At 35.9% G+C, this 72,089-nt stretch overlaps 3 protein-coding genes across 3 annotated transcripts; 1 reads left to right on the forward strand and 2 right to left on the reverse strand.

The window, feature by feature from the left end:
• Positions 1–4,401: 4,401 nt before the first annotated feature.
• On the reverse strand, positions 4,402–5,116 carry LOC113561455. The gene has a single exon (XM_026967766.1). The coding sequence runs from the start codon at positions 5,024–5,026 to the stop codon at positions 4,619–4,621; it is 408 nt and encodes a 135-aa protein (XP_026823567.1). The 5' UTR covers positions 5,027–5,116; the 3' UTR covers positions 4,402–4,618.
• A 17,220-nt stretch (positions 5,117–22,336) lies between these two features.
• On the forward strand, positions 22,337–22,867 carry LOC105286005 (protein GVQW3). The gene has a single exon (XM_011350610.2). It carries the CDS (start codon positions 22,337–22,339, stop codon positions 22,865–22,867), a length of 531 nt encoding a protein of 176 aa, XP_011348912.2.
• An 18,814-nt stretch (positions 22,868–41,681) lies between these two features.
• LOC113561466 lies at positions 41,682–42,438 on the reverse strand. Its single transcript, XM_026967859.1, has one exon. It carries the CDS (start codon positions 42,436–42,438, stop codon positions 41,851–41,853), a length of 588 nt encoding a protein of 195 aa, XP_026823660.1. The 3' UTR covers positions 41,682–41,850.
• Positions 42,439–72,089: the final 29,651 nt, after the last annotated feature.

The following is a 72,089-nucleotide window of genomic DNA, read 5'->3' on the forward strand; positions in this document are numbered from 1 at the left end:
AATATTAATTAATATTATTAATAAATAAAACTTGTGTGTACATCAGAAAAAATATGATTAATATTAATTAATATTATTAATAATATTATTAATTAATATTTTGGTGCTATCTTTTCCATACCACTTTGCAGTAGATAGCATGGCGCGTTTTCTTTTATAGTGGTTTCCCCAAATAGGCCTAATACTCTAATAAACTAATGTAAGAATTGTTCGAAGTGCCGCCCTCCTTCTCATATACAGATTTCGGCTCTTCGGCCGGACATGGCGCACCGTGCGACGCGCAATATTACACGAAGAGCCGAAATCTGTATACAAGAAGGAGGGCGGCACTTCGAACAATTCTTACATTAGTTTATTAGAGTGAATTAGGCCTATTTGGGGAAACCACTATAAAAGAAAACGCGCCATGCTATTTACTGCAAAGTGGTATGGAAAAGATAGCACCAAAATATTAATTAATAATATTATTAATAATATTAATTAATATTAATCATATTTTTTCTGATGTACACACAAGTTTTATTTATTAATAATATTAATTAATATTATTAATATTAATAAATAACACTTGTACGTATATCAGAACAAAAAATGCGTGACAATACTTCCTCGGCAACTCGCGCGCGTGAATGAGACGCTGAGAAATTATCATCCACGCGTCGTATCGTCTGTCGCCACTTGCCGCTGTACTCCGATACTCGCGGCCATCGCGTCGCGCGAGCGGCAAGCCCTGTTATATCCACCTACCCGCCTCGCTCTGGCTTGCGCGTACTGATTCGCTCAGTATCTTTTATTAATAACTCGAAATTTACGTGATAAATTGCAAAATGGTATAGGACTTTTTTATTTAATGTGACCAGATCTACCTGTGGGCGGAAGGTTTATACCTTTGAGTGAAACACCCTGTATAGTAGCTATATCGTGACGTCACACAACCGCCCGAAGATAGCCGAAGCGCTGAGCGAACACGTACGCGGCTCTCGCTTGTGTGTGTTACCCCCTCCACTATCTCGGACCGCGGACCGCGTCTGCATTCTGGCATCTCTGCTACCAAGTAGCTTATCTCGAATTCATGCCATTTGACAGGTCATATCAACTTGTGATTAAAATATCTCAGGAATTAAAGCCGTAATCAAAAATCTAACGGCACTTGTATAATAAAATGTGAATACGAACTTTCGATCGCGACCAATGCGAATAAGATTGGTGCAGTTAATCCTGAGATATTATAATCGCAAGTTAGAATTGTGACGTTCCATTTTCCGTTTCCATTTTCTGGTTCAGACTCACGTACGTATGTTCGCACATACACATGCAAAGCGATTTTGTCCATCAAGCTGCTGTTCACACATGCATGATTTAATTTATTATTAATTAAAACTGATTTAAAAATTATTATGAATAAGAGAATATTAAAATCTTTTAATATTTTTAATATATATTTTACACAGAGAATCAACAGATACACACACAATATCAGCAAATACATACACAAAAATCACAATTAAATAAATATATGATTTATTAAAATATAATCTGAAGAGAATATTAAAATCTTTTAATATTTTCAAATTTAAAACTAATATTCTATATTCTGTAAAAGTTAACATTTTATTATAATATATATTTTTTATAATGTATTAATTGTAATATGTTATAAAATTATAAGAATAATGTTATTCATTAAAATATTATTAAAATGATAATTATATAAAATTTAATTGCAATATATTGTATACATAATAATAAATATTGTATATAATATAATATATGTATATGTAATAATAATGTAGTGTATAATAATATGTATATATGTATATAAACAATTAATACGCAATAAAATTTTGTAAATTAACACCGATTTTTAAATTTTATTAAATGCCATTTCAAAACACTTATTTATTCTGCTGTCACATTGTGATAGCAGATCATGCCCGATTTCTGCTGTACATCTGCTGTCAATAACTGATATTGCAGACTCTGTTCGATATCTGTTATGTTTCTAGCATCACATCGTGACGGCATGCCGTGATCTGTTTCTGCTGTGTTTTTGCCATCATATCGTGCTGGCACATTGTGCTAGCAAAAGCAAAGCTTAATGAGGACGCAGTGGAGCGGAATCTGCTGCGAATTAATGATTGAGTCTGCTGACACACTGTTGGCATACTGCTAGCATTTTGCTATCTGGGAACTTATTAATAGCAAAAACATTATAACTCCTAACAAATTAAATTCTTAATATAGCATTAATATAGCTTTTAATATAGCATTAAAATCAAACTTAATTAGAAATTGAATTTGTTAGTAGGAGTTATAATGTTTTTGCAATTAAGTTAATTATTATAAATTATTAATATAAGTTAATTATAAAAAATAAAAAAAGAACAATTCAATTTAATAGCTTTTTTATTATATTATTATAATATATAAAGTAAAAGTGTTTAGTATAAAGTATTGTTTTTATAATATATTTTATTATTATATTATGTTCTCAGTTTGCCTCTCTCAGCAGCTCTTCTTAACCACCCTTGGATATATTTTTCTACTTCCTTTGTATTTTTACAATATCCTCCTTTTTTTGATGCACCTATTTAAAATGATATCATTATTAAAATCAAACATGCAATTATTTTATTTATGACAATTATACAATTTATGAAAAAATACTAAACAAAATGTTGAGCTTCGTGTATGATTATATGTAATTACTTTGTAACACTGTATACACACATACTTTGTATGTATGTATGTATGCATGTATGTATGTATGTATGTATGTATGTGTGTAGGTGTGTATGTGTGTAGTTGTGTAGGTGTGTAGGTGTGGAGTGTATATCACTTGGACACAGTTCACTTGGACACGTTGCAAGTGGACACCGTTCATTTGGACACCGAAAATTGCACATCGTTCACTTGGACACCGTTAATGTGCACATGTATCATTTGGACACAGAAAAATGCACACTGTGCAGTTGGACACCGTTCACTTGGACACCGTTCAATTGCGCACCGTGCAGTTGGACACGGAAAGATGGACATAGTTTGTTTGCGCGCGCGCACACACACACACACAAACGTTGGAAAATGCTTTTTTTCATGTCTTTCCGTGTCGAAATAAACGGTGTCCAACTGAACGGTGCGCAACTGAACGGTGTTCAAGTGAACGGTGTCCAAGTGAACGGTGTCCAACTGCACAGTGTGCATTTTTCTGTGTCCAAATGATACATGTGCACATTAACGGTGTCCAAGTGAACGGTGTGCAATTTTCGTGGTCCAAATGAACGGTGTCCACTTGCAACGTGTCCAAGTAAACTGTGTCCAACTGAGGCGCTCCCGTAAGTGTGTAGGTGTGTAGGTTTGTAGGTATGTATGTATCTTTGACCGATATTCATTGTTGATTCTGATTTAAGACCATCTTAAGTACAATCATAAGATATTTGAAACCAATCACACAGTCATATCAGCATCTTAAGACATTACTTCAGATCGTCTGGAAATAAGAACGGACTATGAATACTAGCCTTTGATATTAAAAAATAAAGGACATAATAATATTAAGCAGATATTTTTATACGAATAAATATTTTAATTCATAGAAATATATTTATTAATACAAATAAGTGTATGTATGTATGTGTTTATTCCGTGCTTCCCTATCGGGATTGCACCGACTTCCATTTCACAGGGTACATCGCGGACCCTACCCCGCTCACAATTTTCTTCCTACTTACTATCCGCACCGAGAGAGAAAAACATAACCTCTCACACACGCACTCACACCTATCTCACCCACTCACTCATACCATCTCTGCATTCCTTCTGGACCTCCGTTTCCGCTGCACTTCCCTCATTTATCCCTCTGTCTCCATTCATCCTCTTTCCCCCTCCTTTCCTTCCCTCATCCATATTTTTTATCCTCCCATTTCCCCTCTTCTATTCTCATCCAAGTCGTTCATCCATCCCTCCCCCCCTCCTATCCTCCGCCAATATTCTTCCTACTTTCTCCTGTATCCCTTCATCTCTCTCTGACTCCTCTCTACATCTCTCCAGGATATGCTCCCACGTCTCTATCTCTCCCCCACAACTTCTACATTTTCTATCCTTCTCCCTTTCCCAATACCTTCCTCCCCTCATCTCATTTCCCAGTCTGTACCTTGCCACCCTATTCCTTTTCTCCTCCTTCCATCTCCTTTTCAGATATTTCGGTATTCCCTCCACCATCACCATCTTATACCACTCATTATACTTCGCCTTCCTTATCTTTTCTCCATTCTCCTTTTCCTGCTTCTCCTTCTCTCTTTTCTCTATCCTTTCCCATTCCTCCTCTCTCCTCTCCTTACTACCTCCCTCCCAACCCCCCCTCGTTCCCCCACCCTCTATAAAACTTTTCCTTTCCTTCTCCCAACTCGATATATCTTTGATCTCCCTTCCCCTTGCTTCTATCTCTTTTAAACATTTCCCTTGCCCACTCACTTCCCCTCCCTTCCCTCAATCTCTCTTCAAATTTCCACGCTCTTCTTGCACACCTCATCCTCAATTTCTCCCTTTTCACTTCCTCCCTTACCATATATCCCGGCGTAATCCAATCCACCCCCAATATCCATTTTATATATTTCTCCTACATTGCCTCTACTTTTCTTCCCTCCCCCCATCCCCACACCTCTACTCCGTATCCTATCACCATCCACACTAGTGTATCAAATAACCATCTCTTTCTCTTATAGTCATTTCCGAAATACCTCTTCCCTATTCCCCATACATTTCTCATAACTCCTCCTGCCTTCCTTATTCTATCCTCTATCTGCCTTTCCTGCCTTCCATTTCTTCTAAACACATAACCTAGGTATTTTATTTCCTCTAGCTCTTCCACTTCTCCCTCCCCCCATTTCCATGTTCTTCTTTTCGCTCTTCTTTTCCCAAATCTCACTATTTTCGTTTTTTCCCTATTCACCTCCAACCCTTTCTCCCTTATATACTCCCTAAATTCCTTAATCATCAAACTCATTTCCCCTTCCTCCTTCGCCATCAACACTAAGTCATCTGCATATTGCAGCGAATATAGTTTCTTTCCTCTTATCTCTATTCCACCCTTCCCCCTCTTCCTCAATTTCTCTTCCAGATCCGCCAAATACAATATAAAAAGCTTCGCACTCAACGGACATCTCTGCCTCACCCCCCTACCCTCCCAGAATCTTTCCCACATCACCCCTCCCACCTTTACCGTTACCATCGTTTCTCTGTACATTTCCTTTATCCTCTCCCTCAATCCTTCACTTACCCCTCTTCTATTTAACGTCTCCCATAAAACCTCCCTATTCGCACTATCGAATGCCGCCTTTATGTCCACAAAACATCCTATCATTTTCCCACCTGTTTTCCCTAATTCCCTATTTATCACATAATTCAATACATATATATTATCCATCGTCCCTTTCCCTTTTCTAAAACCTGTCTGCCCTTCCGGAATCATCCTTTTCTCGTCCATCTCCTTCTCTATTCTCCTTTCTATTATCATTGCATATATTTTGTATGCCGTATTCAATAATGTCACTCCCCTATAACACTCTACCGTTTTTCCATCTCCCTTTTTTTTAATTGGAACCACCACCCCCATCTTCCATTCTTCCGGCCATCCTTCTCCCTTCCACACTCTACTACATATCTCCCAAATCTCCCTCCTCAGCGCCCTCCCCCCAAATTTCCACACCTCCCCTTCAATCCCATCCTCCCCTGCCGCCTTTCCTAGTTTTAGCCTTTTTATTGCCTCCTCTACCTCCCCTTCCCTTATATCTTCCTCCTCTTCTCCTCTTCCCCTTCTTCTACCCTCTCCCCCTACTATTCTGCTCTCTACTCCCCCCAACAATTCCATAAAATACTCCTTCCATTCCTCCTTCCCTATCCCTTCCTCTATTCTACCCCCTTTCTTCCTCACCTTTTTCAAAAATTCCCATACCTCCCCTTTCGTCCTCGCTTCTCCCGCCTCCCTTATGATCTTATCCCTCTCTCCCTGCTTTTCTTCCTCACACTTTCTCTTATATCTTCCTCTTCTCTTCCTATATTCCTCTACTCCCTCTAAACCCTTCTTCCATCTTCTTAGCATTTTCCTCAATTCTTTCTTTTCCGCCTTGCATTCCTCATCCCACCATCCCTTTTTTCTTTCCCTCTTTCCCTTTTCTCCATCCCTAACTTCTTCTTTAATCTCCTTTATCCTCCCTTCTATCTCTCTCACTCTCTGCTCTAATTTATCCCCTTTCCACTCCATCTTTTCTGTTCTCTCTCTAAATTTTCCTTCTACTTTCCTCGCTCCATTCCATTCTTCCCACCCTTTTTCCTCCTCTCTCCTCCCTTTCATCCCCCCTCTTCCGTCTCTCTCTTTTACCTAACCTCTCTTTTACCTTACCTAACCTAACCACTATCGGCATGTGATCCGATTCCACCCTCTCTCCCACCTCCATCCTCTCTATTTTATCCCTCATCTCTCCATCCACTATTACGTAATCTATTACTGTTTGCCCTCTTTGTCCAATATATGTATACTCCCCCTCCTCGTCATCCTTTATTCCTCCATTCAATATTTCTAAACCCATTTCTCTTAATTCTTCCAACAACCTCCTCCCATCTCCATTTACTGTCTTATCCTTCGATCTCCTTTCCTCCCTCTCCTCCTCCTCCATTTCTATTTTCCCTTCCCCCTCCCCGGTCCTTGCATTAAAATCCCCTCCAATCAATACCACTTCTTCCATCCCCTTATCCCACCATTCCTTCAATATTCTCATCTTCCTCCTTAAATCTTTATTTATATATACTCCTATTATTCTCCACTCCTCCCTCCCTATTCTTACTTTACCCGTTATTATTCCCTCTACCTCTCTTTCTTCTCTCTCTATTCCTAAACCTTTTCCCCTCTATTCTTTTACCCCCATTATCATTCCCCCTTTTGCCCTTCCTCTTTTATTCTCCCTCACAGCCCATTGTTTCTTCCATATATACCCTCCCGGTAACTTCCTCTTCACTCCATCCCAACCCTTCTCTTCTACCCATGTCTCTATCAATATTATTACCTCCCATTTTCTTATTTCTCTCCACAACTCTTCATCCTTTCCCGCCAACCCTACTACATTCCAAAACCCAATCTTTCCCCCTCCCCACCTCTCTCCATTCTTCTTTTTTCTATCTTCTCGTGCTATTCTCCTTCCTTCCCCGTGCTCCTGCGAAACCTCCTCTCCTCCCTCTTTTCCCCTTGTTCTTCCGTTCCCTCTCTATTCTTCCTTCTTCCTTCTTCATTTTTAAAAACTTCCCATTTCCACATCTTCATATATTCCTCCCTTACTCTTCTTCCTTTAGCTCTCTCCTTCTCCGCTTCCTCCCCATCCATTCTATTCTTCTCTCCCTCTATGTCAGGTCATCTCCTATCCTCTCCTTCCTTCCCCTCAATTTCTTTCTCTCTTCCATCACTCTCTTTTTTCTCTCCTTACTCCCTAGTCTCACCCATATCATTTCCCTTCCTTCTCTATCCTTTTCTCCTATTCTTTTAACCTCCCTAAGTTCCACCTCTACTTCAATCTCTCCTAGCAAATTTGCTACACTCTCCCTTATTCCTTCCTCTCCCTCCTTTTCTATCTTCATCCCTCTTATTACTACATTCTTCCTTTTCTCTTCCCTCTTCTTCCCTTCTATCTCCATCTCCATTATTTTCATCCTATCTCTCAACTCCTCATTATTTCCCTTCTTATCCTCTCTACTTTCTCTTTCTAACTTACCCAATCTCTCCTCCATGTCCCTCTCTTACTTCCATTTTACTCATCTCCTTTCCTATATCCTCCACCTTCCTCTTTATCTCCTCCATCCCCCTCCCCCATTTCCCATCAATTTCCTCTAACATTCTTCTCATTTCCTTTTTTTTCTCCCTCGCCTCCCTCATTTCCTCTCTTATCTGCCCAAATATCTCTCTTAACCCTTCTCCCTTTTCTTTCTCCTTACCCGGCGATCTCCTTGTCTTCTCACTTTTTCCGAATATCTCTCCCTCCTCCCACCTATCTCCCCCTTCCTCACCCCTCTTCCTCTTCTTCAACAACAGGTCCTCTATACATCCCGAAAAACTTCCCGCCCACTCCCTTCCAACATTCTTACTACCCGGCGGCCTCCCTCTCCCCCTTTCTTCCTCTTTTTCCCCCTTTTCTCCTTTTCCCTTTTCTATTCCTTTTCCCTCTTTCTCCATTCTACCTACCCTCTTTTCTTAACTTCTTGTCTTATCCTCCCTCTTACAAAATTCCCGCTATTCTTACTCTACTCTACTCTACTTCTTTTCCTCTTCGCCGGATGTCACCTCTTGTTCTATTCCCTCTATGACTCTCTCTTCTATACTCTTACTATCCTATGATCCTTCTCCCGCCTTTCTCCTAACCTCACTATCTCTCGCCCCTTTTCTTTTACCTCCACTCTCCTCCACTTTGCCTCCTCCTCCTTCCTCTCTCACCTCCGCCCTTCCACTTCCTCCCTCTGCCGCTGAGCCGCCTTTCCACCTTTCCACTCCTTACTATCTCTCTATATCTCCCTCAATTGCTCTCACACACATACACGCGTCTATTGCTTCTGTCACCGGAAACGGTAGTCCAATACAAATAAGTGTTTTTTTCAAAATACTTGGCGCTGCTAAACCGAATCATTATGTTAATTGCCTCATTCTCTTTCTTTCTCTCTTGTGAATGCGTGCATGTGTGTGTATGTGTGTGACATTAGAATTAAGCATAGAATAAGTTTAACTACATTTGTACATATGTATTTCAGCGAGTTGTTATGTACAGTAGAGTTTAAGGAAATTATTGTAATCGTTAGATTATTTCAATACTAAGACAATTTTTGATTCGGTTTAGCAGCGCCAAGTATTTTGAAAAAAACACTTATTTGTATTAATAAATATATTTCTATGTATTAAAATATTTATTCGTATAAAAATATCTGCTTAATATTATTATGTCCTTTATTTTTGAATATCAAAGGCTAGTATTCATAGTCCGTTCTTATTTTCAGACGATCTGAAGTAATGTCTTAAGATACTAATACGACTGTGTGATTGGTTTCAAATATCTTATGATTGTACTTAAGATGGTGTTAAATCAGAATCAACAATGAATATCGGCCAAAGAGTAATAACAAAGTAATGGATTTTCTGGTTTGCATAAATACCCATTGTAGTTGGCGCAATTTGTTCATATCATTAGTTTTGTAGAGTCCTTTTTTGAAAGAACTTCAAGCGCGTATACTTGGCGCTTTTTTGTACCTTTTTTAAAAATGTAATTTTGTTGTGATTTCACACATTATGTAGTGTGAAGTATGTTATTTGTTTTTATAATATATGAGGAGATGAAAGCCATAGTCCTGTCAGTCAAGGTTTTTAAAAGTATTAACCTACATGTTTATAAAATATAAAATTATATTAAGTATATTTATGTACAGAAGTCAATTATGCAAGAAAAAAGAGTTTACCCCCGTTGTTTTTTATTTCGTTTAATAAATAAATATAAATATACATTCTATAAAAAAAGTATCCGGAATTAGTTAATAAACACAAATTACTTGTTTATTCATAAATATTGATTTTGTCACCTTCAAAATAGGTTCCATCGGAAGCAATACACATGTGCCAACGCTCAAATCCTCAAAACACTGTTCAAACGCTGAAGCTGGTATTGCTTTGAGCTCCTCCTCGTCGTCGTCATCGTCGTCGTCGTCGTCGTCGACGTGGTCCTCTCACTCACTCGCCCTCTCGCTCTCTCACTCACTCGCCCTCTCGCTCTCTCATTCACTCGCTCTCTCGCTCTCTCACTCCGTCGTTTTCTCGCAAATATATCTTTTCTCACTCCAACTTCTTGCACTACATCGCGTCGTACACCGACCGGCGGAGATGCTGTCCGTATATCCGTGTGACTTACACATGACGGTTGGGTCGATAAGTTAGAGTTTTCTAATGTAGAGCCTCTACATATGATCGTTATGTGTGAGTCACACGGATATACCAACAGCATCTCCGCCGTTCGGTATAAACGGAGCTGCTGCCATCTCGATGAGAAGAACGAACTGTACAAACGACGATGACGATGACTTCGATGTTTCTTAATCGCAAATTTGCCAATTTCAGACTTTGCATCACCATATCTCCGCTCGTAGGGCACGTAGAAGAAAGTGAAAACACTTTTGTTACATAATTCGACCCCAAGCTATCCATTGAGCCTACTCTGAACTTGATCCGTTCAGCGGTTAATGAGATCTAATAATCTGAGTGTCTGCGAAAGCGTCGCTTCGCGTAATAGTGTCACGTTGCGGTCTCGCTGCGCGTATACTTGGCGCGAGAAACTACCGTGTCTCTAGATGTATGTATATATGTATGTTTATATTTATATATATTTATATTGCTGTATATACAGTGCTGGCAAAAAGTTCCGGAACGGTTAAAAATCTTGAAAAATAATGATTAGTGGAAAAATGTTTCCAACAAAAAGTATAGGGCTTAAAAAAATATATTAGATGATGATATAGATTTGACCTTGGTATGACCTCGGAAAGCCCGGTCATGGTCAACATAAAAATCTTAAATGGAAACCCCTATTTTTTATTACATATTCTTGTAGCTTAGCCCGAGAGCTTTTCGAAACGCTATAATAATTTTTTTTCTCTTACGTACTTTTTGACTAATAAGGCTTGAAGTTTACACAGTACCGCCGGCATTAGAATTACCCAAGGTGTACCGCGTGGAGGTTGTACGGTCGGATTTACACCTCTTTTGTGTATGTGTGTGTGCGTGCGTGCGTGCGTGCGTGCGTGAGTGCGTATGTGTGCATGTATGAGTGTGTGTGTGTGTGCGCACGCGCGTGTGTGTGTTCTTCATAAAACTAACTTCACAAAAATAGTTTATACTCGTATGTACGAACAACGGCATTAATGGCGTCTGAAAATACGTGTGACGCACACTAAGAAAACGCGTCACTTATAAACTGTCTCGCGTATAGGTGAGGTGTTCCGATAACTATTTTGCTCGCTTGTGTTACTTCACCTACAACCGGCATTGTGTAAGTGACCCGATCGTTGTGTGCGATCACACGGGTATTCGGACGGCATTAATGCCGTTGTTCGTACATACGAGTATAAACTATTTTTGTGCAGTTAGTTTTATGAAGTACATACACGCGCGCGCGCACACACACACACACACTCATACATGCACACATACGCACTCACGCACGCACGCACACACACACACAAAAGAAGTGTAAATCCGACCGTACAACCTCCATGCGCGGTACACCTTGGTTAATTCTAATGCCGGCGGTACTGTGTAAACTTCAAGCCTTATAAGTCAAAAAGTACGTAAGAGAAAAAAAATTTATTATAGCGTTTCAAAAAGCTCTCGAGCTAAGCTACAAGAATATGTAATAAAAAATAGGGGTTTCCATTTAAGATTTTTATGTTGACCATGACCGGGCTTTCCGAGGTCATACCAAGGTCAAATCTATATCATCATCTAATATATTTTTTTAAGCCCTCTACTTTTTGTTGGAAACATTTTTCCACTAAATCATTATTTTTCAAGATTTTTAACCGTTTCGGAACTTTTTGCCAGCACTGTATAATACCTAGCAAACACAGAATATAACTATTACATATCTCAGAAGTAACACGTAATATAACAGTTGTTATACATTATTAATATTGAGGCTACATAATTTCCTTTTATACCTGTAATATTACTTTGTTTTAAAACTTTATTATAACTGTGTTATTTTCTGGTTATAATAATAGGTAAATATATACAATAACGGACCCAGCCTCAATGACTTTGACCTTGACATATATTGTAGAGGTCACCTCCCTGAGTGACCTTCAAGAGGTTTTAGCCGTCGCTCGTTGTTTAGTAAAAAGTTATTAACAAAAGAAGTTTAATAATTTTGCACGAATTTTCAGTTGCCCACGCGAAGCAAGGACTTGAGTTTGACATATATTACAAAGGTCACCTTCCTGAATAACCCGCACTAGGTTTCACCCTTCGCTTGTTGTTTGGTAAAAAGTTATTAACAAAAATGTTTAATGAATAAAGCATAATTTTACGATACCATATACGTTTACGAAAGAGTATATTTGATGGAATTTTAGCTATAAATCAGAAATAGGTTTGGGTTAGGTTATATTTTCCGAACCTGGAGCCCCGGACACATACGCTCGTTTTCAGCCCGCTTCGCGGGAGGGCGGGGGGAAGGGGCTTTGCCCCTCTCCCCGCCGGGATCCGTGGCGTGTACTGGGTGATCAAAATCTGCACGGTGAAATCTGTTACACTGGCCCTGGCGGGCTGAAAACGAGCGTATGTGTCCGGGGCTCCAGTTTCGGAAAATATAACCTAATCAGGTTAGGTTAAGTTAAAGCAGAGAATATTTTGTATTTAACTGTTTGTGCTTTTGGTTAAAGTGAAGAATACTTTGTACTTATATTAAAAGAAACTATTCTATGTATTAACAATTCACTGCTGTAAATGACTTTCCTTTCTTCGTTCATATACATATTCGGCGTTTATATTTTTCAATATTCAAAATAACTACTATATTTTCGAAATTTCTTTTGTTAATAACTTTTTCATAAACAACGATCGACGACTAAAACCTAGTGCGGGTTATTCGGGAAGGTGACCTTTGTAATATATGTCAATATCATGTTCTTGCTTCACGTGGACAGCCAAAAATTCGTGGGAAATCATTAAACTTTTTTTGTTAATAACTTTTTAATAAACAACGAGCGACGGCTAAAACCTTTTGAAGGTCACTCAGGAGGGTGACTTCTATAATATATGTCACAGTCAAGGTCATCGGGGCTGGGTCCGTTATTGTATACAAAGTGTATCAGACTACCCGTCCACCTTGATTTTTCTGAAAACGCGAGGTGACAGGAAGTTGGAGGGAAATGTTATGTCCTATATCCTGTCCGAAGAATCGAATGAAGGAATTTCCATTTTCCGGAACTGACCGGAAGTAGTGGTCACTGTGGTCAACTTTGAAATCTCAAGTAGAAACATATGTCGTGTAGGGTATTGTTGGATAGAGCTTTAAAAAAGAAACATTTTTTATTGGAACATAATCGCAATATCTCTAACCGTTGACGAGAAAAGACTGCAAAATTGAAAAGTGATGGTGTCGAAATAATAACGTTACATAGTTAAGCATTCAACAGATATCTAGAAGATGTTTACATTTTGTTGACCTCAGTACATGTTATTTGTCAGTATGTGTCTAGCACTCTTGTCTATCAGTCGCTTGTTGCGTGTGGTGTGTAACCAATATGTCGTTTACAAACGAAGCTCTTGAAAAATGTCCCGCTGGCAACGCGTGTAGCCATGTGGATGCAACAGAATGGCTGTCCAGCCCATTACTCTTTGGTGGTTCGAAATATCATGGATCGGCGTTTTCCTGGAAGATGGATTGGCAGAGGAAGTTATGTAGCTTGGCCGGCCCGATCGCCTGATTTGACACCTATGGATTATTTTTTCTGGGGATGGATAAAAAATATTATTTATCAGCAATGTTCGACGACAAGAGAGGACATGAAAGAACGTATTCGAAATGCATGCCAATCACTAAGTGACGTAGAAGTCCTTCGAGCTACGGATAATATCAGAGAGAGAATTCGCTTTTGCTTAAATCAAGACGGAAGACATTTCGAACATTTGTATTGAGATCAAGAAAATAATAAACATCTTCTAGATACCTTTGTAACGTTATTATGTCGACACCATCACTTTTCAATTTTGCAGTCTTTTCTCGTCAACGGTTAGAAATATTGCGATTATGTTCCAATAAAAAATGTTTCTTTTTTAAAGCTCTATCCAACAATACCCTACACGACATATGTTTCTACTTGAGATTTCAAAGTTGACCACAGTGACCACTACTTTCGGTCAGTTCCGGAAAATGGAAATTCCTTCATTCGATTCTTCGGACAGGATATAGGACATAACATTTCCCTCCAACTTCCTGTCACCTCGCGTTTTCAGAAAAATCAAGGTGGACGGGTGGTCTGATACACCCTGTATATTTACCTAATAATATAACATACGTTATAATACAATAATATAACGTATACTCGTATACGATATACACGTGTGTCTTCTCGCGTATATTTTATGTCGTGTGTCGTAAATACAAATAAATGAATACAGTTTCCCTTCAGAAACTACTACTCATTTATTTGAAAGAATTGAGATGCGCGATAAAAAATATCACGTCGCGAAAATTGTATATCGTATCAGTGTCTAATTTTCTATTTCTTGTCTGTTTAGTTTCACCAAGTTCCAGTTCATTTGGATCATCGAAAACCCGGCACAATTCGGCTCTTCACAATTGAATTAACTATAAAACAAACTCCTTTAATCAACCAAACTGGGAATTTATTAGTGTAAAATCACGACGTTTCGACCACAAATTTGGTCCTTCTCAAGTGAATGAACAATAATAAAAATAAATTGTAACAGGGTCATTATTCCGTTTGTCAAAGGTTTTAGTCAAGAGATTAGTAGAATATTTAGGCGTTGTGGGATGAGAGTTGTTCACACCGTCAATAAAAAACTGGATTGTATCATTAAGTTAGGCAAAGACACTCTCAATAATGGAAGCAAAACAAATATTGTTTATCAAGAGACACGATAGTGTCTCGCGCCAAGTATACGCGCAGCGCGAGACCGCATCGTGACTCTTTTACGGGAGTACGCAAGCTGCGAGTACCCGAGATTATCAGATCTCAATAAGGGCCGAATTGATCAAGTTCTGAGTAGGCTAATTCGATAGCTTGTGTGCGATTTGCATAATAAAAGTGCGTTAATTATTTTTCTATGTGCCCTAGGAGCGGAGATATTACAACCCAAAGTTCAAATTCCGAAATTTACATGTAAAAAACGTCGTCGTGGCCGTCATAGTCGACCACGAAAATCTTGTACAGTTCATACTTCTGCCGCGAGAAAGCGCTAGCGATATATCTAGAATAGAGTGGGTAAAAGGAGAGTGTCGCCAATATACATGCCTAATGCTGATTGGCTCCGCCATTTATAGACAATTTCCGGTTAGCCGTCAATAGGTATTAGGTGAACGTAGTTGTGTAAGTGTACATTTAAAGTAGTAGTGACGTTTTAATTATAGACATAGTAAGAATAGACCGAGCGTGTTCTCTACTTGGCAGTGAATCACAGGTAGAAAAAGAGAGAAAGTAGGCGAAGGATTGCTCGCGCGCTCTCTCTCTCTCTCTCTCCCACCCTCCCTCTCTCCTACCCTCCCTCCCTCTCTCCCTCCCTCTCCCTCCCCTCCCTCTCTCTCTCCCTCCCTCCCTCTCTCTAAGGAAAGAAGAGTGGGAGTAAGAGCGGAGAGTGGGGAAGACACGAACAGAGAGAGAAAGAGATCCTCCACCTACTTTCCGTCCTTTTCTAGATGTGCTTCACGTTTTGCGCTTCACGCTCGGTCTATTCTTACTATGTCTATGGTTTTAATATCGTTTTACTTTGTCTGACAATGGCGACTTCCGGTAAATTGGCGACACTCTCCTTTTACCCACTCTAATCTAGAATCTAGATACTGTGTAGTTTATTATACAAAACAGGTCTTATTTTAATATTTTTACTATATAGGGTATCTCACTCTATCTTATTTTTATTATACAGGGTGTCGACTTTTGATTATAATATATAGGGTGTCCGATTTTAATTAATCAACCCGAAAACTTGTATTTGTGATTCGAGAAAAAGTTAACACGATAAAATAAACGTTATTTATTCCGATGATTAAAATGTGAAAATAAAATCTGCTAAGCTATATTAATTCGCTTTCTTCTTTTACCTTCTTATCACTTAATTATATTATAACATACAGGTCTCATTTTAAAATATGTCACACTATCTTATTATATTATACAGGGTGTCGACTTTTGATTATAATATATAGGGTGTTCGATTTTACTTGACCAACCCGAAAAACTTGTATCTCTGTTTCGAGAAAAATTTGACACGATAAAGTAAACGTCATTTATTCCGATGATTAAAATGTGAAAATGAAATCTGCTAATCTATATTAATTCGCTTTCCTCTTTTACCTTCCTTATTAGTCAAAACCCTTTCCTTTCGTTCAAAGTTAATATACAAGTTGTCTCATTTTAATTATAGTATATAGAGTATCTCACTTTATCTTATTATATTATACTGGGTGTCGACTTTGGATTATAATATATAGGGTGTCCGATAAATAATATCATCAAACATAAACGCCGATTTTAGATAATTCAAAATTTATTATCTTTGTTCTTTTTATAATTTATATTCTAATTATGGCAGATAACAGAGATAGTGGTGCGATTTTTAAAAATATATAATCATGCTAGGTACGATCATTTTTAATGTCGCAAAATAAATATTCTGCTTTGGAAACTGTAGCGTCCTCACCTCCGATTTGGCTAAAACTCACCAATATTGTGTATTTTGACGCGTAGAAACCGAATATAAAAGTTAAAATCGTCGCTCTGCCTTGCAAAGCGAGATATTTATCGTTAAAGTTGCAGACTGTTCAGCTTAGAAGATCTGTCATATTGACGACATATTGTGATGTGAGCATGCGCCGTGCATGCATCGTGAGAACGACAGCGCGAAATTTGAACTTATAGACTGTTCTGCTAGGACAGTCAAAACCCATGCGAAATTGTACAAATGATTTAATAGAGAGCGCGTGAGCGGGGGAGGGACTCCGCCCCTCCCCCTGTACCCCCACCCCAAAAAACCTAACCTAACCCAACCCGAATTAATTCTACGGATGAGGTGGAAATTTCGTACTTTTTACGCGAATCGAGGTCCACCTTCATCCGTAGAATTAGGTTGGGTTAGGTTAGTTTCTTTTGGGGTGGAGGTACAGGGGGTGAGGCGGAGTCCCTCCTCCTCCCACGCGTTCTCTGTAACATTATTTGTACAATTCCATATTGATTGAATATATGTGTACGTAAAATATAATTTAAGAGGAGTGGGATAAAGTAAAAATTTACCATAAATTGATATATATAAATAATATAAATAAACTGTATTAAAATATAGAAATAAATATATATATATATATATATATATATACATGCATTACACGGGCTAGATTTTTAATCCAGTAAGGTGTTTTAGCATTTACAATTAAGTGTAGTACATGTGGTAATGAGATTGATATAAATAAAGAAACATTAATGTACCAATGTAGAAGACGATACTATGTAAAAATGTACACAAATACGTGTCTCTAAGCAGTGCTGGTACTTGGTTCATCAGATGTCTCTGGCTGGTCCTCAGAAGTGGATGTTGGAGGATATAGTTCTGCGATGACCCCAAAGAAGATTTCTATGCGTTCCAAGCGGCTATAGGCGCATTTGAAGAGATATTCGCACAAATATCCAAGGACGTGATTTTCTCTGGTTCCGTACCTTGGAATATTTCCGCGAACCTCTCTCCAAACGCGCTCTATATGTTGTGTATGCGCACCTGTAAATTTAAAGATTTTATTAGAACAACACACAAAGTAACAATGGTTTATTGTAATATATAGTACTAATTTTATACGTTTCTCACCACTGTCAGGATCGACGAAGTTGTAGGAGTGGTTAACTGTCAGATGTTGGAAGCCGTCATTGTTTAAACAACTATATGACTTCCAACAATCTGACACGATGGTGGTTCCTGGCAATATCCACTCCTTAATACACGCCAGGAGTGTCTCTTCGGTTCGATCCTGTACGAACGATAAAAATCTTCTTGGTGTCTCGCTCGTATCCTCCGAAAATCCAAAGACCTTTGATAAGCCGACCACGATTGTATTTTCTTTTTCCAATTTTTGCCTCGTCGATTTCCACTATGCGTCCTGGGCCACCAAGTTTTTCGGAATGCTTCTCAGCCCAGAACACACAAACCTACAAGAAGAAATAATATTAATATTTTGTTTCATATTTTTTGAAGTATATACAGTATATAAAGGTATGTTAAAATATAATTACCTCTCGGTAAAAATTAAACCAATCCAATCGTAGTTGACGAAATGCCAGTTTCATCTTGTGTGTCATCTTGACGTGGCTGTCTCAACATCAAAAAACATACTACAATTTTGCATGTTGTAGCCACGTCAAGATGATTTTTGTTGAACCAAGTACCTTTTTGGTACTTCTCTTGAAGTCGCACTGCTTCGGTACACGTTTCTTGTGTACATTTTTTATATAGTACCGTCTTCTACATTGGTACATTAATGTTTCTTTATTTATATCAATCTCATTACCACATATACTACACTTCATTGTAGATGCCAAAACACCGTGCTGAATTAAAAAATCCACTAACTTTGTGTGGCAATATGTCAAGTGGCCAAATTCTATAAACCCGAACATTGTGTATCGTTTCGCGACTAACAATAATAACATTATTGCACTTCATTTGTTTTATTTCGTTAAGTTTAAATTTCGTGCTCTCTACGTACCTAAGACGCATGCGCATGTGGTCGCAGAGCATGTGATGTCGCTACGGTGCCATGTCGGTTCGTCGAAATGACAGATTTCATAACCTCTTAGACCTGTCAACTTTAACGATAAATATCTTGCTTTGCAAGGCAGAACGATTTTAACTTTCATATTCGATTTCTACGCGTCAAAATACACAATATTGGTGAGTTTTAGCCAAATCGGAGGTGAGGACGCTAAACTAAATAATTACCCTCCGTTCTTTATGGTAACATTTCGCAACCTGCTAATAGTTTATTAATCGATAGATCGATGGATCGATGGATCGATAGATTGAGAGTTCGGTATATCGATAGATAGATAGATCGATAGATCGATAGATAGAGAGTTCGGTATATCGATAGATCGAGAGTTCGGTAGATCGATAGATCGATAGATCGATAGAGCGAGAGTTCGGTATATCAAGAGTATGGTATATCGATAGATCGATAGTTCGAGAGATCGATAGATCGAGAGTTCGGTATATCGATAGATCGATAGTTCGATAGATCGAAAGTATCGAAAGTATCGAAATATCGTTATTTCGATATATCAAGAGACACGGTAGTGTCTCGCGCCAAGTATATGCGCAGCAAGGACCGACCGTGTATCATTACGCGACGCGACGTTTTCAGAGACGCTTCGATTATCGGATCTCAGTAACGATTGATCCGATCAACTTCTAAGTAGGCTCAATGGATAGCTTGTGGTTGATTTATGCAATAAAAGTGTTTTCATTTCTCTTCTACGTGCCCTACGAGCGGAGATATTGCGATGCAAAGTCTGAAATTGGCAAATTTTCGATTAAGAAACGTCATCATCATCAACGTCGTTTGTACAGTTCGTTCTTCTCATCGAGGTGGCAGCAGCTCCGTTTCCTCGCGTGCGCCAGATAACATGTACGTATACCGACCGGTGAAGATGCTGTTGGTATATCCGTGTGACTCACACATAACGATCATGTAGAGGCTCTACATTAAAAAACTCTAACTTATCGAACCGACCGTCATGTGTAAGTCACACGGATATACGGACAGCATCTCCGCCGGTCGGTGTACGACGCGATGTAGTGCAAGAAGTTGGAGTGAGAAAAGATATATTTGCGAGAGAACGAGGGAGTGAGAGAGCGAGAGAGCGAGTGAATGAGAGAGCGAGAGGGCGAGTGAGTGAGAGAGCGAGAGGGCGAGTGAGTGAGAGGACCACGTCGACGACGACGACGACGACGATGACGACGACGAGGAGGAGCTCAAAGCAATACCAGCTTCAGCGTTTGAACAGTGTTTTGAGGATTTGAGCGTTGGCACATGTGTATTGCTTCCGATGGAACCTATTTTGAAGGTGACAAAATCAATATTGAAGAATAAATAAGTAATTTGTGTTTTATTACCTAATTCCGGATACTTTTTTTACAGAATCTATATTTATGTGGTAAGGAGATAAGTCAACCAGAATGTATCAATGAAATGAAACAATTTGTCGACGATCACTGGCAATTTATTTAAGTGTCACACACGGCGACGTTTCGACCTCAAATCGGGTCCTTATCAAGTGTAAAAAAGTCGATCTCTAAAATTAATAGAAATAATTAAGTGTATACAATATAAAAAATATAAAAATAACAATATTAAATTGGACTTACTAGCAGAGAAAGACTTAAGAACATTCACAAGGAAACAAAGATCCAACAACAAAGAGACACGTCCGCAATCGGTGGCAGCCAACAAGAAAGTGGAATTCTCAAGTAATTATTTCTATTAATTTTAGAGATCGACTTTTTTACACTTGATAAGGACTCGATTTGAGGTCGAAACGTCGCCGTGTGTGACACTTTTAAATAAATTGCCAGTGATCGTCGACAAATTGTTTTATTTTATGTATATTTATATTTATTTATTAAACGAAATAAAAAACAACGGGGGTAAACTCTTTTTTCTTGCATAATTGACTTCTGTGCATAAATATACTTAATATAATTTTATATTTTATAAACATGTAAGTTAATACTTTTAAAAACCTTGACTGACAGGACTATGGCTTTCATCTCCTCATATATTATAAAAACAAATAACATACTTCACACTACATAATGTGTGAAATCACAACAAAATTACATTTTTAAAAAAGGTACAAAAAAGCGCCAAGTATACGCGCTTGAAGTTCTTTCAAAAAAGGACTCTACAAAACTAATGATATGAACAAATTACGCCAACTACAATGGGTATTTATGCAAACCAGAAAATCTATTACTTTGTTATTACTCTTTGGCCGATATTCATTGTTGATTCTGATTTAACACCATCTTAAGTACAATCATAAGATATTTGAAACCAATCACACAGTCGTATTAGTATCTTAAGACATTACTTCAGATCGTCTGAAAATAAGAACGGACTATGAATACTAGCCTTTGATATTCAAAAATAAAGGACATAATAATATTAAGCAGATATTTTTATACGAATAAATATTTTAATACATAGAAATATATTTATTAATACAAATAAGTGTTTTTTTTTCAAAATACTTGGCGCTGCTAAACCGAATCAAAAATTGTTTTAATTTAATGTTTAATGTTAAATAATAATGAAACTGCAAAAGCTACTGCGAAAACACCGCAATCACTACTATTGGGTTGACTTTGCACAGTAGGAAATTTGACAGGATACTTGATAAAGTCATGTGTTGAGAATAATTTTGTTAAGAATTGTTTATGATGTACATGTAACATTTTATTATTTAAAGAATCGTAAATAAATATGTTTTTTATATCATAATAACTACATACTCAATGTCCTCCTCCCAGCGAACTATGTAGTATCTGGATATGCCTTCTATTTCTCGATATGGGTTTTATTGAATCAAGATGCTGTATTGGCATTGTATCAACAGGTCTATAATCTGAACAACTTTGTAAAAGTCGTTGGAAATTATTTATATGTATATTGCTAAGCCATTCGTCTCTGGTAATTATATCTTTTTCTGCAGGCATCAAAATAACGTCCCTTGTTTTTAGACATTTTAAATTCTTTTACAAAGTTTTTTGCAAATGTACAACACTTTATGCTCTCAGCAGCCTTGTATGGACACAAAGCGACCTCGTATGGGCGCAAAGCAGCCTTACCTTAAATAAATAAAAAATAAAATTAAAAAAATGAGGCAGAAAAGAATAGAGATAAAGAGAAGAAAAGGGAATGTATACAGAAAGAAAGAGAGAGGAGAGAAAGAAAGAGTAAATAAAATGAAATGTAAATATAGAAAGAAAGGGATAATGGAAAAAGAGAAAGAAAATAGAGAGAAAAATAGAAAGAAAAAAGACTTATAAGTAATATCTTGTTGATCGACACAACTGGCAAGTTCTTATTAGATTTTCTTTGTATGATTTTTCTATTTAATTTTAATTTAAATTGTAATCTTTGTGACAAAGTCACGCGCATCCTGCGCCATTGCAGACCGCGAAGCGAGCGCGACGCCACTGCAGGTCGCGGAAGAGCCGCCGAATTCCGCTTCCCCACCGCAACATCACTCGCACCGCAAAGCGAGCCGCCGATTCCGCTTCCCCACCGCAACGACCCCCCGCACCACGGCATCTGGCCCCGCGCCACCGACCGGGGCAGTATACGAGGTCTATAAATAAAGTAATGAGACTGGTACCAGACCGCACGAATTGGTAACACTGCGCGTCTCCGCGCCACAGTCGGCGCACTTCAACATCTTATGTAGCTTCAGCGTGAGTGGCGAGGCGCTCGTGTCAACAGGTGGATTGTGAGAGCTTTTTTTGCAAAGTGATTTTTGTTGCTGCGTCACTATAATGAGCGAGCGGAATTACGAGCAACGGTGTGCGATCAAGTTCTGTTTGAAACTTGGCTACAACGCGACTAAGACTCTGGCAAAACTCCAACAGGCCTACGGTGATGCTGCTTTGTCAAGAGCCCAGGTGTTCAAGTGGTTCAAGGTATTTTCCGAAGGTCGAGAATCAGTTGAAGATGAGTCTCGGTCTGGAAAGCCATCAACGTCGAGAAATGACGAAAATGTGAAACGAATTCGAGATCTTGTGCGGTCTGACCGTCGGTTAACTGTCAGATTAATCGCAGACGAGCTGAATTTGAACCACACGACCGTCCATGAAATTCTGATCAACGAACTGGGGATGAAAAAAATTTGTGCAAAAATGGTACCCAAAATTCTCACTCCTCAGCAAAAAGAAAACAGAAAAGAAGTGTGCCGCGATCTTTTGGAGCGGATTGAAAATGATCCAGATTTTTTCACAAATGTGATCACAAGCGACGAGACGTGGGTCTTTGAGTACGATCCCAAAACCAAAAGACAAAGTGAAGAGTGACACACTGCAAACTCACCACGGCAGAAAAAAGCGAGAATGAGCAAATCAAGAATCAAAACCATGCTCATTTGCTTTTTTGACAGTAGAGGAGTCGTCCATAAGGAATTCGTGTCTCAAGGGCAAACGGTTAACCAACATTTGTACCGTGAAATTCTGGAGAGGTTGCGAAAACGGGTTGCTCGCGTGCGGTCGGACATCAAAGACACCTGGATGCTGCATCACGACAATGCGCCATGTCACACAGCGCTTTCGATTACGGAGTTTTTGGCACGGAAAAACATTCCTGTCATCCCCCAGCCCCCGTATTCGCCTGACCTGAATCTCTGTGACTTCTTTCTCTTCCCGAGATTGAAAACTCATCTCAAAGGACATCACTTTGATCGACCGAAAACGTAAAAGCGGCTGTAACCGACCAGCTGAAGGCCATTTAGGTTTCTGAGTTCCAGCACTGCTATGAAAATTGGAATCAACGTCTCAGGCGCTGCGTGGCTTCCCAAGGGAGCTTCCCTTGGGAACTATTTTGAAGGAGACAGAGTTAAATTATAGTTAAATTATAAATAAAAGTTCATCTCGAAAAAGTCTCATTACTTTATTTACAGACCTCGTATAAACGCGACGAACGCGGAGACCAGCACCATTCCCTGGCCAGAGTTCTCCGACTCTGGCCTTCCGAGCCCGCATATTGAGCGGCAACCGATCCTGCAATTCCTTACCGCAAGCCCGCGTACTGAGCGGCACTCCACCGCAAACCCGCGTATTGAGCGGAACTCCTAGTTATAAGTCCGCGTATTCCGTCGTTAGCTATAAGTCCGCATACTCCGCTGCTAGTCCTAAGTCCGCGTAGTCCGTCGTTAGCTATACGTCAGACGCCCAATCTGTATCGTTAGGCATGAAACCTGAATAAATCTGTGTTCTATATATCAACCGAGGCTATTCACTCACCTATCCGCCCTATCGCATAAGATTTCACCGACCCGGGTAACTCGCGAGCTATCCGTTGCACAGCGGTACGCTACAATGGCGCCCGAACAGGGACTTATGCAATAGAGGTAGAAGAGTGATATGCCGAATAAGCGCACCGACACGGGCTGGATACACCGACTTTCGAAGACCGAGATCCAGGCCGAATTAAATCAACGTGGATTGCCGACCGAGGGGACACGAGACGAGTTACGGGCCCAATTAGTTATTTTAGAAAATAACTGTATTGCACTTGATAATGACCTGAACTAAGGTCGAAACGTTGTGTGTCATCTATTAAAGAACTTGCCAGTTGTGTCGATCAACAAGATATTACTTATTTGTTTACTGTTCCTGGCGAATTAAACGATTCAAATGGAAAAAAGACTTACTGTAATACAACCAATCTGAAACAAAAAATTATTTAAATTATATAATTAATATTATAATATTTCCAGACGATCTGAAGTAATGTCTTAACATGTTAATACGGCTGTGTGATTGGTTTCAAATATCTTATGATTGTACTTAAGACGGCATTGTTTTAAAAAAAGAATCTGTTGAAACATATATTACTTATTGTTCCGGAATGGCACTAACACAGTAAGTTATCTCCCATCGAGAAATAACTATAGCCGGTCCTGGGAAGATCGATACACCAAATCGACTCCTTGGATCGCGACAACAGCGTACCAGTCGCGCTGTTTTCATTAGTTTTTTCTTTGGTCGAACCGGCGAAACGCTTGCCGATCCAGTTCAGTGTGTCCACGACACCGAAAGAGTATAGAGCAATAAGTTGTACTGACAGTGAAACGAAATTAATTAAAGTAGTGTTGATCGCGATCTGGTCGCTGCACGTCCCGTAACGCGGCAAGATTTCCGCCGTCTATCGAACTCCAATTGAGCTCTTCCAGGAAGATCTCCGGCCGCGTCCGTGCAGCAGCGAGAGACCAGAAGCAAGATCTCCGTCGAGCCGGTATAACTACCGCCCGCTACCCGGATTATAATAAAATAAACTAGTTTCTAACGTTCAGAGGCATCATATCTTTCGACACATCCTCCACTCTCGGTTCCCTTTTTTTTTCGAGGAGCGAATCGGCTTCCGGAGCGATCTTTGCTCCGAAACACTTATATATATTGGAAAAGTGTTTTCATTTTTCTTCTACGTGCCCTACGAGCAGAGATATGGCGATGCAAAATCTGAAATTGGCAAATTTTCGATTAAGAAACGTCGTTATCATCATTGTCGTTTGTACAGTTTGTCCTGTTCGTCGAGATGGCAGCAGCTATGTTTTCTCACGTGCGCCAAATATATGAGACAGCATGTACGCAGTGATGCCAGATTTCGTACATTTCGTAGCATGCTCGACTCAATTTGCCCGAGTGAGAGTGAGACAAAATGCTACCGCATGCTATCAGGCCTCGTTAACTGCATAAACATAAAGTCGCTTTACCTTTAAGAGGGATTTATGGGGGTAACCATAATTTCAAATAAAACACCCTATAAAATATTGCATATTTAGATTCTACATATGAAATACTACCTACGCTAACAGAAAGATAAGGTATACTCGTTTGAAAATGTTTATACAGGGTGTCCCAGAGCAAGTGCGACAGCCGTTAATGAGAGATTCTTGAGAGTATTTGGAGACGAATTTTCTAATACTAAAATGTTGAGACTACAATAGTTTTTAAATGAGAAGCGTTTAAAGTTGACTAATCGTATCGTCTAAAATTCGCGCGCTCAGGTACGGTACATTGCACAGTAGTGACAGGCTCTAAGTGCCCTGAGTCTGGATCATACGCAATATTACAATATCAATTTCTGATACTTCTTTTCATTTATTTATACGCCGATAATAAATAATATATTGATAATGTATTGAACATTCTATTCATTCATTCTAACACTCAAACATTTTATAATAAGATCTTAAAAATTTAATCTGTCATTAAAAAGCGACGTGCATCGAACTGTCAAAGCTATTACATGTCACCCGAGTGACATTGCTTATAGATTACAGATTTCTGTTTCACGCACATCATAAGATATTATTTTTGTCTTTTCTAAAATAAATAAGTTGATCTAATAATTGTACAAAATGTAGAAACAGAACTTTTTATTATAAATATACATTTTAAGATTATTACATGATATGCGTGATGCAGAATCTGTAATCTATAAGCAACGTCACTCGGCTGACATGTGATAGCTTTATGTGATAGCTTTGACAGTTCGATGCACGTTGCTTTTTATTGACAGATTAAAGTTTTAAGATCTTATTATGAAATGTTTGAATGTTGGAATGAATAGAATGTTCAATACATTCATTATCGGCGTATAAATGAATGAAAAAAAGTATCAAAAATTGATATTGTAATATCGCATATGATCCAAACTCAAGGTACTTAGAGCCTGTCACTACTGTGCAATGCACCGTGCCTGAGCGCGCGAATTTTAGACGATACGATTAGTCAACTTTAAACGCTTCTCATTTAAAAACTATTGTAGTCTCACCATTTTGGTATTAGAAAATTCGTCTCCAAATACTCTCAAGAATCTCTCATTAACGGCTGTCGCACTTGCTCTGGGACACCCTGTATAAAACAAAACCTGGAGTAAAAGATTAATTACCCTGACAGCATCGTACGTGATATCACTACGACATCACTACGTCTTGTGCACGTCTACGTGACGTGTTTGTAACGTCTGTGCAGACAGGGTATAATTACTCTTATTGCAATTATCCAGTTTTAAGAATGCAGATATGTTTTATTGGAGTAGAAATAATGTAGTTCCGAGCGAAGCTGGGTGAAATGCTTATTATTTAATCTTCTTCAAAACACACAAACGTTTCAGTCCATACGTTGGACTCATCATCCGATCTCACACAAACAGGGAATAGTTTCCTAACGGTTCCAAACGGTTGAGCTTTCGACCTATGTTTACTTAGGTTTTTTACTCAGTATAGTGTGTCCTATCTACCATATAAATATTGGATGGTTTTTTTGAACACTCTGTATAATCGTATATGAAATGTTTATATATAATATAAACATATATAGAAACATGTTATATACGATTATACATATATAATTATGTATAAAATATTATCTCACAATTATACAAAATCACAGTTTTACAAAAAGACAATGCACAAATTATTTTTCTACTTATTTTTCAAGTTTTGTTCTTATTATTTGTTCTACATATATGTGATTAGAAATTATACAAGAGAAACGAAATATGTATGGACATATATGGACATATTTGATACATAATTTTATGTGTTTCTATATAATTATGTACAGTTTGATATGATTATATATCAAACATTTTGTACCGGGAATTTCATCTGTTTTATTAAAAATTATCCGATTCATGTTACATAAAATATGATTTTCATCATAAGTTATTTGTCATTGCAACATGTATAATATAATAAAAGTGAAATTATAATGTCGAAAAGATGCGACTGTCTTGCAATGCCCGTGCATATATACGACTATACGAGTTGTGTGTATGACAAATATGAAGTCGATCAAGGTTACGGAGTACATCCGACACATCGCGCGAAATCGCCGATGAAATGGTATTTTGTTTACAGAAAGCCTGAAGTTGTTTTGCCAGACACGGTGCAGGGTAGCATGAGTGAAGGGAGTGGCTCGTCACGCATACAAGTCACGTATCGTGTCGCGACGAGCGAGCACACACTCACATGTGACTGTAACTCTGTACCCCTGGCGCCATCGGTGCTACACCACGGTGCTCACGCACACAAACTCAGCTGAGCCGCCATTGGCCGCCGCCGAGCGCGGAGAGCACACGGACGCGGGTCACGCTTGTGTACGTGAGTACCGTGGTGCAGCACCAATGCAATGGTGCCAGGGGTACAGAGTTTGCATCACTGCTGTGTGCTGTTTCTGGCATCGCTTTGTGAGCCTTAGTTCCAAGTCTACTGTCGACATGGCAAGATGTAAGTATTATTATAATTCTTCCACATACATTTCTATCTTTTTTCTGTGTCTTCATTCCTCTCGCTTCTCAGATCTAAATTTAGGAAAGAGTGCCGAAAAAATTTATTAATCTATGTTTATATTTTTCAGCAAAAAGCGAAGGTTCAAGACGAAGTAAAAAGTCGACGGTAAAGGCGACGACAAGGGTAACGCCGACAACGGCGACGGTAACGGCGACGGTGACGACGGTAACACCGACGACGGCGACGGTAACGGCAACGGTGACAGCGACGACGGTAACGCCGACGGTAACGGCAACGGCGGCGACGGTAACGCCGACGACGGCAACGATAACAGCGACGACGACGACGCCAACGGTAACAGCGACGACGACGACGGCAACGGGAAAAATAACGAAGTGGACGCAGACGCCGCCGGTGAAAATAGTACCTCTGATCATATCGCGGGAGACGCGGAAGGTGAGATATATACAGGGTGTCCGAAATAAAGTGACTCAGACAAAAAGTACAGGTAGATAGGAGTAAACCGAGAAGAAAAGTCAAATACTATTTTTCGAAATTCGCAATAGTTATTAAGTTATTAACATATACGTCTGAGCCAATAAACGCGCTGAAAGCGTTAGGCCGGACTCGGGAGATAGAGCGAGAGGTGGAGTTAAGAAGAGAGGGGCGAGGGGGGAACCGCGAGCGACTCGCGAGTCGCGAAGCGCGGCGCGTGACATATGATACCACGCCGAGAATCTATTATGTATTTGTGCTTTCCGTACATTGCCGACGAGGAAACAATAATTTTCCAGCGCGGTGTTTTTAATAGCAAGGAAATGATACGCTATCATTTCCACACCACCTAGCGGTAGATAGCTCGGTGCGCTTTTTTATAGTGGTTTCCCCGGTAGGCCTAATCCACTCTCATTATTTAATTCGATTAATTTAATTGAATTGTTCGAAATGTCGTTCCCTTTCTCGTACGCAGAGGTCGGCTCTTCGTACAATATCGCGTGTGGCACGGTGCGCCATGTCCGGCGTAATGGTATTGAAGGCCGCAACAATAGCTTCACGTACCTCGTTTTCTGTACCATTACGCTGGTGCTCGATTACATTTTTTATATGTCCCCATACAAAACAATCTAACACGTTCAAGTTTGGCGACCGTGCCAGCCAGATAATAGGGCCACCACGACCTATCCACCTATCGGGAAAATGCGCGTCTAACACCTCGCGTACTTGACGACTAAAATGAGCCGGAGCCCCGTCGTGCTAAAATATTAATTGTCTTCGTATGTGAAGAGGCACATCCGCGAGAAGTATCGGCAATTCGTTCACTATAAAATTTCTATAAATATCGCCGGTTAAACGCGGTGGCAGAAAGTATGGACCAATATGAAAATAATAAGTATAAACGAACATATTTTACTTAAACAGCAGGAGAAATTGCTTTCTTTCAACTTAAACTTACGACTTGATTGCCGATTATTCCCGCCCAAACGTTAATGGACCAACGATATTGAAATGCGCCTTGACGGACGACATGAGGATTTTCATCTGCCGAATACAAACAATTGCGGCAATTGAACACGCCGTTTGGTGTAAACGTTGATTCGTCCGTCCATAAAATAATGTCGGGAAAAGAGACATTCCGTCGACATTGTGCGAGAAATCCTGCGTATGGTTTTTTGACGGTTAGTACATTTTCAAATTATCGTGAATATAAAAAGTTGATAATGATAAACCTTCGCAAAAGTATATTCGTTGTTCTACATCCCTCGGTAAAATCTGTTGCACTCGTTGGTAATGGTACGGGTGCAACTCATTTTGCCGTAAGATGGAATGCACCTCGGACCGCGAAAGACCAAATTCGAGTGCCGTACGACATACGCTGGTTCCTAATATAAGATACCTTGAGAAATCGGTGTTAAAAGTGCAAAATACATTAGTATTGCAAGTAAAAAACTTTATTAGATATTTTTATAAAAATACTGCTGCCACAGCCTTCGCCAAATCTTCACGATTCCACTGTCGACGCTTCCTCGTTTCTCTAACCTCCATAGTCAGATTCTATAAAAATTAAATACACAAAAATTCGTAATATAAATTCGTATTAACTTTTCTTTAACCTTAACGTAGTATTTTCTTTCTTTTTATTACACTACATAATCTTCATATTCGAGCAATAATTATCTCATATTAAGAGTACCCTGAATATCTCATTATACGAGCCATACGCCTAGCGGTTCCGCGATCATGAAATCTAACCTCTACAATTAAGCAATTCAACAAATTGCGTATTTTCCTGTTACTACAATTCTACTTTATCATTGCATACTGAATTTATTGTCAACCATTTCTTTATTATATAATAAACAAGGTTTAAAGACTTACCTCAAGTTCCTTTGACATGTTCACAATTTCACAAACCTTTTCTTGTAAAGGCTAAACGCAATAACGAACAATGAATTTTTCACTAAATACATTTTACACCAAGAGTAATAAGTTCATGGTGGAATTAACAGATGGTACTCACTAGTTTAGCAGAAACTCCATTATCTCATATTAGGAGCATATCTCATAATAGGGGATTCTCCTCTATATATATAAATAATATATTAAGATATGAATAAAAGTTAAACACCGGCAATAATATATCTAACCTGCAAATATACAAAAAGAAAATTGGCTTTATTTATTAAATGTAATTAAAAATTATTCTAATATATTTCGAATTACTTATTACCTCAGCGATACTTTCAATATTTTTGTCCATTCTTGTATATTTTTTTCTGCACGAAGTAAGTACGTACGTACATATATACGCAAAAAGGAAGAAACGCCGGTCTGCACCGGCCACTTATTTGGTTAGTAATTTTATTTGTTACTAGAAAACACAAGCTTACACAACCGAGTACTAGCCCTCCAGCGGGTACGGCTGTGTAGTGTTGTGTCGACAATTATTGCAATTGGAACGCACTTTGTGTCGCCGTGTGCACGAAAGTGTCTAGGGATATTGCAATTGGAAAGCACCCATTGTATTGCTATCCTCTTCTACTACCCCCGCAAGGGCAAGTCTAGCAAGGGGGAGATGTGACGCAGCTATCGCTACGCCACGGCGGTCGTACACGGCAGCTAACGCTCGCGACGCCTGCGGCCCCGCGAACCGCCATACGCGAGACCCCACTGAGCGCCACTGCCCCACCGAGCACTGCGACCCCCGGAATACGGGTCCGGGAGTATATAAGCGCGAGCCGCGAGACCACCGGCACCATTCCTCGGCCAGAGCTCTTTGACCCTGGTCTTCCTAAGCCTGCACGTTGAGCAGCTACTCCGCCTAAGCCTGCACGTTGAGCAACCAACCCGCCTAAGTCTGCATACTGAGCAGCAACTCCTAAGTCTGCGTGTTGAGCAGCACTCCGGCCGAGCCTGCATGCTGAGCAGCACGTCCACCTAAGCCTGCACGTTGAACAGCACACTCTCCGCCTAAGCCTGCATGATGAGCAGCAAGCCGACCGCCTAGCCGCGACTTCGATTCCGCGACTCCGATCCGGCGACTCCGCTCCAGCGACTCCGCTTCCGCAACGCCGATTCCGCGACTCCGATTCCGCGATTCCGCTTCAGCGACTCCGCTTTAACACTTAGTTTAAGATCAACTGCGTCTTCCGAGTCTCCACGACTCCACCGCCTAGTGATAAGCCTCCGCGTACATGTGTAACCAATAAATAACAGAATATATTGATTGCTTTTTCCTAAACTGGCTATCAATTCACTAAACCCCCCTGTCGCCACGGTTTCACCGACTCTGGGTAACTCGCGAGCTGTCCGCTCACTCGAAGCACGTTACAATCCTATGAAGCGTTGCACAATCATTTCTCAAAAACTGCTGATCCAGATTGCTTGGAATTAAAAAAGAAGCTTGAGTCATCTGAGTTTTTACAAGATCTGGTGCTTTTGTATGATGTACTGTACGAGCTCTCCGTTTTATGTCAAATTCTACAGTCACGGAAAACAACGATTATGAAAGCCAATCATGAAATACAGCGAACGATACGAATAATAAAATCTTTCAAAGAAACTAGTGGTGAGAAAACTAGTGAGATTGCTACTGCAATAGAAAATGGTTATTTCAACAACGTACAAATCACTAAATCTAAGGAAAAAAATATTAATGAAAAACAGTTTTTGCAAGCTCTAGTTGATCGTATGACAGACAGACTTATAGCTAACAACGAATCCTTGGTAAAAGATATAGATATTATAGAAAACATACTTTCGAGTGCTTCATCTACATGCGATAACAATGAAGAAGTAGAGGTAAAACGTGTTGCGCGAAGGTTTGATTTATGTGAATTTGATTGTATTGTACAATTCCGGCAGAAAAATTGGAAGTCAACATTTGTAAAACTGATTCGATCATTTCCGTGTTCCACTGCGGAATGCGAGCGTGGTTTTAGTGACATGAATACTATTGTCACAGATTTACGAAGCAATTTGTCTATACAACACGTGTCGAATTTACTCTTCATTAGTATAAATGGACCGGAGATAGAAGATTTTAACCCAGTACCATACACTAAATTAATGGTTAAAAAACCATCGCAATGCTAATGATGAGCGACGAGGAGGTATTGTTAAATCGGAGCCAGAAAAAGATAACTTTAATTTTTAATTATTATTTTCAAAGATTTGTTGCTATGTTGATTTGTTTTTTGTGAAATCTATATATTAAAATACTTCTTTCTAATAATCTTTATAATAATTTTTATAATAAAAAATAAATATTATCTTTGCATAGATAATTTGTATACATGCTCTCCCCCCTTTCCCAAAAATAGAACATTAGTATACTATACGTATACTATTAGTATACCTTGTAGAATTTTTCCTCTCCACTTATGGTAGGCAATACTAAAAAATAGCGCCTACTCTCAAGAATTTCATTCAGTCTGTCACTGCCGGCAGCGCGCCGGTTTCAGAGTGTGACGTCCTGACGTCCACCTCACACCCATTTTTAATTTTTTTTTATTTGCAATATTAATTATTAATGTATAACCACTGATAGTTATTTTTGAGCGCCATTGATACTTACCATTTTTGCTTCACTACTTATTATTAACCACAGGCTTACGTACAGTAGTCTGTTATTAACATAACCAAGAATATTATTTACTTAGCAACCTAACCGACACATTTATTATATTAAAAGCTTTAGCTTGATACTAGTTTCAATATAAAAATATATGAAGTAATAATATTAACATATATAAAGGGAAAGGAAAATATTAAAAGCACAAAAACAATATAAATGTATAACTTAGTTATTATGCTTTATGATAGATTTATTTAATTAATATAGTCACGTATATATATATTATCTAAAACGTAAAAACACAAAAACATACATAAAATCAGTAAAATATATAAAAACAGTTTATATACTCTAGCAGTTAAATAAAATAATTTTGAAACATTTTTTAATAATTTGATAAATTTATAATATTTATAATATTACGAGATTGGTAATATTTAAGATCGTTTGAATTGTAATACCATGAAGGTTTTTGTAGGTGTAGCAAAACCATTGAGCTACTTAATATTGTTTATTACATAAAAAGTATTAATGTGAGTTATAATAATTGAAAGAATTGGTTTGGAAATATATCTTATTATATGGTTATATAGCCATTGATAAGTATTACAAATTTGGCTTAATACATTTGGGTTCTTGACAGGATAAAATATTTAATTATATTTTATAACAAAGAAACAAATGGATTTGAAATGGATTTTATTATACTATAGTAAAGTCCTTTGCAAGTAGGTAATTTTCGGTAAAACCAATAGGGTCGGTTACTATATAAAAACGGGAAAAATCAATTAGTTATTTAAGACAAGAGTAAAAATAATGCCGGCGGAATTGAGTTTTATTGAGTGACGGTGTAGCTTTGATAGTTATTATAATTTACGGAGACATTTGGTGTTGATTGTTGTACAAGGTTATAAGTTGTCATTAATAACAATTAAAAAGGTAAATTTTGGAATTAATTTTATTATACAATGAAATAGTTTTTGTGAGTATAGTAAATTGTATTACCACATTTGAAATGATTTATCGTATAAAAAATTAAAGATTATTTTATTAACATAAAAGGAGAAACATTTTATAAGTAAAAGAATGTAGAATATTTGTCTACAATCTTAGTCAAAAAGAAGTACGTATTTAAAGTTACGAAATGGCAATAAAATTTTACTAAATTTTTTGGGTCTAAAATTTGAACCGTAAGGAAATAATTTGTTATAATTATATTGAAGCATCTAGGTCATAAGAGGAAACTAATAGGGACCTCAGATTTTGAAAATAATCATTTTTACAGAAGTGACCAACAACTTTTGGGAATCATCATTTTTAGCCAGGCTGATGGTACCTGTGATGAAATTTTTCTTATCGCACCACGGGATTATTGAGAAACCACAAAAATTGCAAAGTCACTATTTGTTAAACAAATCAGTGTTATTTTTCAATATTTATAGTGTAGAAAGTTTTAATGAAATATTAATAGTTTAGAAGTTACAAAGTTAAAAACAATTAAAGTCAAAATCAATTAGTGAACAATTTAATATAAAAGGAAATAAGTTGGTTAACCCAAAAATATTAAGAAAAGAATAAATCGTTAATTAATTATGAATAAAAGTATATTACACATGGTATTACATTTATAGTAAGGATTATTGAATTTATTTAATGGAATATTTTATGTTACTGAGCATTAATTTAAGTATATAATTATTACGCATTTAATCCGTTAATAATAAGTATATTAACAACACCATATACGAACACACTTATATATGTGCATATAACCCATAAAAGAATTATTGGTTATTTAAGATTTTATGAATTAACTAAGACTAATATTGTAATGGAATAATAATTTTATACGGTTTAACTATAATACTAAACCCGGCACACCAATAGTTGCTTTATTACTAATTTTATAATAACCAAAGAATAGACGTGCAAGTACATACACGCGTATATCTATATATATAGGTATCCCTATAACTATAAGACAATTATTGGTTGAGTGAGATTTTATAAGTTTATTAGAATGGTATATTGAAATAATAATTTTAGATGATATAATTACATTATTAAAGGCTCATGATACCAATAATTGATTTTACAATAATTTATAATAATTATTATTTCACTGAGTGCGTTATATTATTAAGAAGACGTATGCAAGGTCTTATAATAATTCAGGCATAAGACTAGGAGCATATAAAATGCATATGTCAAGCGTTATAATTTTAAGAATTAAATTTGTGAGCATTACAGAATTATTTGAATATTAATTTGAATAAGACAGTGAACACAGCGTTAAGTAACAAAGGAAAAAAGATTTAAATTCACGAAAGAATATTATTTCATGATGACTAATTATAAAAGACGGTGACTTGTCGGCACCTGATTGAAATAATAATCCAAGATCGCTGTCTTAAGCAAAGGTTGAATAGATATCTCAAGCAAGACATATCGGCAGGAAGTTGCAGCTGCCATTTGATTCGGAGAAACTCCGGTTGATTAAAAAGCATAAACTAAAATAGTAGGAGGCTCTGCCACTTAACTCATTGGTTCTTCGTTTCGAAGATTCTTATGGTGGATCGAAAACTTAAGTGGTGGGATTGGTCTCACGGTGCGTCTAGTGGGGACGATGAGCTCAACGGTGAGCTCAACGCTTACAAAAGATAAACGTATTTTGACGCGTAAGTTCAACATGAAATTCGCAGTACAGAATTATCGCTCATCTGTTATGCTTTTTAATCAACCGGAGTTTCTCCGAATCAAATGGCAGCTGCAACTTCCTGCCGATATGTCTTGCTCGAGATATCTATTCAACCTTTGATTAAGACAGCGGTCTTGGATTATTATTTCAATCAGGTGCCGACAAGTCACCGTCTTTTACAATTAGTCATCATGAAATAATATTCCTTCGTGAATTTAAATCTTTATTCCTTTGTTACTTAACGCTGTGTTCACTGTCTTATTCAAATTAATATTTAAATAATTCTGTAATGCTCACAAATTTAATCTTAAAATTATAACGCTTGACATATGCATTTATATGCTCTAGTCTTATGCATGAATTATTATAAGACCCTGCATACGTCTACTTAATAATATAACGCACTCAGTGAAATAATAATCATTATAAATTATTGTAAATCAATTATTGGTATCATGAGCCTTTAATAATGTAATTAAATCATCTAAAATTATTATTTCAAGATTCCATTCTAATAAACTTATAAAATCTCACTCAACCAATAATTGTCTTATATATATAGGGATGCCTATATATATAGATATACACGTGTATGTACTTGCACGTCTATTCTTTGGTTATTATAAAATTAGTAATAAAGCAACTATTGGTGTGCCGGGTTTAATATTATAATTAAACCGTATAAAATTATTATTCCAATACAATGTTAGTCTTAATTAATTCATAAAATCTTAAATAACCAATAATTCTTTTATGGGTTATATGCACATATATAAGTGTGTTCGTATATGGTGTTGTTAATATACTTAATTATTAACAGATTAAATGCGTAATAATTATATACTTAAATTAATGCTCAGTAACATAAAATATTCCATTAAATAAATTCAATAATCCTTACTATGAATGTAATACCATGTGTAATATACTTTTATTCATAATTAATTAACGATTTATTCTTTTCTTAATATTTTTGGGTTAAACAACTTATTTCCTTTTATATTAAATTGTTCACTAATTGATTTTGACTTTAATTGTTTTTAACTTTGTAACTTCTAAACTATTAATATTTCATTAAAACTTTCTACACTATAAATATTGAAAAATAACGCTGATTTGTTTAACAAATAGTGACTTTGCAATTTTTGTGGTTTCTCAATGATCCCGTGGTGCGATAAGAAAAATTTCATCACAGGTACCATCAGCCTAGCTAAAAATGATGATTCCCAAAAGTTGTTGGTCACTTCCGTAAAAATGATTATTTTCAAAATCTGAGGTCCCTATTAGTTTCCTCTTATGACCTAGATGCTTCAATATAATTATAACAAATTATTTCCTTACGGTTCAAATTTTAGACCCAAAAAATTTAGTAAAATTTTATTGCAATTTCGCAAATTTAAATACGTACTTCTTTTTGACTAAGATTGTAGACAAATATTCTACATTCTTTTACTTATAAAATGTTTCTCCTTTTATGTTATAAAAATAATATTAATTTTTCTATACGATAAATCACTTCAAATGTGGTAATACAATTTACTACACTCACAAAACTATTTCATTGTATAATAAAATTAATTCCAAAATTTACTCCTTTAATTGTTATTAATAACAACTTATGACCTTGTACAACAATCAACACCAAATGTCTCCGTAAATTATAATAACTATCAAAGCTACACCGTCACTTAATAAAACTCAATTCCGCCGGCATTATTTTTACTCTTGTCTTAAATAACTAATTGATTTTTCCCGTTTTTATATAATAACCGACCCTATTGGTTTTAACGAAAATTACCTACTTGCAAAGGACTTTACTATAGTATAATAAAATCCATTTCAAATCAATTTGTTTCTTTGTTATTAAAAATAATTAAATATTTTATCCTGTCAAGAACCCAAATGTATTAAGCCAAATTTGTAATACTTATCAATGGCTATATAACCATATAATAAGATATATTTTTAAATTAATTCTTTCAATTATTACAACTAACATTAATACTTTTTATATAATAAACAATATTAAGTAGCTCAATGGTTTTGCTACACCTATAAAAACCTTCATGGTATTACAGTTCAAACGATCTTAAATATTATCAATCTCGTAATATTATATTATAAATCTATCAAATTATTAATGATAAATGTTTCAAAATTATTTTATTTAACTGCTAGAGTATATAAAACTGTTTTGATATATTTTACTGATTTTATGTATGTTTTTGTGTTTTTATGTTTCAGAAAAATATATATATATATATATATATATATATACGTGACTAAATTAATTAAATAAATCTATCATAAAGCATAATAACTAAGTTATACATATATATTGTTTTTGTGCTTTTAATATTTTCTTTTCCCTTTATATATGTTAATATTATTACTTCATATATTTTTATATTAAAACTAGTATCAAGCTAAAGCTTTTAACATAATATATGTGTCGGTTAGGTTGCCAAGTAAATAATATTCTTGGTTAGACTAATAACAGACCACTCTACGTAAGCCTGTGGTTAATAATAAGTAGTGAAGCAAAAATGGTAAGTATCAATGGCGCTCAAAAATAACTATCAGCGGTTATACATTAATAATTAATATTGCAAATAAAAAAATTAAAAATGGGTGTGAGGTGGACGTCAGGACGTCACACTGCTACATCATCAAGTGCTTCCTGACCTGAGGGTTAGATTTGTGCGAACGCTTGTGAGTAGATGTATTTAATTATTTTATACTCGCTGCTCTTATGGAACGTTATACTTGTACTCCATATACATACTACACATTTTGACAGATTTACAAAGGTTTAATACATTATTATATTTACAGTTACTTAATATTTTCGAATTATAATTAGTTGTGAAACAATTACTGGCCTGAGGGTTCAGATTTATATGACATTTGCGAATAAAATTATTTCAAGTAACACATATATTCATATTGTAACCAACTTCTATATTACACTTGAATTTAGTAATAAACTTTTGATTAATTTAATTGTTCATTAAATATACCCTTCAATTATTATTGTTTAATCATTGAGAATAATGTTAGTGGTACAACAGTTGCAATTAACCATAATTTAACTTTAACTTTTGTTCAGAATCGCTCGCCAGCGTAAATTCGCAGCGAAGCGTCATCCTATATTGAATATATAGTGCATGAATGCATTAATTATATCAATTTATTTGTGCGAGGCATACCCATTTATTTCAATTATATTTAAAGCGTTAAATCGCTTTTTCCCTTTTGAATACCATTAACAGCGACTTCATTCGCTGTGAGTTATCCTTTGAAAACAGTCGAGAGCGAACATTCGCTTCCATACCTGTCATATACCACGGCGTGTATAGCCGCCATTTTCTCATCCTTTAGCTCGGTATACGAACATATATGCCTCATTACACAATTAAGTCGTATTTAATATTTAAGTGAATTAAAATCAAATCATACCATTATTTGAAGGATAATTCGATTATAAACATTAATTTAACATTTGCATTACAAGTTTATTACATTTGTGTACTTAAATCAAGTGAGCATGGTAAAAAGTTCGACTTACGCTAGTGACAATTACGCTAGTGACAATTACGCTAGTGACAATATTAAGGAATTGCTGACTTACCATAAGGCAGTGCACGGTGAATTAATAACTTTAATTGTGGTTACAGTATATCACTAACAAGATTTAAGTTTAATAACTCACACTAGTGACAATAGTACGACTTACGCTAGTGACAATTACGCTAGTGACAATATTAAGGAATTGCTGACTTACCATAAGGCAGTGCACGGTGAATTAATAATTTTAATCTTGGTTACAGTATATCACTAACAAGATTTAAGTTTAATAAATTACATAATTTTCGTTTATTGTATTGTTAAGCACGAACATAGATTCATTCATCTGACCAATTCCTTATGTATACTACGTCTGACCAAATCATTATATATTCTACCTGATACATTCAATTTAGTCACAGGAGGTATATTTTATTTAATTACCAAATAAAGCATTACGAAATTATGAATAACAGTTAATAACGAATTAGAATCTATATTAATTTGTTTTAAATCATTATTTTATTCTTCAACTCCATCACCGTGTATGAGCATAAAAGTGCTCGTCTCCTTACTTTGTGTTACATTCCACTTAAAGAAAGGCATAGTAACCTGCCTACTTTTCTTTTGAGATATTTTATTTTATCAATCCTTTGCATATGAGCATTATTATTGCTCATCCTTTTCATTTTTCCATTAGTAAGAGCGAAGCGACGCCCTTATTTCTATATTATACTACTGTCATACACTACACAGCGACATTACGCTGTGATTTTCTTTTCAATATTTTCCTATTCTTATACCTTAATTTTGTTGAAGAAATAAGAGAGATAATAATTTAAATTCAGTTTTCATATATTAGATAATAGAGAGATATCAAGTTACAATCAATATTGATTACAATATTTTCCTTTTGACAATCACAATTTCATCACCGTAAGAGTTAATCGCAAGCTCTCTCCATTCCCGGGTAAAGTCGGTGTATGCAGATTGACCCATAATCAAAAGAGAGCACCTGAAATCAAATCACCTGAGGGATAGATTTGGGACAGGTACCTGATCGTCTACATTCTCACTTCCCCGGACGTGACAATGGGTATGTATACTTCGTCCAGCGAGAGAACGTTATCGGAGTAAACGAAAACGCGTCCGTTCCGCGCAGATATCCGCCCTAGAGACCCCCCACTACGCCGCGATACAAGCGCGTTACTGCTATTATACACACCACCACTACGCCACGCTATCCCCACTTCGCTCGCCTATGCGCAGACGAATAACGTTCTCTCGCTGGACGGAGTATAGTTTTATTAATTAAATTAATTAAGTATCATATGTGCTGTATTCATCTTACTTTGTTCTCCTTTCTTCGCCCTTCCTCTACTCATATAATATGTAACGAATGAAACGGCAAACTTTTATGTTAAATTAATATTTTTGAATAAAATTAATATTTTCTTAAAAGTATGATTATTTCTCTATGATTATTTTAGATAAAATTAAAAGATAGAAGATCGAAAGAAGAAATTTTACATTTGGTCCCAGTAGAGATCAGCCACAGAAACGAAGTAGCAGTAGTAGCAACAGCGGAAGTTCTGGTACTGCATCAGGAGATATCGCTGCTAATATATATATTGATATACACTACTCACAAAAATTAGAGGAAAACCAAACTTTTCTTAAAAAATAGGCAAATTTCAAGCAGCTGTAACTTTGTTAAAAATGAACGAAATTTAAATTTAAAAAAAGGATTTTAAAGCTTGAAACTTTTACTTTCAAACGGTTGCCATGAGTTTAAATTTCTGTGACGTTTGGTAATTTTTACATACAAAAAACTGCGAACTGGACAAAATAAGAAAGTTTCTTTTCACTTTGAAGGTCTGTCACGTATCAAAAAAAATTCTGCGAAAATTCTAGACTTTTTATTGTAAAAGATTGAAGTTTTCTCTACAAAACACTTTTTTAAAATTTTTCTACGAGTTTTTGTTACTGAGTTATCGCCGATTAAATAAAAATTGGCATTGTTTACTTTGATTGCTCATAACTCCGGTAAAAATCATCGCACAACAATTTAAAAAACGGATTCTTAAGGAGGGAACCTACTTTAGAAGAGCGAAAAATAGGTGATTTTTAAGAATTTTTTGTAAAGGAAAAGTAATGTTTATATTTTTGAAAGTTTTAAGACCTTTTAATATTAGGTTTGAACCTTCGATATATATTTTTATTTAATAAAAAGAGCAATATTGTTATTGAAAATTTAATATTAAAATCCGTGCTTCGCCATCGGAGCTGCGTCATTGTGTACATCCTAACATCTTCAATTCTTGCCTGAAACAAAAATTTCAAGTATATTATTAATTTGTATGTTATTTTACCCTAAGTAAACCAAAAATATTTAAAAAAGTTTAAAAATGAAAATTTTGTACGACTGAAAAAAAAGTTACGATTTTTGGGAGGCAATGTCGTTTATGTTTATGCAAAAAACACATTGTTTAAATTGATTTTTGATTAATGTTTTAGGTTCATCGAAGATGGTTGGCTATTATTTAACTAAAATACTTTGAACGAAGTCGATAGGTCAAATAGTTTTTTTGTAATCGTGTACACAAAATTCAAGAAAATGTGAAAAACACATTTCGAGGAAAACGCGTTTAAAGTTTTCGGTTTAAAAAACTAATAGTTATTGAGTACTTACAGAGCTCGAAGGCTAATCTGCTATACCAGCACCATACAGTAGTCCTTCAGCTTCCTCATGAAATTCATTTGTGGTAATTTGAGCCAGCCGACGAGCTGCTCGAGCCTCCTTTGTGCTGCTGAGTCTACGTCGCTCCTGCCTCGAGATGCGCTGCGTGTCGTACATATTAGCGAAATTCCGGCACTCTGGTCCAATGTTGATCTCTAATTGATTCATCATCTTCAAAAGTGATGAATATCCTTCATTGAAAATGCCGGCAGCAATAAAGGCGGCGATTTCAATAATATTTTTGCCGGAGTTCAAATGCTTCGGTGCTAGTCGCCAGACGGTCGCGTTGAAACTTTCGTTTGCATTTTGTGTATGTCCACCCATACATCGCGTTAAAAGGTCTTCATTGGACAAATCAGTATATATTGGAATCAAATGCTCCTCAATATCTGGATGGAGTGGAGGGGGATGGTCGTACTCTTCCAATTTACCTGTCGCTTCATACTTCCGCCACTGGCACCAGCTGTCGGCTCCAGCCGGACAATTATCGTGCCGCGGATTTTCATTGCTTGAGCATAAATGTTCTAATGTTGCCCATATTGCTTTTTTCATGTTAGGCACAGAATTGACATTTCGCCTTATCGCAAGCCCGTAATATTTTGTTAACTTTTTTATAAGGACGTCGGTCAATTTACCTTTACCGCCAAGCTTGTGCGTCTTCTTTGCATTTCGAAGTCGTGTGCCCATTCTTTTTTCAACGTGTCCAACGCACTCAGTTTTTATAACAGAAACATCGTCACCGTACGGATTCAAATTTAAAATTGCGTTGAATGTTTTCGAATCACCGTCTCCGATATAATTTGTGTATTTCACTTTGAATTTCTCTTCAGATCTTGAAAACATTTCTTTCATGGCGTCGACCTCCATTTTACCTGCTGAGCCAGAATGGTTTGCAAAACACTCGTTTTCGTGTTCTTCGTACCACTCAGTATATTCATCAGTATCTTCTTTCTTCCTCCAATATACACAAGCCTGGCAATAACTGCTTTTTACAACGAGATCTATCACTTTACCGCTGTAATATCCAATGATCGTCGTGACACCGAACAGAGAAGTAAATCCTCGTTTCTTCCACGATCCATCTCCACTTATTTTTAATTCAGTTGGTGGTCTTTCATTTTTCACATTTTCTGCTTTTTCTTCATCAACGACTTTTTCAGTCAAATGATCAAAAACAGATTTTGCTACTTCATGCATATGTCGTACAATGCGATCGTATGTACCTATTGCTATACCTTGACCGATGTCCATAAGGCCACTGAATATATTTATTCCTTCTCTGCCAATGCCTAACAGTCTCAAAACAAACACAAGTCGTCGATTTATTTCGTAGCCAGTATGGATTAACGGTCCTGAATTTATTTCTGTACGACCACAAGTACATTTCACAATCAGTTTGAAACCGAAGCCACGTATCCCAGTTTCTTCAAATTGCATACTTTTCTTGCACTCCTTACAAATAAGCATCTGTGCAAGCGTAGTAAAAACAGTAAAATATTCAATGATTCTGTAAGTGTGTTGTGGATTATAAACAATATTATCACTGATCGCAGTTTTCAGTTTTTTCGCGCTGGTACTCTGCTCCGTTTCATCACTTTTTTCCATATATTGATTGCCTTGAAAGTGTCTCTTCGTCGATCTAGATGCGCATTGAGATTCTCCGTGCTTCGCTTTTGGGTACATTTTGCTTTCCCAACGTCTGCATTGATCGAAAACTCAAACTCGACTAACCGCTAAGAGCAAGCAAGGACCTTGAAATATACTTTCTCTTTTCAACTTCCTTTGTCATTTTAGGCAGCTGTCCCGACTCTCTGTCTCTCTCGGCTACACTAACACATAAAAACACGTACACAGATCAGGTATACACAAGCTGATTTGTTTTGACGAACATCTGAACCAATGAATAGAAGTGAGAGACTAAGAGGCTGTGCGCCTGTGTGTGTTGCGGATCATTGTCGTATACCTGCGCGCCATGCTTTCGTTGCACATGGCTAAATCTACCGAAGGACTTCGAATTTCGCTCTAAAATTTACAGAACATATTCCTAAAGAGTATTACTATTAATTTATGCACAAAAAAAAATCGATTTTTTCGACCCTATAAAGTAGGTTCCCCCCTTAAAGCTGAAACTTTGCTCTATTGAACGGTATACTTGCCCAAATTTTTTCGAAAACACATAACCATGCTGAAAATGGATGAATATAACGTAAAAATGAATGATTTTTCACTTTGTCATTTTTGACCTTAAAAACAATCGTACAGAATGACAAAAAAATTTGTTCTTCACAGTTTTTAATACTTTTCAATACCATGAATTTGACAAAAATTTGCCGAATAGCTATAAGATTGTTTTCATGGTGGCCACTGTGGTTTTATGGGACAAAACTAAGAAATTGCTAAACTTCAGTAAGATAAAATGGAAAATAATGTTAATTAATGTTAAAAATTGATTTCTAGCGCACTATATTAATCTTTATTAAGTCAGCAATAACAAAATACACACTTTTCTACCAAAAGTTGAAACAATTTGTGAACCGCCGGCGTTAGTTTTATCCAAAGCGTACCACGTGGAGGTCGCACGGTCGGATTTACGCTTCGTTTTGTGTGTGTGTGTGTGTGCGTGCGTGTGTGTGCGTATGTATTATGTGGAGTGTATTAGTGATTAATGCAAGATGGAGTGATTAACGCTAAAAAGAATTTAATAACGTGTATTTCCGCCTCTATTCAAAATGACTGCTCGCAATCAATTTCGCATATTGATGCAACGACGTATTGCTCTTTGAGGGATTCGCTGCCAAGTTTGGCAAAGAACTGTGACAAGCGAAGCCAAATCGACGATGTTGGGATAGTTTTCGCGTACTTGGCGTTCTAACATATCCCAAACATGCTCGATTGAATTCAAATCGGGACTCATTGGCGGATGCAATAATGTATCGATTTGATGGTTTCTCAGAAACTGTTGGGTGTAACGAGCAGTGTGCGGTCGTGCGTTGTCATGCATTAGGCGAAACCGTTGACCAATTCGATTTCTAATTGGTAGAACATATGGCTCTAGAATTTCATGAACATATCGTCTAGAAGTTAATCCTGGTGGAGGGATAATTACAAGAGGTGCTCGTGAAAATCGAGATATTCCTGCCCATACCATTACAGAACCACCATGAAAAGCTCGAACTGGTCTGTTGCAGTTTTCGGAATAGCGTTCTCCTTGACGTCGCCAAACTCGGGCTCGTCTGTCATTGCCAAAAAGGCAAAATCTAGACTCATCCTTAAACAGTACAGAATTCCATTGCCTAGGTCGCCTACTGACTAAAGAATGAGCATAATGTAATCGTAGGCGATGATGACGATGGGTAAGGTATAGAACTTGCACTGGTCGACGAGCGTGCAATCCCGCTTCTCTCAAACGATTTCTTATCGTTGAAGCCGAGATCGGATGCTGTCGACCATAATTAATATTGCCGGCAATTCTACGTGTGCATACAAAGCGATTCTGTGTAACTTGCCGGATGATCATTCGATCTTCCCGAGCGCTTGTTTCACGAGAACGGCCCTGACCCGGCCGTCTGTGGTATAAGCCAGTCTCTCGAAACCGGGAATAAATCCGATTAATGATGGACGGACTTACTCCAAACTGGTTGACAACGTACCGTTGACTGTGATTCTCCTGTAGGAGAGTCACAATACGAGCACAATCTGTCTCAGATAAATGACGCATAGGCATCGTAAAAGAACAACGAGCAGAAAACGGAAGTAGGAGAAAACAGAATAGATAAAAGAAAAGAAGAAATGTAAAAATAAGTAAAGGAATAAGTAAAAACCTTAACTAATGATATATCAGACAGTATCAAAAATCGCCAATAGAATAACTCCGAACAGCTCAGTATACGTATGCGTATGTAAGCATAAGCACATGTGAGTACGAATGCGCGATCTTAAGTAATGTAGCTGAACTCTTTCACTTACGAGAAACGTCTTACGTCTTGTCGTCGCCTAGCGGCAAGACGTTCCACTAGTTGCGTGCAATCCGTGAGCGTTCACACACGCGTGCACACACACGCACACACAAAACGAAGCGTAAATCCGACCGTGCGACCTCCGCGTGGTACGCTTTGGATAAAACTAACGCCGGCGGTTCACAAATTGTTTCAACTTTTGGTAGAAAAGTGTGTATTTTGTTATTGCTGACTTAATAAAGATTAATATAGTGCGCTAGAAATCAATTTTTTAACATATATATATATTAATATATATTAATATATGTTAATATATATTAATATATTATTTAACATTAATATATATTAATATATATCATATATATATATATATATATATATTTTATATTGTGTATTATATTTTTACCTGATGTTGTGGAATGTTAACAAACATTGTTTCTTGCCCTACAGCAATTTTATTTTTATTTTCATTAGAAATTATCAATGGAATATCAAGTATGTTTTGTGCATACATCTATGTACCTCAAAGAATTTCTTCTATAATCATGTATATTGTGTATTATATTTTTACCTGTTGTGGAATGTTAACAAGAATTGTTTCTTGTCCTTCAGCAACTTTATGTTTATTTTCATCACACATTATCAATGGAATATCAAGTATGTTTTGTACATTTCAATATCATTATTATTTCAATTACTAATGTTCCAACTGTTAGAATTGTTATTTGTTTGTATTATTTCTCGCAAAACACAATCATTAGCATCTTTAGATATCATCTTATTTTGATTTAAACTGGTAATACTACGAGGCAATGAGGAGCTTGTTTCTTCTACATGTATTTCTTTTGTTGACGCATTCGCTTTCATAGGAAAGCGAATGCGTCAAATAGTTGAATTGTTAACTTCTTTGTTTCATAAAAATCGGATGTATTATTTTAGTTGCTTCAGCTGCAACATTTTCTATTTCTTATTTAATTATGAAAGCGACAGCAGTGCAGTAATTATCCAACAATTTTTCTCAATATAACTATCTTCAAAGTAAACTTTGCTAAGTTGATAAAAGCAATCCTTTATTAATGACCAAGGCTGGCAATACAAATTTATTATAACTATCTTCATGTCCAATTCTTGTGTCTCATTTTGGAAGTCCAAAACACTTAGTATATACATCTGATAAAGGAACAATACAGTACTCTGACAAATATTTACATTGAAAATTCCAATTATTTTTGAATCAATTATGCAATCAGAAACATTACTTATTTCTTCGAATTTTTTACAATAAAATAATATGCCCATACAGCACAGAAGCTACAGCAATATTGCTGCAACGTTACAACTTTGCATATTGCAATGCAATATTGCAGAAACATTGCAAAGACAATTTGGTGCAATGTTAATTCAGTAATGTTGCAGCAATATTTCAAAACAATGTTAAAATAGCATTACATATATTTTGCGATCAACGCGTATATTACGGAGCTACGTTCCGACTGTTGCTGTTAGTGCGGAAAATTTATAGTTCATATATTACGTACATTTAACTTAAACAGTCATTTAAATATTTTTCTTATGCAATTTGGAACAGAGTAGCAATCACCTAACTTTTTCTCTAAAGCGGAAGAAAAGTGAAAAGTTTCATATTTTTAAATATCACATATATCTTATACGGAACTTTTCACTTGTAACGTTTCCATCATAGAGAACAAAATACGTTATCGCTGCGCTGAGCTAGAATTGGCTAGAATTAAATTTATTGGTTACCGCGTCGATCAAGGGCGGCAAGCGTTACCGCCACGCGCTTTTGTCTGCCGGCGAGTGATAAGTACACACGTGCGTATTATATTGGGACGATATAAAGTGTATATATATACATCCAGGGAACAATTACTTCTTGGAGGTTTGTATTATTTAAGATTTTTATATATTATATATGTAATTATAAGAACATTAGCTTAAGCCGCTTAAGCTAATGTAATGTAATCTAACCTCACTTTTCACTGACTCTCGTACAGTAACTTTGATTCTTATTCTCCTTATTTTTATCGAAAGTCCTATAAAAGCTTTTTATTATGTTGTTTTCGCCATTTTATATACGTAATTATGTAAGGACATTAGCTTAAGCCGCTTAAGCTATAATTTAATGTAATCTAACCTCACTTTTCACTGACTCTCGTACAGTAACTTTGATTCTTATTCTCCTTATTTTTATCGAAAGTCCTATAAAAGCTTTTTATTATGTTGTTTTCGCCATTTTATGTACGTAATTATGTAAGAACATTAGCTTAAGCCGCTTAAGTTAAAATTTAATACCTCACTTTTCACTGAGTCTCGTACAGAAATTTTGATTCTTATTCTTCTTATTTTTATCGAAATCCTTATTATTTTGTTTTCGCCATTTTATACGTAGTAATACAAACTATTCAAGATATCACAAATTTCACAATATACATATAGTATTGAAAAATATTTGTATAGTTAAAAATTAAATATATTACAAATGATTATGGATCTATATAATATATTAATTAAAACCTTTTTGTATTTCACGAGTTCATTATCCAGTCGTTTTTATTTATATGGATAGTTGATATCTATTATACTCAAGTTGTGTTCCGATATTCACTGCCAGTACTGAAAATCTGTATACTCCGTCCAGCGAGAGAACGTTATCGGAGTAGACGAAAATGCGTCCGTTCCGCGCAGATCTCCGCCCTAGAGACCCCCCACTTCGCCACGATACAAGCGCGTTACTGCTATTATACACACCACCACTACGCCACGCTATCCCCACTTCGCCCGCCTATGTGCAGACGGATAACGTTCTCTCGCTGGATGGAGTATAGTATACGTGACGTAAACCACGGATTTTCAGTACTGGCAGTAAATACTGGAACGCAGGCTCAGTCAAAGATTCAATTTTAATACTGTAACATCTATACATATAAGCATATATCTATATATATATACAGGGTATCTCATGGGAAGTTGCTGAAACTAATCAGCTGTCATTTTTAAACGTATGCAGTTATTGAAAAAACAAAAATTGCGTTGGAAAGAGGAAAGTCTGCAGTTTTTAATGGGTATAAATAAAATTTAGCAAAATGTTTGTATATCAGTTTATTTTATTAATGAAAAATATGCTAATAATCAAGTAAGTTAATGATAAATATTTTCAAAGTGTGCACCATCTGAATTTGTACAAAAATCAATTCTTTTACGAAAACTTGTGAAAACTTTTTCTAACATGTCGTCTTTAATGTTGCTGACGACCTTTTTAATAGCTACTACTAAATCTGACACTGTTTCTGGATTTCTGGCATAACAATGGTCCTTAATGTATCCCCAAAGAAAGAAGTCACATGGATTTAATCCGGCGAGTACGGTGGCCATTCTAGCCCCCCCTGGGCAAATTTGGGGTATCCCAGACCGATGACTCGATTGCCATAAACTTTATGGATTGTTTCGAAGACCTCCTAGGTTCGATGTGGTGTCGCTCCATCCTGCATGAAATGACATCCTCTGACCAGGCCTCTTTTTTTTGCATGAGGGAAGAATTGTGTTTCGAGAAGCTGCTTGTAACTTTCTCACCAGTGACTGTTGATTCGAAGAATTGCAGATAAATTCCTTTTACCGAGATCGCAGCCCATGCTGTTATGTTTTGTGGATGTAAAGGTTTAACCAGTGAAATGTTGAGATTTTCCGACCCCCAAAATCTATAATTTTGTTTATTAACATAACCATTTAGCCAGAATGTGCTTCGTCCGTGTAAATTATCAATTTTGCATCAAGTTCTCCATCTTCAAACATTCCATTTCTCGTCTTGCAGAATTCCACACGTTTCGTCATAGCGCGTTTGGTTAGCAATTGATGCGATGTTATTTTATAGGGATGCATTTTCAGGAAATGTTTTAAAATCCTGTGTAACGTTGTTTTGGATATTTCGAGAGCTTGGGCAGCTTTCCGAATGGAAGAATTTGGATTCTCTTCAAAATACTTCTTAATATCTTCAATGTTTTCTTCTGCAGCTACAGACACAGAAGGACCTGGCAGATCATGTCTACGGTCTTGGATAGTTCCATACTGCATAAAATTATCGATAATTCTGATAAAAATAACGCAAAACATTATTTTAATGCAGATTTATTGCCAAAAAATGGAGTGACGTAACGCATACGTTTAAAGAAATAATAAATTCTAACCTTTTCAGCGTGTTTTCGCTCTTAACTTTATGTGTTCCGTATTTAGTACGAAACCCCCTGTAAGCATTGCTATAAACTTTTCCTCTGGAAAAGAAGCACTCGACAAGATAAATCTTTTCTTCCATTGTCAGATTACTCATTTTGACGCGCACGGACTTGCATCTACCACAACCAGAATAAAACTGCGGACACTCAAATGAACGACCGTTAACCGTAAGACTCTTTCTGAAGTCATGGAGGGGGGAACCAATCGTTTACTTTCAGCAACTTCCCATGGGACACCCTGTACATGTGTATATTCTTTGTTAATATTTGTTCTATATACTTATCTTTTTTTCAGTGTATAAATATTTATGCAATTATCGATTATTATAAGAAATATGTATAACGCACATAAAAGAAGACTTAATGTTTCCAAGCGCCATAGTAGACGGATTATTGCTAATAATACTGCAATAGATATCGCTGGCTGTTCAGAATCAGATTCATATACTGTCAATACTTCCTCTCAACATACTGTTTATGAAAATGTACTTAAAGAAACTATTGCAAACGTTAATATTTGTAATACACATAATAATAACATAATGCATATCATAAAACATTGGTTCTTTAATCAACACACTGGCAGTATATTGCTGTTAATGTGACACGACGTTTCGACCAATATCTGGTCCTTCTCAAGTGTTGTGTGTCTTTTTCTAAAAATTCAAGGTAATACAATGTGAGTGAGAAAAATGACAAGAAACCGTAACGCAATACAACCTCAACGCAAACCGCAATATACAAATAAATAAACCGCAATACTACAAGGAAACACAACAATCCGCATAAATATGAATAAATATGAATAAAATACAATTTTCGCAAACTTACTGGCTGAAAAAGACACCAAAAACCGAATGAGAGACAAAGAGACCGAACACCGTGAAAGCAAACTCTCAAATGATCGCAATAAACAAGTCAAAGAGGAAAGGAGATGTTTGCTAGCACTTGGTCATATATACCGGGTAGGTTATCGGTATCTTTCTGCAGATTGATGGAGTTGCTGTGCTTTTTAATACAAATCATCTCTGCGATCTCGCGCCTCCTTAAATGTTTATCCTGATGCAAAACATCCACGTGTATCCAGTCGAACTCATGGCCGTCATGCGCTCTGTGACAACTAACAACCGACCAATCGCTCTCGTTTTTCTTTATATTTGATTTGTGCTCGTTAATCTCACAGTCACGTGTCTCTTTGTCTGGCCGATGTAACAGACCTCGCAGTCCGCACATTTAATCTTATATACTACATTGGTCTTTTGGCTACTCATTAACATGTCTACCTAATCTAATTACACGATTTAACATATTAAACTTCGTATAAATGACACCAAGATTGCACTCCTTATAAATTCTGCGTAATTTTTCACTAAGGCGATTCCTAAACCAGCATCATATGTGAAAGATGGTTGGAGCTTTGTTAGCAATGTTAGTGGATTAAACATTGAATCACATGAGTCAATGGTCTCGTTTGACGTGGTTTCGCTGTTCACCAATGTACCAAAAGAACTTGTAATGCAAATCATAGAAAAGCGATGGCATTTATTAGAGTCGGCTACGAGTTTTTCTCTTGACCAATTTTTGTATGCGATTGACGTTATTTTAAGTTCGACCAGTTTTATGTTTCATGGGAAATACTATGACCAGATATTTCCAGACGATCTGAAGTAATGTCTTAAGATGCTAATACGAGTGTGTGATTGGTTTCAAATATCTTATAATTGTACTTAAGATGGTCTTAAATCAGAATCAACAATGAATATCGGCCAAAGAGTAATAATAAAAAGTAATAGATTTTCTGGTTTGCATAAATACCCATTGTAGTTGGCGCAATTTGTTCATATCATTAGTTTTGTAGAGTTCTTTTTTGAAAGAACTTCAGGCGCGTATACTTGGCGCTTTTTTGTACCTTTTTTACAAAGGTAATTTTGTTGTGATTTCACACATTTTGTAGTGTAAAGTATGTTATTCTTTTTTATAATATATGAGGAGATAAAAGCCATAGTCCTGTCAGTCAAGGTTTTTAAAAGTATTAAGTTACATGTTTCCTATTCTAAAAGAGGCGTGTTAACTTTGTGAAGTTCTTTTTTATCTAATAGTTGAGGCCTCCTTTCCGCGATGCTGATTGGTTTTCTCGCTTGGCTCGAACTTTATATGACTTCAACTGCGTGTTGCGAATGTCAGAATGTCATAGTGGCTGTAAGTGCGGTTATATTGACAATTTTATTTATTATTTCTTAGGAACGTGAAAACGGCAACTGTCAATTCTGTCAAATTTGTATATTGTTGAAACACGATGAAATAAATATAACACCTTTAACGCCTTTTTTAGAATAGGATTTGTGGTATTTATTATATAATAAATAATAGATGAATATTATTATTCGAAAACATTATAATATTGAAAAATAAAATAGAGCGCGCATAGCACTCGCTCTCTCGCCCTCTCGCTCTCTCATTCACTCGCTCTCTTGCCCTTCCACTCTCTCGCTCTCTCACTCTCTATCGTCGTCGACGTGGTGTAACGTCGTCGTCGTCGTCGTCGACGACGTGGTGTTGCAGCTTCAAGTGTTTCAGAACATTTTCTATCCCTTTTCTTTGAAGCATCTGAAGCATCAATTGGACCGCAGTCCGCGTCGTACATACATCCGTCATGCTATTTCGCATCTCTGGCGCATGCGAGAAAACCGATATTAGCTGCTGCCATCTCGTTGAAAAGAACTGTACAAACGACGATGACGACGATAATAATAATGATGATGACGTTTCTTAAGTGAAATTTGCCAATTTCAGACTTTGCATCGCCATATCTCCGCTCGTAGGGCACGTAGAAGAAAAATAAAAACACTTTTATTACATAATTCGACCCCAAGCTATTTATTGAGCCTACTCTGAACTTGATCCGTTCAGCGGTTATTGAGATCTAATAATCTGAGTGTCTGCGAAAGCGTCGCTTCGCGTAACAGTACACGGTCGGTCTCGCTGCGCTTATACTTGGCGCGAGACACTACCGTGTCTCTTGATTAGATATGTGTTAGATTAGATATGTTTTGTACTAGATATGTCTATATTACGATATGCATATTTACTATATGACTTCGTACATTGTGCGATACAGAAAAATGAATAACAAGAAACATCTTATTGCAGAATTTGGTGATGGCCTGCATTGATAACCTGCAGTATGGTTTAATGCCGACACGTTATCAAGTATTTGGCCTAGTCACTTCAAAACAAAATTGCCTATTAACAACGCCATAATGGCAAGAGAAATGCCACAAAACAAATCAGATTGGGAGGACATACTAATAAAGAAAAGTTTTGGCATTGCAAGTAAGTGAATGTGTAATATATATACAGTTGTAGTTATTATTTGTATTATTAGTGATTTTTATAACTTCATTTATAATTTTATTTTTAATAATTTAGATACTTACGAAGAGGGTATACAAAAATTAAGTTTAGCGATGGATACATCAAATGTAGATGAAACAGGCATATCATCAGACGAATTAAAAGAACGAGAGAAAAAGAGAAGGCGTATAAAAGCCAAGAAAAATGTGTCATCCTCTTCTGAAGACGATTCATGTTCGTATAAAGAAAATAATGTTAAAAAAAATATTACCTGCTTTTCCACAAAAGCAAAATTTTGTGTCAAATGACAAAAAGCTATCGAGTATACCTATACAAGTTACCGAAAACACATTATTTAATGCAGTAAGCGGAAATGGTGAGCATTGTAACAATTTAATAACATTATACGATATATTTATGGAAAAGTATTAATACTTCCTACTACTTATTTTTCTAGATATTAGTGATAATAACGAAACTGTTACTAATAGTAATATATCTTATATAAAAAATTCTGCACCTACCCAAAATGAAAATCTATATACTCATGGTAAGTTTTAAAAATTGTCATATTTTTTCATATTTCATATATTAAAGACATATGCAATAAATCTATTTGTTGCATGATATATAATAAGAAGTATAGTAATGATATTCATAATTAGAAACTAAATAGTAGTATTTTATTTTAGAATTTAAGAAACTTATGTTAGGAAAGTTAAATAAAATATTATACAAATTGGATACCATTGAAAGTACATGTAAAATATTTCATGAGAAAGTACAAGATGCGAATAAACCACTGGCACAAAAAAGTAACATTAAATTTCCGATAAGTACATTACCAGAATTAATATTGTTTGAAGAACAATTGCAAGGTGTGCAATTCAAGGAAGATGTGGTATGACATATATTAACATTTTTTAATTTTATTGTGGAATATCTCTTCATGTTAAACAATTTATATATTATTATCTTCTATTATAATATATTTTTTTTAAATACGTCATTAAATCTTTAATATATCTCCGTATACCTCATATTGTAATACATAATAATACATCTTGTATTGTTATACGCAGAAGTTTAATAGTTTACTTCATTAGGAGTCATTAATAGATAGAAAGAGAATCTATATTAATACAATATTCTTTATTAAGTTGACAATTTATTTCAGCTTAATACTTTTCATCTAATTGGTGGACACAGTGCGCATATCATGATAAGAAATATTTTCAAAACAGCAATTACAGATCATTTTGCTATGGAATTCACTTGGACTGGAAAGAAAAAACGGTGTTTCAAAGATTTAGGACTTTCAAAACTTATCATACGTAAGTAGTTTATAGTTTCAGTCTGTTATTTTCAATTACTTGAAATACAAAATTTCGTCAAAACATGCGTATATCAAGCGACGCGGTAGTGTCGCGACTCTAAGTACATATAAAGAACAAGGTTCCGAGCAATGAGAGCCACTGCATAGACGTCGCGCGCTACCAAGTAGCTTATCCGGAATTTCATGTTAAATTCATGTCAAACAAACTTTTGATTACAATATCTCAGGAACTAAAGACGTAATGAAAAATTTAACGATACTTTTATAACATAATATGGATGCAAGCTTTCGATTGCGACCACTTCGAAAACAATTGATGCACTCCATCCTCAGATATCGTAATCGTATGCAACAATTGTGACGTTTCATTTTTCTTCTCCAGTCACATTCTTGTTCAGACTCACGTACGTACGCTCGCACGCACGCAAGCAAAGCGAGTTTGTCCCTAAAGGCGCGTTCACATACGTACGACAGGTTCACGTCGCCGGATGCATACGGTGACGACGTCGCACCAGGTCGCCGGACGGCGACGGCGAAGACGTTGCACCACGTCGCCGGATGCATACGGTGACGACGTCGCACCAGGTCGCCGGACGGCGACGGCGAAGACGTTGCACCACGTCGCCGGACGACGACGGGGACGACGTTGCACCACGTCGCCGGACGACGACGGCGAAGGCGTTGCACCACGTGTCACGTCCCGGTAAAAATCGAACTTTCTCTTTTCTCTCAACGGTCCGAACGACGCGCACAAGACGCACCTCGGAACCGCCATTTTGTCGGTACTCCTACTTCCACGAGGGACGTCCCACTCTCCAACCCACTCTCACGAGAGAGGGGACCCCCACTACCGAACCGCCGCAGCACCGAGCCGCCGAAAACAAAGGACCTCAGTGCAGGACCGGAAAAGTTCAGTTCGACTCGCGACTCCGAACCAAGAGGTTCACTCGACACTCAAGGCCCACGGTTAGCCTTTTTCTATTTCAATCTCTAATTCGAACTTAGAACTTTTCCATTCCTTCGTATTTCGACTTAGAATATTTTTCAATCTTCGTATCTTGACTTAGAATATTTTTTCAACCTTCGTATTTCGAACTTAGAACTTTTCCATTCCTTCGTATTTCGACTTAGAATATTTTTCAATCTTCGTATCTTGACTTAGAATATTTTTTTCAACCTTCGTATCTCGACTTAGAATATTTTTCAATACTAGTACTTCAGAGTTATCTTAGAGTTAGACGTTAGCATTAATAACCGTAGTAGTTAACTTAAATTTTGTAAGAACAATTGTATTTCCACCAATTCATTTTATTTAGAATATATGTATTTTGTGTGCTTGAATTACGATTTATTTTATTTTTGACCACCAAGCCGATTTGATCATAATTCAGCGACTATAAATTTTACGCAGCTACCTCAGTTTCGGTCATTGGGTTTGTGTGTGTGTGCAACCAACTAACGAGCCTACAGTGCGGACAACGCACGTTGGTCTTCATTCCGCTGAGCTGACAGTCTTACAGTGCGGACAACGCACGGGACGGTCACTCGGTGACGAATCCCTTTCCGCACCACTCTCATCACAAGGTACACCCTAACTGAGGCGCGCACGTTTTTAACATTAACTTTTGCATAAATGACGAAGTTCTAATGCCGAAAACGAGACGAGGAGGAAAGAAACACCGAGCAAGACGTTTAGCTCGTATATTTTCTAACTTAGAGTCAGTGAACACCGTTGTCTCGCAGTATTACGGCATCGAGCCTCACTACATTGACCCAGAGTACGAGGCACTTTTCCGACCACGCGACCGTGACACTAAGAGGAATAACAATAATTCGATCACAACGCGACTCACGAAACCGAGAGTGACCAGCCACTCTGTCGTATCACATCGAGTGATTCTAATCACGAACGGAAGCAACGAAGCCACGTGGGCAACGAGACTGGTCCCCATTTCATGCAACCTGCGGTACCCTCTGTGCCAAGATATTCCCGAGGGGGACCCTCGCCGAACTCATTACGATAGGCTGGCACAAGAGATCAAGGTACAGCGCTGGATCGAGAGTAACCAAGAACCCCTGGGTAAGTGAAATTATCATACTGTGACGTCCTGGCGTCCACCTCACACCCATTTTTAATTTTTTTTATTTGCAATATTAATTATTAATGTATAACCACTGATAGTTATTTTTGAGCGCCATTGATACTTACCATTTTTGCTTCACTACTTATTATTAACCACAGGCTTACGTACAGTAGTCTGTTATTGACCTAACCAAGAATATTATTTGCTTAGCAACCTAACCGACACATTTATTATGTTAGAAGCTTTAGCTTGATACTAGTTTTAATATAAAAATATATGAAGTAATTATATTAACATATATAAAGGGAAAAGAAAATATTAAAAGGACAAAAACAATATATATATATGTATAACTTAGTTATTATGCTTTATGATAGATTTATTTAATTAATTTAGTCACGTATATATATATATATATATATATATTTTTTCTGAAACATAAAAACACAAAAACATACATAAAATCAGTAAAATATATAAAAACAGTTTTATATACTCTAGCAGTTAAATAAAATAATTTTGAAACATTTATTATTAATAATTTGATAGATTTATAATATAATATTACGAGATTGGTAATATTTGAGATCGTTTGAACTGTAATACCATGAAGGTTTTTATAGGTGTAGCAAAACCATTGAGCTACTTAATATTGTTTATTATATAAAAAGTATTAATGTTAGTTGTAATAATTGAAAGAATTAATTTAAAAATATATCTTATTATATGGTTATATAGCCATTGATAAGTATTACAAATTTGGCTTAATACATTTGGGTTCTTGACAGGATAAAATATTTAATTATTTTTAATAACAAAGAAACAAATTGATTTGAAATGAATTTTATTATACTATAGTAAAGTCCTTTGCAAGTAGGTAATTTTCGTTAAACCCAATAGGGTCGGTTATTATATAAAAACGGGAAAAATCAATTAGTTATTTAAGACAAGAGTAAAAATAATGCCGGCGGAATTGAGTTTTATTAAGTGAAGGTGTAGCTTTGATAGTTATTATAATTTACGGAGACATTTGGTGTTGATTGTTGTACAAGGTCATAAGTTGTTATTAATAACAATTAAAAGAGTAAATTTTGGAATTAATTTTATTATACAATGAAATAGTTTTGTGAGTGTAGTAAATTGTATTACCACATTTGAAGTGATTTATCGTATAGAAAAATTAATATTATTTTTATAACATAAAAGGAGAAACATTTTATAAGTAAAAGAATGCAGAATATTTGTCTACAATCTTAGTCAAAAGGAAGTACGTATTTAAATTTGCGAAATTGCAATAAAATTTTACTAAATTTTTTGGGTCTAAAATTTGAACCGTAAGGAAATAATTTGTTATAATTATATTGAAGCATCTAGGTCATAAGAGGAAACTAATAGGGACCTCAGATTTTGAAAATAATCATTTTTACGGAAGTGACCAACAACTTTTGGGAATCATCATTTTTAGCTAGGCTGATGGTACCTGTGATGAAATTTTTCTTATCGCACCACGGGATCATTGAGAAACCACCAAAATTGCAAAGTCACTATTTGTTAAACAAATCAGCGTTATTTTTCAATATTTATAGTGTAGAAAGTTTTAATGAAATATTAATAGTTTAGAAGTTACAAAGTTAAAAACAATTAAAGTGAAAATCAATTAGTGAACAATTTAATATAAAAGGAAATAAGTTGTTTAACCCAAAAATATTAAGAAAAGAATAAATCGTTAATTAATTATGAATAAAAGTATATTACACATGGTATTACGTTCATAGTAAGGATTATTGAATTTATTTAATGGAATATTTTATGTTACTGAGCATTAATTTAAGTATATATTAATTACGCATTTAATCCGTTAATAATTAAGTATATTAACCATATCATATACGAACACACTTATATAGGTGCGTATAACCCATAAAAGAATTATTGGTTATTTAAGATTTTATGAATTAATTAAGACTAATATTGTAGTGGAATAATAATTTTATATGGTTTAATTATAATATTAAGCCCGGCACACCAATAGTTGCTTTATTAATAATTTTATAATAACCAAAGAATAGACGTGCAAGTACATACACGTGTATATCTATATATATATATAGTCATCCCTATAACTATAAGACAATTATTGGTTGAGTGAGATTTTATAAGTTTATTAGAATGGTATCTTGAAATAATAATTTTAGATGATTTAATTACATTATTAAAGGCTCATGATACCAATACTTGATTTTACAATAATTTATAATGATTATTATTTCACTGAGTGCGTTATATTATTAAGTAGACGTATGCAGGGTCTTATAATAATTCATGCATAAGACTACGAGCATATAAAATGCATATGTCAAGCGTTATAATTTTAAGGATTAAATTTGTGAGCATTACAGAATTATTTGAATATTAATTTGAATAAGACAGTGAACACCGCGTTAAGTAACAAAGGAATAAAGATTTAAATTCACGAAGGAATATTATTTCATGATGACTAATTGCAAAAGACGGTGACTTGTCGGCACCTGATTGAAATAATAATCCAAGACCGCTGTCTTAATCAAAGGTTGAATAGATATCTCGAGCAAGACATATCGGCAGGAAGTTGCAGCTGCCATTTGATTCGGAGAAACTCCGGTTGATTAAAAAGCATAACAGATGAGCGATAATTCTGTACTGCGAATTTCATGTTGAACTTACGCGTCAAAATACGTTTATCTTTTGTAAGCGTTGAGCTCACCGTTGAGCTCATCGTCCCCACTAGACGCACCGTGAGACCAATCCCACCACTTAAGTTTTCGATCCCACCATAAGAATCTTCGAAAACGAAGAACCAATGAGTTAAGTGGGCAGAGCCTCCCTACTATTTTAGTTTTTGCTTTAACCGTAGCGTCCCCACTTATTGTAATCCCTTCTCGAGCTACAGGGACCCTGTCCCCAAGCATCATAATTTTTGAGTATATAACGTGATGCAGCAGCCAGAGAATCACACTTTAGACTCACACTTTAGACTCACACTTTAGACTCACACTTTAGAATCACACTTTGACTCACACTTTTTACACACACCTTTTACACTGTACCTTTTTGACGACCCTTTTTAGACTAGACTTACTTTTAATTAATTATTGGAGTCGCTAGCTAGCGTAAATTCGCTAACTAAGCGTAAAATATAACGTAGAGCCAGTGAAGTTTGAGTTATTACCAAAGTCTGATTGACTTATTCTTGTGCTGCTACATCATCAAGTGCTTCCTGACCCGAGGGTTAGATCTGTGCGAACGCTTGTGAGTAGATTTATTTAATTATTTTATACTCGCTGCTCTTATGGAACGTTATACTTGTACTCCATATACATACTACACATTGTGACAGATTTATAAAGTTTCAATACATTATTATATTTACAGTTACTTAATATGTTCGAATTATAATTAGTTGTGAAACAATTACTGGCCTGAGGGTTCAGATTTATATGACATTTGCGAATAAAATTATTTCAAGTAACACATATATTCATATTGTAACCAACTTCTATATTACACTTAAATTTAGTAATAAACTTTTGATTAATTTAATTGTTCATTAAATATACCCTTCAATTATTATTGTTTAATCATTGAGAATAATGTTAGTGGTACAACAGTTGCAATTAACCATAATTTAACTTTAACTTTTGTTCAGAATCGCTCGCCAGCGTAAATTCGCAGCGAAGCGTCATCCTATATTGAATATATAGTGCATGAATGCATTAATTATATCAATTTATTTGTGCGAGGCATACCCATTTATTTCAATTATATTTAAAGCGTTAAATCGCTTTTTCCCTTTTGAATACCATTAACAGCGACTTCATTCGCTGTGAGTTATCCTTTGAAAACAGTCGAGAGCGAACATTCGCTTCCATACCTGTCATATACCACGGCGTGTATAGCCGCCATTTTCTCATCCTTTAGCTCGGTATACGAACATATATGCCTCATTACACAATTAAGTCGTATTTAATATTTAAGTGAATTAAAATCAAATCATACCATTATTTGAAGGATAATTCGATTATAAACATTAATTAACATTTGCATTACAAGTTTATTACATGTACTTGTGTACTTAAATCAAGTGAGCATGGTAAAAAGTTCGACTCACACTAGTGACAATTACGCTAGTGACAATTACGCTAGTGACAATATTAAGGAATTGCTGACTTACCATAAGGCAGTGCACGGTGAATTAATAACTTTAATTGTGGTTACAGTATATCACTAACAAGATTTAAGTTTAATAACTCACACTAGTGACAATAGTACGACTTACGCTAGTGACAATTACGCTAGTGACAATTACGCTAGTGACAATATTAAGGAATTGCTGACTTACCATAAGGCAGTGCACGGTGAATTAATAATTTTAATCTTGGTTACAGTATATCACTAACAAGATTTAAGTTTAATAAATTACATAATTTTCGTTTATTGTATTGTTAAGCACGAACATAGATTCATTCGTCTGACCAATTCCTTATGTATACTACGTCTGACCAAATCATTATATATTCTACCTGATACATTCAATTTAGTCACAGGAGGTATATTTTATTTAATTACCAAATAAAGCATTACGAAATTATGAATAACAGTTAATAACGAATTAGAATCTATATTAATTTGTTTTAAATCATTATTTTATTCTTCAACTCCATCACCGTGTATGAGCATAAAAGTGCTCGTCTCCTTACTTTGTGTTACATTCCACTTAAAGAAAGGCATAGTAACCTGCCTACTTTCCTTTTGAGATATTTTATTTTATCAATCCTTTGCATATGAGCATTATTATTGCTCATCCTTTTCATTTTTCCATTAGTAAGAGCGAAGCGACGCCCTTATTTCCATATTATACCACTGTCATACACTACACAGCGACATAACGCTACGATTTCTTTTCAATATTTTCCTATTCTTATACCATAATTTTGTTGAAGAATAAAGAGATAATAATTTAAATTCATTTTTATTTATTAGATAATAGAGAGATATCAAGTTACAATCAATATTGATTACAATATTTTCCTTTTGACAATCACAATTTCATCACCGTAAGAGTTAATCGCAAGCTCTCTCCATTCCCGGGTAAAGTCGGTGTATGCAGATTGACCCATAATCAAAAGAGAGCACCTGAAATCAAATCACCTGAGGGATAGATTTGGGACAGGTACCTGATCGTCTACATTCTCACTTCCCCGGACGTGACACATAACAGTATTCGGTTCAATATCAACATAAATTTGTATAGCGTTAATTGTCCGATAATGATTTTAATTGATAACAAACTGCGAAATAAAATTGCATAGGTAATATCAATACGATGAAAGTGATTTGGAATCTATCATTCGAATTACATCTTTAAATTGATTTCGAGGATAATATCAATTGTTGGTTAACAATACGATACTTAATATATTCATATCTGAAAGATCGTATTATGGAAATTGCAGTATGAATAAATTGTAACGATGTAATCGTTCCTATTTATGAATCAATCTGTCGGATTGATTCTGTAATAAACGCATTCATTAAATTTTTTCATGCGATTTTGAATAATCTACGATCTGTCTTGAGTCATTATTTTCTACGTATGAATTAGTTACGTATGAAAATATCTAGTTTCGACAAATAGCTAAATTGTTTTTATTCAATATAGTTGATCTCGTTTTGATATTATCAGAATTTATTTTTTTAATGAATTATCTTTCGGTATTGTAATTTTCTTTTTTTTTATTATCGGTTCTTGTTATTTCTAATTAAAATATTTATCTGTGTTATATTATCCATATCGTTTGTCCATTCTTGATAATTATTTTGTTTATTGTATCGAATCTATTTGTCACGTCCGGGGAAGTGAGAATGTAGACGATCAGGTACCTGTCCCAAATCTATCCCTCAGGTGATTTGATTTCAGGTGCTCTCTTTTGATTATGGGTCAATCTGCATACACCGACTTTACCCGGGAATGGAGAGAGCTTGCGATTAACTCTTACGGTGATGAAATTGTGATTGTCAAAAGGAAATATTGTAATCAATATTGATTGTAACTTGATATCTCTCTATTATCTAATATATGAAAACTGAATTTAAATTATTATCTCTCTTATTTCTTCAACAAAATTATGGTATAAGAATAGGAAAATATTGAAAAGAAAATCGTAGCGTTATGTCGCTGTGTAGTGTATGACAGTGGTATAATATGGAAATAAGGGCGTCGCTTCGCTCTTACTAATGGAAAAATGAAAAGGATGAGCAATAATAATGCTCATATGCAAAGGATTGATAAAATAAAATATCTCAAAAGGAAAGTAGGCAGGTTACTATGCCTTTCTTTAAGTGGAATGTAACACAAAGTAAGGAGACGAGCACTTTTATGCTCATACACGGTGATGGAGTTGAAGAATAAAAAAATGATTTAAAACAAATTAATATAGATTCTAATTTGTTATTAACTGTTATTCATAATTTCGTAATGCTCTATTTGGTAATTAAATAAAATATACCTCCTGTGACTAAATTGAATGTATCAGGTAGAATATATAATGATTTGGTCAGACGTAGTATACATAAGGAATTGGTCAGACGAATGAATCTATGTTCGTGCTTAACAATACAATAAACGAAAATTATGTAATTTATTAAACTTAAATCTTGTTAGTGATATACTGTAACCAAGATTAAAATTATTAATTCACCGTGCACTGCCTTATGGTAAGTCAGCAATTCCTTAATATTGTCACTAGCGTAATTGTCACTAGCGTAATTGTCACTAGCGTAATTGTCACTATCGTAATTGTCACTAGCGTAAGTCGTACTATTGTCACTAGTGTGAGTCGAACTTTTTACCATGCTCACTTGATTTAAGTACACAAATGTAATAAACTTGTAATGCAAATGTTAAATTAATGTTTATAATCGAATTATCCTTCAAATAATGGTATGATTTGATTTTAATTCACTTAAATATTAAATACGACTTAATTGTGTAATGAGGCATATATGTTCGTATACCGAGCTAAAGGATGAGAAAATGGCGGCTATACACGCCGTGGTATATGACAGGTATGGAAGCGAATGTTCGCTCTCGACTGTTTTCAAAGGATAACTCACAGCGAATGAAGTCGCTGTTAATGGTATTCAAAAGGGAAAAAGCGATTTAACGCTTTAAATATAATTGAAATAAATGGGTATGCCTCGCACAAATAAATTGATATAATTAATGCATTCATGCACTATATATTCAATATAGGATGACGCTTCGCTGCGAATTTACGCTGGCGAGCGATTCTGAACAAAAGTTAAAGTTAAATTATGGTTAATTGCAACTGTTGTACCACTAACATTATTCTCAATGATTAAACAATAATAATTGAAGGGTATATTTAATGAACAATTAAATTAATCAAAAGTTTATTACTAAATTCAAGTGTAATATAGAAGTTGGTTACAATATGAATATATGTGTTACTTGAAATAATTTTATTCGCAAATGTCATATAAATCTGAACCCTCAGGCCAGTAATTGTTTCACAACTAATTATAATTCGAAAATATTAAGTAACTGTAAATATAATAATGTATTGAAACTTTATAAATCTGTCAAAATGTGTAGTATGTATATGGAGTACAAGTATAACGTTCCATAAGAGCAGCGAGTATAAAATAATTAAATAAATCTACTCACAAGCGTTCGCACAAATCTAACCCTCAGGTCAGGAAGCACTTGATGATGTAGCAGCACAAGAATAAGTCAATCAGACTTTGGTAATAACTCAAACTTCACTGGCTCTACGTTATATTTTACGCTTAGTTAGCGAATTTACGCTAGCTAGCGACTCCAATAATTAATTAAAAGTAAGTGTAGTCTAAAAGGGTCGTCAAAAAGGTACAGTGTAAAAGGTGTGTGTAAAAAGTGTGTGTCTAAAGTGTGATTGTTTTCTCTGGCTGCTGCATCACGTTATATACTCAAAAATTATGATGCGTGGGGACAGGGTCCCTGTAGCTCGAGAAGGGATTACAATAAGTGGGGACGCTACGGTTAAAGCAAAAACTAAAATAGTAGGGAGGCTCTGCCCACTTAACTCATTGGTTCTTCGTTTTCGAAGATTCTTATGGTGGGATCGAAAACTTAAGTGGTGGGATTGGTCTCACGGTGCGTCTAGTGGGGACGATGAGCTCAACGGTGAGCTCAACGCTTACAAAAGATAAACGTATTTTGACGCGTAAGTTCAACATGAAATTCTCAGTACAGAATTATCGCTCATCTGTTATGCTTTTTAATCAACCGGAGTTTCTCCGAATCAAATGGCAGCTGCAACTTCCTGCCGATATGTCTTGCTCGAGATATCTATTCAACCTTTGATTAAGACAGCGGTCTTGGATTATTATTTCAATCAGGTGCCGACAAGTCACCGTCTTTTACAATTAGTCATCATGAAATAATATTCCTTCGTGAATTTAAATCTTTATTCCTTTGTTACTTAACGCTGTGTTCACTGTCTTATTCAAATTAATATTTAAATAATTCTGTAATGCTCACAAATTTAATCCTTAAAATTATAACGCTTGACATATGCATTTATATGCTCCTAGTCTTATGCATGAATTATTATAAGACCCTGCATACGTCTACTTAATAATATAACGCATTCAGTGAAATAATAATCATTATAAATTATTGTAAAATCAATTATTGGTATCATGAGCCTTTAATAATGTAATTAAATCATCTAAAATTATTATTTCAAGATTCATTCTAATAAACTTATAAAATCTCACTCAACCAATAATTGTCTTATATATATAGGGATGCCTATATATATAGATATACACGTGTATGTACTTGCACGTCTATTCTTTGGTTATTATAAAATTAGTAATAAAGCAACTATTGGTGTGCCGGGTTTAATATTATAATTAAACCGTATAAAATTATTATTCCAATACAATGTTAGTCTTAATTAATTCATAAAATCTTAAATAACCAATAATTCTTTTATGGGTTATATGCACATATATAAGTGTGTTCGTATATGGTGTTGTTAATATACTTAATTATTAACAGATTAAATGCGTAATAATTATATACTTAAATTAATGCTCAGTAACATAAAATATTCCATTAAATAAATTCAATAATCCTTACTATGAATGTAATACCATGTGTAATATACTTTTATTCATAATTAATTAACGATTTATTCTTTTCTTAATATTTTTGGGTTAAACAACTTATTTCCTTTTATATTAAATTGTTCACTAATTGATTTTCACTTTAATTGTTTTTAACTTTGTAACTTCTAAACTATTAATATTTCATTAAAACTTTCTACACTATAAATATTGAAAAATAACGCTGATTTGTTTAACAAATAGTGACTTTGCAATTTTGGTGGTTTCTCAATGATCCCGTGGTGCGATAAGAAAAATTTCATCACAGGTACCATCAGCCTAGCTAAAAATGATGATTCCCAAAAGTTGTTGGTCACTTCCGTAAAAATGATTATTTTCAAAATCTGAGGTCCCTATTAGTTTCCTCTTATGACCTAGATGCTTCAATATAATTATAACAAATTATTTCCTTACGGTTCAAATTTTAGACCCAAAAATTTAGTAAACTTTTATTGCAATTTCGTAAATTTAAATACGTACTTCTTTTTGACTAAGATTGTAGACAAATATTCTACATTCTTTTACTTATAAAATGTTTCTCCTTTTATGTTAATAAAATAATCTTTAATTTTTTATACGATAAATCACTTCAAATGTGGTAATACAATTTACTACACTCACAAAACTATTTCATTGTATAATAAAATTAATTCCAAAATTTACTCCTTTAATTGTTATTAATAACAACTTATGACCTTGTACAACAATCAATACCAAATGTCTCCGTAAATTATAATAACTATCAAAGCTACACCGTCACTTAATAAAACTCAATTCCGCCGGCATTATTTTTACTCTTGTCTTAAATAACTAATTGATTTTTCCCGTTTTTATATAATAACCGACCCTATTGGTTTTAACGAAAATTACCTACTTGCAAAGGACTTTACTATAGTATAATAAAATCCATTTCAAATCCATTTGTTTCTTTGTTATAAACAATAAGTAAATATTTTATCCTGTCAATAACCCAAATGTATTAAGCCAAATTTGTAATACTTATCAATGGCTATATAACCATATAATAAGATATATTTTTAAATTAATTCTTTCAATTATTACAACTAACATTAATACTTTTTATATAATAAACAATATTAAGTAGCTCAATGGTTTTGCTACACCTATAAAAACCTTCATGGTATTACAGTTCAAACGATCTTAAATATTATCAATCTCGTAATATTATATTATAAATCTATCAAATTATTAATGATAAATGTTTCAAAATTATTTTATTTAACTGCTAGAGTATATAAAACTGTTTTTATATAGTTTACTGATTTTATGTATGTTTTTGTGCTTTTAATATTTTCTTTTCCTTTTATATATGTTAATATTATTACTTCATAAATTTTTATATTAAAACTAGTATCAAGCTAAAGCTTTTAACATAATAAATGTGTCGGTTAGGTTGCTAAGTAAATAATATTCTTGGTTAGGTTAATAACAGACCACTCTACGTAAGCCTGTGGTTAATAATAAGTAGTGAAGCAAAAATGGTAAGTATCAATAACACTCAAAAATAACTATCAGCGGTTATACATTAATAATTAATATTGTAAATAAAAAAAAATTAAAAATGGGTGTGAGGTGGACGTCAGGACGTCACAGCACTCTGCAATACACTAAGGAGGGAGACCATTTTGGGCCCCTTTCTCTATTAATGAAATATGGTTTATTCGAAAGCTTATGATGAAAGATTAATGTAATGTAGAAACTTAAGTTTGCAGCTAATGCAGAAGAGGAATGGGAAACATAAGAATATTGAATCAAGCGCGAAGTTCAAAACGTTAGTTTTCGTCCCCATCACTCGTATCACTACTTTCTACATCTGCAGTCACGTCATCCAGGAAGCTTGCTGGCAATGGTATAGATATGAAATGTCTGCCATATCCTAAATACCATAATATTGTCATGACGTGGACGCAACAACCCACTGTGCGAAGACCATTCTTGCACTGACAACAGTATCCTATTATGGCATTTAGGGCTTCTCGGTTCTTATCAATTAAGATGTAAACTAGGTACTTTGTTCTTCCTGAATGACGAGATTGTATTCGAATTCGAATGAGACTATTATCTCCTGTGAGCAGGTCATACTTTTCAAGTGGTAAACGCTCAGCATGAATACACACTTGGAGTTCGTACATTCCATCTACTCGTATGTGTTCAGCATAATAAGACCTAGCCTGCTTTATCTGATAGCTTCCTAAAGCAATAGTTCTTAAATCCTGTAATGATAACTCAGGAAAATCTGGCACTGACTCTGCGGTCATTCGAGCGAATATTGTTTGTTTTCGATTTAAGTTAAGTGCTTCAACGAGGTCATTAAGCTTATTTGGAATGTTTATTTTTAACAACATTAGATCTGCAATACGCTCACCATCCAAACTATCAGATTCTATTGGTGATTTTGTAAGATTGAGAATTGCGCCGGCAATTGTAAAGTCCATCATTAAATGGGGTATTCAGTATTTTGCCAGACCTTATTAAAATAGGGATAGATCTGTTTGAATCGACCGTTAATTGCCTCAACAACAAATCGACATTTTGTCACTAATTGTGATCTGTTCGCTTGTTCAATCGAAAGAGAGGTTTGACCGCGTTCAATGAATTCTGGCATTTTTATTACGAATCCGTAACTCTCTAATACAGGAATAGCTGACACAAAGCCTCGGTCTACAATGAAAATATCTCCTTGTTGAAATCTTGAACGAACACCATTTGGATCTTTAAATAAAGATAATATAATATCAGCGTCAGATTTATTAGCATCAACAGGACCGAAGAGATCTATTATGTAACCGTCCGGTGCAACAGCAACCATAGGTTTAACAAGATTTCGGTACTTATGCATACTGTAGGATGCTCTTTGGAATCTATAGTTGGAGCTCTTTTGACAATAGATGTAAGTACCATCCCAAATGGTAATTGCCCGATTATCATCGTCTGCACAGAAAAGATTTAGAGATACTACTGTTCTGTGATCAAGAAGAACCAATCTGTTATCAGCTTCAAATCTATGAATGCCCAGATACTTCGGAACGAACTGATTATACAGACTGATGCGAGCGGCATTCATCCATCGTTCGACATTTGTTCTCGAATGTTTTTTATCGAAAAAATCTGCGATGGCTTGGTCTGAGAGAGCTTTTCGATATTTAACCAGGAGACAACCTAAAGATGTTCTACTAGGAACATTTTTACATAGTTCAATAAATTGATCTTTTGTAACACCAGTCTAGTCTTGCACCAGCCTATCAGGCATCTCTTCGATATAATCAAAATTGATTGATTGCGTTGACGAAATAGATGTTTCAACAAGGCAGTCAATCAAATTCTTCGATTTGTTTAGCAGTGAACTGAAATATAGGACTATTTGGAACTTCAGTCCAAATATCGTTATTGTGCCTAGCGCATACTCTAGAATTGAGCGGCAAGTAAAAACGGAACCTACGAAGAATATCTTGTCTCGTTTCGAGAGATATTCGAAATCGTTCCTTAGTAACACAGCCAAAAACGCATTTTTTTTCAGTACTCGCAGCTTGTGATGTTAAAAGAGTGATTGTAGGAGTCGCTTCTTTTTTATTAGAAAGTACATATCGCGTCTTATGATAGCAAGCATGACAAATATAGTCATGTTCATTAGGTAGCTGCAAACCTTCATCTCTATTTTTTTTGACGGTGTTCTCTGGACTCCATGTAATGCTCTTTGACATATTGGAAAACACCGACATTTTCAGGAAGACTTAATAAATGTTTTTGTTTTTCTCTCAAAAGAGACTTTCCACAACATCCACAACGCAATGGATGCATTGGAATATCCGAACACGAGGCCTCGCTACTGGTATCCGATTGCATCGTCTCCGTGCGACTAAGTGCCATGAGCACGAAAAGAACGCTTTCAGACAGAGGTGCCAGACGGCAGTCGCGGCTCACGACTCAGATAGTAGAGGGGATGATACCTCAAGCAAGAGTGCGCTCAGCGCTTCGTTGAGTGGTTCGTGGCTTGTGTACGTCATCCCCTCCACCATCGTAAGCCGTGAGCTGCGGCTGCCGTCTGGCACCTCTGCTTTCAGCACAATCCGTTGTTGTGAATTCACAACTTTGAATATTCACTGAGGCGACGAAGTTGTTTTTGCGCCCGTGAGGGAGGTATATGTATGCTATGTTTACGCCGGCCATCCCCACTACTTCGTCCCACGATTTACCACCACACATGAGTAACATATTCGCGTAGTCGCGGCCGCGATTTACAGTCGCAACGCAATTGCTATTTCGAGTTAAATCCGCAAGGACCATTGTTTACTTCCGATAGTGATAAAGAAACCTAATGGGAGCTTTATCGGGCCTTTAAATCTAAGATAACATTAAAAGAAGATATTACAAATCTTTAAAAACAAGAGAAAGAACAATTTTCTTACCAATGGATTTTAAGGCTAATACAACCTTTCCTGCACGTCCTGCAGAAAATCTCTCTTAACAACTTTTGATCAGGACTTCATAACAAATAATTTGAGCCATATTTGAATTGTAGAGAAAGGGGCCTAGAAACCGTCTAAAATGGTCATTCTCCTTTCTCCGTCAAATCGAAATTACTATACAACTCCTTGATTATATTAATTAATGCTGCCTCACTGCACTTATAGTTAATCTTCTTATACAAAACTAAATATACTTAACCATATATTTCTGTTGGTTGTTTACCTGTTGATTCTGCGTGTCACTGCTTCGTGCTGATCCGAGAACATCAAATATCGTTTGCATTGCTCCTACTCTTGGCAGAGTTACAGTTTTGACGATGGGCAGGTTATTTTTCAGGTTAGGTGTCTGTTGCAGAAGAAACCTTGCAGAAGTAATGAAAAATGTCTTCAATCTCACACTCATTGGAATAGAAATATATATCTTCTGCAGAAATAGTTTACAGAATATTCATTCATAATCTCTTGATTTTATAGAATATTCATAATAAAACGTATAGGTTATTTAACGACTGAAACAATAACATTAACATCCGCACTTACATGTCTTCCTTGGCTGCGTTCGGATTCCTCGCGGTCTTCCTTCACACATGTGGTCTGTTCTTTAATATATTTTTCTCACACGAACTTCTTCCACTATATCGCGTCGTACACGCAGTGATGCCAGCTTTCGTGCATTTTTGGTACATCACTGCGAACCTGCTATGGGCGCGTTCCACTTGACGTTCCCAACGATCGCGAACGTCATTCTATCTTTATTCAATGTTCAGTGAGCAATAAAGACAAAATGACGTTCGCGATCGTTGGGAGCGTCAAGTGGAACGCACCCTTGTCACATCTCTGGCGCACGCGAGAAAACGGAGCTGCCGCCATCTCGGCGAAAAGAACGAACTGTACAAACGACGATGATAATGACGATAACGACGTTTCTTAATCGAAAATTTGCCAATTTCCGACTTTGCGTTGCCATATCTCCGCTCGTAGGGCACGTAGAAGAAAAATGAAAACACTTTTATTACATAATTCGACCCTAAGCTATCCATTGAGCCTACTCTGAACTTGATCCGTTCAGCGGTTATTGAGATCTAATAATCTGAGTATCTGCGAAAGCGTCGCTTCTCGTAATAGTGTCACGGTGCGGTCTCGCTGCGCGTATACTTGGCGCGAGACACTACAGTGTCTCTTGATATCATTAGAAGAGCGGTTTTTTTTCGCTATTTCCGCGTAATTAATGTCCTTTTTAATATACGAATTTACCATAGCAATTTTCCTTTCTCCGTTCTCCCTTTGAACTACTCTTTTTTCTCTCGCCTTTCTCATGAGATCCTTAAGAACGGGGCATCCGCGGTACGAGGCGGGATGACCATAGCTCCTACAATTCGCACAGTAAATCTTATCTTTATCAATAACATTGTCTTTCGTGTACTTACAGTCGCCCGGAGCGTGTTCGTCCTTACATTTAACGCAACGATACTTCATGTTGCAATTCGAGGCCACATGTCCGATTCTCTGACATTTTTTGCAATGGA

This window comes from Ooceraea biroi, chromosome 2 (genome assembly GCF_003672135.1).
Source record: "Ooceraea biroi isolate clonal line C1 chromosome 2, Obir_v5.4, whole genome shotgun sequence".
NCBI lineage: Eukaryota > Metazoa > Arthropoda > Insecta > Hymenoptera > Formicidae > Ooceraea > Ooceraea biroi.

What these genes read in the sequence shown, in the direction of transcription:
- LOC113561455 (XM_026967766.1), bottom strand. Translation starts at nt 5,026, where the DNA reads ATGGCGAAGGAGGAAGGGGAAATGAGTTTGATGATTAAGGAATTTAGG.
- LOC105286005 (XM_011350610.2), top strand. Translation starts at nt 22,337, where the DNA reads ATGAGCGAGCGGAATTACGAGCAACGGTGTGCGATCAAGTTCTGTTTG.
- LOC113561466 (XM_026967859.1), bottom strand. Translation starts at nt 42,438, where the DNA reads ATGAAAAAAGCAATATGGGCAACATTAGAACATTTATGCTCAAGCAAT.